At 52.8% G+C, this 70,608-nt stretch overlaps 2 protein-coding genes across 2 annotated transcripts in view; both read right to left on the reverse strand.

Annotated features, from left to right (window-relative positions):
• The window catches only part of MATN1 (matrilin 1), an 8,038-nt gene extending 2,286 nt beyond the window's left edge, over window positions 1-5,752 (reverse strand). Inside the window, exons 1-5 of the mRNA XM_036871985.1 lie at window positions 5,619-5,752; window positions 3,552-3,898; window positions 2,212-2,434; window positions 1,070-1,195; window positions 203-619 (exon numbers count right to left, since the gene is read on the reverse strand). Coding sequence (XP_036727880.1) covers window positions 203-619; window positions 1,070-1,195; window positions 2,212-2,434; window positions 3,552-3,898; window positions 5,619-5,709 — 1,204 coding nt within the window. The 5' untranslated portion in view covers window positions 5,710-5,752. The remainder of the gene's footprint in view (window positions 1-202; window positions 620-1,069; window positions 1,196-2,211; window positions 2,435-3,551; window positions 3,899-5,618) is intronic.
• An 11,003-nt stretch (window positions 5,753-16,755) lies between these two features.
• Window positions 16,756-42,483, reverse strand: LAPTM5 (lysosomal protein transmembrane 5). Its single transcript, XM_036836894.1, has 8 exons — window positions 42,280-42,483; window positions 27,007-27,100; window positions 26,246-26,322; window positions 24,517-24,651; window positions 23,304-23,426; window positions 22,013-22,108; window positions 19,463-19,555; window positions 16,756-18,172 (listed from the first exon to the last, which is right to left on the reverse strand). The coding sequence occupies exons 1-8, from the start codon at window positions 42,364-42,366 to the stop codon at window positions 18,083-18,085; spliced, it is 795 nt and encodes a 264-aa protein (XP_036692789.1). The 5' UTR covers window positions 42,367-42,483; the 3' UTR covers window positions 16,756-18,082.
• Between the last annotated feature and the right edge of the window lie 28,125 nt (window positions 42,484-70,608).

Consider the following 70,608-nt stretch of genomic DNA (forward strand, 5'->3'; position numbering starts at 1 on the left):
ACCATCAAGCCAGCCACTTACTTTTCTGGGACCTCAGTTTTCTCATCAGTATAAGAAAGAGCTAGACAAACCAATTCCTCCTCATTCACACTGAATCTGGGTTTAGGGCACTCATCAGAACAGACATAAGATAAACTATAGTTGAGCTGTTCCATGTGTACCCCTGGCCACTGGTGGTGTTCAGGGTCCAGACAGCACCTACCAAGGTCCTTGGCTTTCTTGGCAGCATCATTAATGTAGTCCTGGCTCCGACCATCAGTGAAGACAATGCCCACCTTCTGGGCACCAGGCCTGGCCCCGCTGGACACACTGAAGGAATTGTCGATGAGGTACTTGAGGGCAGCCCCGGTCATGGTGCCCTTCTCCATGTAGGACATGTTCCGCACGGCTGCCTTGATGTCCTTCTTGGTATGGAAGCGGCCCAGCGGGAACTCCTGGCGCACAGAGCTTGAGTACTGCACCAGCCCCACTTGGGCCAGCTTGTCCGACACATCCAGCGTGTCCACAATCTGGTTGATGAACTTCTTCACCAGCTCAAAGTTCTCTGGCCGCACACTCTTGGATCCATCAATGAGGAAAACCAGGTCAGTAGCCGAACTGCCACCTCCACCGCTGCAGACTGGAAGGCAGGGAAATGATGCTTAAGTTCATAGTCATTCATCCCAGCCACTGGCTGGGTACCCACCACACCCAAGATCTGCGTGGAGGATCATCCCATTTGGTCCTCAAAACTTCCTCTGCGAAGTCTAAGTTCCTGGCCCCCATTTTACAGCATTGAAACCCGAAGCTCTAAAAGCTGTTAAATCACACAGCTCAGAAGTAGTGGCACCAAGATGTGAACTCAAGACTATGTAACTCCTTCCACCATACTAAACCTACCACCCACTGTGACAGAAAGAGGGACAGTAGTGAGAAGAGAACTGCTGACACCAAACTCTAGAAGGCACCTATTGCAGATTGGTCCAGAGGCCAAGTACAGAGAGGCTCAGGTGGGCTTCCTGGGGAGGGGCCAAGGCCCCATCCCCTGCCCGCCACCCTCCCCAGGCTTGCCTGTGTCCAGCCCACTGACCATTGCAGGTCTTGCCATCACTGTTCAGGGTGAAGCCCTCGCGGCAGGCGCAGGTGTAGGAGCCCGGGGAGCTGAGGCACACCTGCTCACAGTCGTGGTCGCCTGTGGCACACAGGTCTGACACCACTGTGGGGACAAGAGGAGACTCAGAATCTCATGGTCACAGGGCCTCGGACATCTCAGCAAGGATGGCCCCTCAACACGCCCAGGGAAACTGAGGGCCCCGATTGGATGGGGTCCCAGACCCTCAGCCCAGGGCCAGAATCACTGCAGCAGTGCTGACATCCCCAGAGAAGGTGATATTGCTGATAATAAACTAAAACTTCCTGCTAAAAATGTATAGGCCAAAGGGGCGGGGCCTTTAATCCCCTTTGTTCACTCTTGTATTCCAAGTGTCTAGAAAAACACATGCAGCAGTGAACACAGCACATAGAAGATGCTCAACAAATACTTGTTAGATACCACATATTGAGCATTGTACTGTGCATTACTGCCTCGAATTCTCACAGTCAGGTTCATGCTCTTCCTAGGCCCGCTTCCCGAATGGGGAAAAGTCCTTGCACCGGCCCCGCCTCCTCCTACTCACCTTCTGACTAGTCCCATGCCAAAGACCCCCCACAGGCCCACCTCTCGTCTGCAAAAGACTCTGAACTTTCTCCTGCCCAATGCCCAGGCCCCTCAGACCCTTCCACATCGCAGAAGACTCTGGCACGCCAATACCCCACACACCCCACACACCCCCACCCCCTCCACCCCCCCCCACACACACACTCCCCCCCGTCCAAATAGCACAGGTTTTTTTAGGCCCTCCCCTTACTGGCTTCTGGCCCCTCCTTGGTCCCTGCCAGTACTCTACCACGAAAAGGACTTCTTTCTGGTATCGCCTTTCCCCAACTCCCTTAACCCCAGGCAGGGGACAGCCCCCAGATCAGGCGGCTCTGAGCCCTGGCCCCGCCCCCGATGTTGGCTCTATCTCAGTCCCTGCCCCCGTATAGGGCACCTCCAGCCCAGGCCCCGCCCCCACGCTGCCGCTCTCAGCCACGTCCCTTTTCTGGCCCCGCCCAGACACCGGTACCCGCCTCCCCCCCCACCTCACTCCCCCAGCACCACTCCCAGCCTGGTCCATCCCCCGCCCTGCGCACAGCAGAAGGCCTCTTGGAACTTCTTGGACAGCTTCTCGATGACGCTGTAGCTCTCCACGTAGTCGACGTGCTCGTCCTGCGGCTCGCTGGCGATCTGCTGCAGCGTGGCCTTGTCCACGCGGCCTACGCCGATGGCGAACAGCTCGATGCCACTGGCCCGGGCCCGCGCAGACACGTCCAGCACGCTGTCCTGGGGCCTCCCGTCCGTCACCACGATGACCACCTGCGATACACACGGGGGGCGTGTGTGAGGACCCGGCCTCCCTCCCCGCGCTGGGTGGGCCGCTTGGCCCTCCAGTAAACCCCCAGGATGGTTGGCATAAAAGGAGGTTGATCCAGAAGGGCGGAGTGGCTAGCCCAGGTCACACAGCTAGTCGGCAGCAGGTGGATCTGGCCCCTCACCAACACCAGGGTTTGGGCCTAGGGAAAAGAACCTGGATAGCGGAGGAGGCAACAGGTTTTCTCTGACTGAGAGACGTGGCCAAGCTGTTCTCTCATCTGACTATGGCCCCTGGGTGTCTCCGCCCTCGGGCATGACCGCCTGAGGGCAGAGCCTCGTCTCCCCTGTCAAACGAGGGCCTCTGACAGCCGGGCCAAACCTGTGCTCAACACCGTACAGTTCTACGCTTTGGCCACCAGAGGGAGGCAGAGGCCACGGAATGGCAGTTTTTCCTCCGGTCTGGACATTTTGTCCCGTATGCCCTGGGAAGGAGGCTGTTCCCACATTGATGCCCAAGGAATGAAGGAAGATGCTGCCTTTTCTCCCTCCATTCCCCAAGATACTACCTGCCCTTTCCTAAGAGGAAAACACTTCCCCTCCCACAAGGCCCCTGTGTGCTGTACCCCAGAAAGGGCAACAGGAGGGGACCCTGGTGCTGAGCCTGGCCCTCATCACCCCCTGCCTGAGCCTGCCCTGAAGTTGGGTCCTCACAGCTCTGCTGGAGGCTGAGACTCGGTATCCAGCCCCTTTAGCTGCTTTTCTCCTTCTGACCTGGGTCTGCTTCTGATTCCTGAGTCCCCACCCCTGGCCCAGATGCCCAACCCCTTGGGTTGGGTCTTGGTGACCTGACAGGCCTGGGTTAGAAATGCAGCTCCATGAGTCACAGATCACCTTCCTGAGCCCCTCTTCTTTCATCTGGATAAAGGGGGTGTGGTGAGGCCCCCATGAGACGATTCATGGTAAGAAGCCCGGAAGGGGCAGCATTATTTTTAATATCATTACTCTGGGGCCCCTGGGGAGCAGCTTTGCACAATCTCTTCCCCTCCAGAGGCCTAGGCTCCTGGCACTGAAAACCTAGCTCTTCACTGTCACATGCTGCCACATTCCCGTGACTCCCCACCTTGCTGATGTCCGGCGAGCTGGGGCGACCACCCTCAGCATCGCTTAAGGCCTTGGTGATGGCGAACTGGATGGCCAGGCCCGTCATGGTGCCCGTGGACAGCGGCTGGATGCGGCGCACGGCCTGCAGCAGCATGGCCTTGGAACCGTGGGCCCGCAGCGGGAACTCCTGCTTCACGGAGCTGGCGTAGTTGACCACGCCCACGCGGGTGGCATTGGGCCCCACGTCCAGTGACTCGATGACCTGGGACAGGAACACCTTCACCTTCTCAAACTCCACTGGCCGCACGCTGCGTGAGCTGTCGACGACGAACACCAGGTCTATGGGCCGGGTCCGGCAGAGGTGCCCTGGGAGGCGGCAAAAGTCAGGAGGATGGACCAGAGACACTCAAGACAAAGGAGCGGAGCACCAGCAGCTACTTAGGTCTGGACCTGAGGCCTCAGGCAGAGTAGACCAGACATGAACCAGGCTGGCTGGGTCCTATCATCAGCGTGGGGACACTGGAGCAAGCAACTTGCCAGAGGTTGCTCAGCCCGTGGGAAAGACAGAGGTTCAAATGGCACCCTCACCTCTCTGAGCCTCAGTTTCCTTTCTGTACAATGAGCAGGTGGTCCCTTCCTTACGGGATCCTTTGAGGACAAGCAAAAGGGCACGTAGGGTGCCAGCACAGGGCTGGGCACGCAGGGTGTTCAGGGGGCAGCAAAGGAGAAGACAGCCTTCATGTCTCAGGTTTCAGCCCAGAGTGGCTACCGCAAACAAGGGGCAGATCTTTCCCCTGGCTGGGCAGGGGGGCCCTGAGGGTGGGCCCTCGGGTGGACACAGCCTTGAAGGCAAACGCAGTACCTGTCAACATGGCCTCTTTCATCTGAGCATTAAATCAAATCAGCAAAGTGGACCCAGTTTGCGTCGATCTGCCAGCTGGTGTCCAAGAGCAGGAGAAAAGGCAGGAGTTCCTAGTGGCCACCTTGGCAGCCTGACCAAGCGGGCCCCCAAGACACACCCCCGAGGAGCGATGTCTTCCCAGACAGCCTGGGAGGCAGCACCATGTGCTGGGTGGTACACAGAGCCCGAGGGAGGTAGACAGGGGTCCGAAGGCCAGCTCAGCCACTCTGTGGCCCTGGGCAGATCATTGCACCTTTGAAGCTTCACTTTTCTCATCTGTCTGGAGGGAAGAATAGGCCTGATGCCTGATGTTATCACTGGCCTGGACCTGCAGCCTGGTGGGACTTAGTACAAAGGCCCGCCCCCTCCGTCCCACACTGAGTCTGAGCCGCTCCCAAACAGGGATGCAGGAAGAAGAATCAGGAAAGGCAAGGTGTGCGGGACTGTCCCAGCCCCCAGCCACAGTGCCCTAGGCCCGGGCATCAGAGGTCCTCAAGGGACCTCAGAAATCACCTTGCAGCTGGCTCCCCAGTCCCCCCTAGCTGAGGCTACAAATGGGTAAACTGAGGCCCAGAGAGGGTGAGGGAACTGGCAGTGGATCAGGAGCCCAGAGGCTCTGAGGCTTTCTCGCTCTGTGGTCTTAGACGGGGCCTCTCCTCTCTGGCCTCTTTTTCCCCATCTGTACAGGAGGAGTTGGGCATTCTAGGATTCTGTGTCCAAGGCTGAAACTCAGAGGGGTACAGCTCATGGGGAGGCCAATCGGGAATCTGCTGGAAGGGCTGGTGGAAGGGGGAATGTCGTCTTGGCCACCCCCACATCCGCACTCATTGGAGAGCCGTGAGCTCAGCCCTGGGCCTGGTGCAGCCCCAGATGTCAGCAGGCTCTCTGGGTAGCGTCTGCCCTCGGTGACCCAGAAGACCGAGGGCCCTGCAGTTTGCGTGGTCCCTGAGGACAGCCTGGGAGCTGCAAAGCCCAGAGAGAGGCTCAGAGAACCCCACTCATGTCCCTGGAAAGAACAGACAGGGTCACCCTGCGCTAGCCCTTGTGACTGTCGCCATCTCTGGCTGCTCCTGGGTCAGCCTGCAGGCCACCCCTGCCTCCCTGCCCCTCTCCCCATCCTGGATCCCACTTAGCCTCTGTCTGTCTCAGTGCCCGGTGTCCCCCGCCTCACATGGGCCCCCTCACCTCTGGACAGGGGCGCGAGGCCAGGTATGCATGGGACCTGGAGAAGCAGCAGGCCGTAGAGCACGAGGCAGGGGCCACAGAGTACCCTCATGGTTCTGGCAGCACAGGCAGGATCGGCACAGTGGTGGGGACCAGTGGGGGCCTTATCAAGCTCACTGCCTGCCCAGACGGCCCCCCACTGACGTGGGGAGGCCCCCTTCGGGGGGCGGGGTCTGGCTGAATGGAGGTGTGTGTGCCAGGGAGGGAGGGAGCCGCCGGGCCTGGGCTCCGGAGGCCCCTCTGACCACAAGGGCTCCTTTGCCTGCAGGAGCTGCAGCTGGAATCCAGGAAATCTCGGGTGGGTGGAGGGTGGCTCCTCCAGGGCCCGGAGCCTGCGCTGGCCCGAAGTTGCCAGTCCATGCCCAGGGAGACCTGAGTCCAACGGCCTCGCGCCCCAGCACTGCCCGCACCCTCATCCCGCAGCCAGGCTTTTCCCGCCCCTACCATTCCAACCCCAGTCTCCCCGTCTCCAGCCACGGCCGTCCGCTGCCTCTCCACACACGCCCTGCTTTCCAGCCGCGCCTGGATTCTGAGCTCTCCTCGAGCCTTTGTATACGCAGGACCATCTACCCATAATGCCCTTTCCTCCCGATCACTCTCTGCCTAACCATCTTGCAAGGTCATATCGGGGCGGACATGTACCCGAGCCCCTAGTATGTGAGGGGCAGTAGGGAAGATGGTTGAAAAGTCAGACTTAGGAGCCAGGTGACTTGGGTTGGCTTTGTACTGCCTGTGTGACTGTAGGCAGGTTACTTCACCTCTCTGTGCCTCAGATTCCTCTTCTGGAAATTGGGTTCATATAAGTCTGCTCTTCCAATCAACGCCGGGAGGGGTTGATTGGAAGAGCAGACTTATATGAACCATCTCACTGAATTCTCTTGACAGCCCTGTGAGGCAACCAATATTATTACTCCCACTTCCCAGGTGAGGAACTGAAAAACAGTTTTGAAGTAACTTGTCTAAAGTGCAGCTCAGTGTCAGTGCCAGGAAAGGGCCCCAAGCCGGTATTCTCAGCCACCCTGCTTGCACGGGTAAAGCTTAGTGGAGGGGCTTCCTCCATGCCCACCTCTCCCCTAACTCCCCTGGGGTTAGGACCCCCTCCCTGTGCTTCTGTGCCTTGACCATTTCATCCATGAGTGGGTAAGTGTCTGATTGATTCATCTCTGCATCTGGGACCAGCCCAGGGTCTGCACAGAGGAGGCAAAAATAAGGCTTGTAAGTAAAGGAGTATAACCAGGAAGGGTCCCCACCATTGCATCTGGGTCCAGTAGTTGATGGGATAGAGCAGAGAGAGCATGGGCTGGGCCATATGAGAGAACCACGTGCAAATTCACTTCTGCTGCTCACCAGCTGGGTGACCTGGAGCTGGTGACTTAGCCTCTCTGAGCCTCAGCTTGTTGCCATACAAGATGATAAGGGAATGGTAGCTCTTGGCTTGCCTGCCTCACTGGAACCATGTGAGGAGTCGATGAGAGGACGGAAGTGGAGATTGGAGACTGAAGGATTATCATCTTTTGGGGGGTATAATCGCTAATACTTAAGACCTGTGACTTCACTCTGTATAAATTATACCTCAATAAAAGGAAGTGTACAGATGCTTTTTAAAAAGTGATTGCTGGGCACAGCTGATCCAACAAATATTGTCACAATCTTCAGCGGTGATGATGATAACAATCCCTTCCACGTGTGACCCGGCACAGTCACTCGCTCTATCACTCTCTCTCCTTTGTTCCCCCGACAAACCGGTGAGGTCAGCAGATCCAACTATATTAGCCCATTTGTCAGATGAGGAAACTGAGGCCCAGAGGGGTTCGTGACTTGCCTGAAGCCACCCAGCCTGTTTAGGGGTAGAGCCAAGCTTAGAAATCAGGTCTCATTCCCCTTTGCCCCTATTTAGAGAACAAGGAAGTTAAAAGCATTTCCCTCTGACTTTTCCCATTTTCGTTTCATTTTTTCACAATTCACAGCCCTCCCCAGTTCCAAAAACCAGTTGAAATGGATTTCTTTTCTTCTCTGCAACTTGAAAGTCTAATTCTCTTCTCCAGAGATGCCGCAGGGTGTAGTCATTGTGGCCCTTATCACTTCCCCAAATTGTGTTATGAATGTGGTGCCTGGCCCCCACCCCCACCCTTGCCCCAGAGGATGTCAGCTCCCTCCCAGCAGGGGGCTTGTCTGTCTCATCACCAGTGAACCCCCCAGACCCAGCTTGGTGCCTATCACAGGGTATCTGGTGAGCAAATGAAGAAATGAATTAAAAGAAGGAAGTAATGACGAACTGGGTCCATTTCCATGTTAACCATCAAAGGTCAGGCTGGGGTAGGTGATGGTGACCAATGGCGAGAGAGGCACGGTGCCCGCCCCCCACTCCCCTGCTGAAGGTGGACGAGGAGAACGTGAGCTGGAGTCTCCTAGCCCACCACCCTTCTCCCCAGTGGACAGAGCTGTGTCCGGAGCTCAGGGTACAAAGCCCTCTTGGCCGGGGCAGCAGCCGGGCCCATGAAACAGCTCTTTCAGCTCTGTCTCTGAATGGCAGGTCTATGGGCTCCTCAGAAGAACAGAAGCGCCTTTTCTGTGTCACTTCGCTCATTAGCAGAGCCACAGAAACATGCTACAGGTAAGTTTTCGGGAACAGAGATGGGTTCCCCCCAAAGGGGCAGCTTTAACATTCCATAGTGGGAGTGGGGGCTTGGTGGGGAGGAGACCTGGAAGTTGAGTATATACATTGAGGAAAGAAAATAAATATTTGTGTTTTTAAAATGTGAAACATTTTACCCCAGGAATCAAAATCGGGAACAGTGTGTCCGGTATTAGCCAAGGAGAAAAACCGCGTTGAGGGGCCTTCATCAAGGCCGCTCCCGAGACAGACAGGCAGCCGTGAAGGGCTCCCCCTGTTCCCTCTCCTTGTTTTCACACACCTCGGGTTTCCAGAAACTTAAAGACTTTAGTGTTTTATCCAAGAGAGAGCGTTTGTGATCCATTGAGAGGTCCCTGGGCAGAGTGTGGGTCAGGCGAAAGCACACAGGACTCCCCCTCCTGTGCCCCAAGCTCAGTTCTTTTCCTGAAGAGCAAACCTGGGTATCTCTCGATGCAACGCAGTCCAGCGCTGCCTGTCTCCTTAGTCCTTCCAAACCATCATCACCGTTTGCTGGATCCACATATACCTTTACTATTTTTTTAATTAATCTTTCTAACATTAAACCAACTCACTTTTGGACAAAAATTTCTCCTCTTTCTTATTTGAAACAACGGCCATGAAATCACTGGTTTGATGTACCGATTACATACTTACTCCAATATGCCTTCAAATAAATTCAAAACTAATTAAACTTAACTTTTTCTTCCACATATCACCGAAATTGTCTTGCTTTCTGTCAGTGGTGCTCATGCCAGACATTGAGGAATCCTATGCAGTGAAAAAGTTTTGGAATCAGACAGAGCTGGGTGTGAGCCCCTGTTCTGTCACCTGCCAGCTGTGTTGACATCAGGTGAATCCCCTCACTTTTCTGCTCTTCAGTTCTATGTCTATAAAGTTGAGATCTCAATGCCATTGTCAGAGGATGGTGGAGAAGGAAAGGTGTTGAGTGCCGCATCCAAGCTTACTGCTTTCGCAATGCCTTCTTGTATTAATCAGCATAGAATAGGCCAAGTTACAGCAACAAGCAAGCCCTCGGGTCACAATGGCTCGACACAAGGGTCTGTTTCTCTCTCGTGACACAGCCCAGCGCTAGACAGGCCCTCCCCAAAGCTGCCTCTATCTTGGTAGCCCATCATTTCCACATCCTTTGTCTCCAGACACACGGACAAGAGAGAGAAAAGGAGCACACATCACCTGACTCCACCTGGGGATGGAATGACTCCAGGGGTGGGATGTGGGTGCCTAGTGAGCAGGACATGCTCTATCACGCTTCCCAAGGAAAAACAGCTTCTGTTGGCCTTATATCACCTCTAGATGAAAATTCAAATTTAGCTGGACATTTAAGGTCCTTCAAAATCTGTTTCTTGACACATTTTTCAGGCCGTTGCCAGTCTCTCTCCCTCCCCCCACCATCCCCCTCTCTTCTCTGCCACAGAATGAGTCACTCCCTCCTCAGTCTTCTCTCACTGCACATTTTTATTGGCTTTTATCCCTTGTCTGCCTCACTGTACTTCCTGGGACCACCTCCCAAATAAACAACCTGTACCCAAGTCCACGTCTCAGGATCTGCTTTGGGGGGAACTTAAGCTAAGCGAAGGCAAAGCTTTGGGGTCCAAGATGAGGATGTCTTTGGGGCCGTCCTGGGGTTCGGGAAGAACAGGACCCCAACAGGTGGGAAAGGGGAGGGCCAGGAAGGGAGATGCCCCTACAGGACCCCAAGGGCAGCTAGGATCTGCGGGGCACTAAGCAGAATCCTCATTCAAATGCATCTGCAAGTCACTCTCTGTTTTATACTTCCTTCAGTTATCTGCAAACGGTCGATAGTTTGGTTAAGGTGGTTCAAAAGAAAATGCAGATTCCCAGGATCCTTCCCAGACCCAGTGATTCTGTATTTCTAAGCTCTCCGGGTGGTTCTGATGTAACTAAACCACCGATCTCACCCAACCTCCCATATGAAACATAAAGTCTCTCTCTGGAAAGCTGTTGTCCAGCCTATGGTGTTCAGCCTCTTGGACAAGGAGCTTGCTGCTCCCCAAAGTATTTTCCATCCGGCTCTGAGAGCGAGCCAGTCTCCCGGTATACCATGATCAACTACCTGACGATCACGGCCACACCCCCACTAAGTTGATTCTTCCCTAATGAAAACGTCCCTACATCCTGCAACCATCCTTTACAACACATGGATTTCAGCCCATTACCAGTGTGGTGCCAGCTCCCAGTGGCATTTCAATTTGTCTCTCCCCCTCCTAAAAAGGTGAGCTCTGAATTTAATATAATGCTCCAGCTCGCAGAACAGAGTATATTTTCTCTCCCAATTTCTAAGGTACCTAACTTCCCTTTGTGTTGCCTGAAATCCCTGCCGTTGTCCCCTCAGCCTCAAAACAGAGCCTCTGGAGACCTGAGAAGACCACTTGAGGTTGTGTAAACAATGGTTGGCTTACCTGTTTCATCTTTCAAAACTCTGGACCTGCCCTGACCAAGACTTCAGACATGCAGGGTTGCCGGTGCTGCCGTCACTTAGACGTTGAAGGATGAAAAATAAAACTTCCTCCAAATCGGGAAGGGGTGCTACATTGTTTTTCCATTGCTATGTAACAAATTTCCACAAACTTAGCAGCTTAAACACAGCACAAATATAGCTCCTCACGGTTCCTGAAGGTCGGAAGTCTGGGTTCTCTGCTCAGTGCCTCGCAAGGCTGAAATCAAGCTGTAATCAAGGCTGGGCCTTGTTCTTTTCTGGAGCTGAGGATCCTCTTTCAAGCTCACACGGTGGTTGGAAGAATTCATTTCCCTGCGGTTGTCAGACTGAACTCCCTCCCCACCTCCGCTTGCAGGCTGTTACCCAGGGGCCACTCAGCAACCAGGGGTCACCCGACAGTCCTTGTCATGTGCTCTCCCCCAAGGCCCCTCACGCGTCACATTTCTCCCACGCCAAACCCCCTCTTTCTGAAGAGTCCTGTCCCTTTTAAGGGATCAACTGATCAGGTCAGTTTCACCCAGAATAATCTCCCTTTCTTTTTTTTTTTAATTTTATTTATTTATTTATTTATTTATTTATTTATGGCTGTGTTGGGTCTTCGTTTCTGTGCGAGGGCTTTCTCTAGTTGCGGCAAGCGGGGGCCACTCTTCATCGCGGTGCGCGGGCCTCTCACTATCGTGGCCTCTCTTGTTGCGGAGCACAGGCTCCAGACGCGCAGGCTCAGTAGTTGTGGCTCACGCGCCTAGTTGCTCCGCGGCATGTGGGATCTTCCCAGACCAGGGCTCGAACCCGTGTCCCCTGCATTGGCAGGCAGATTCTCAACCACTGCGCCACCAGGGAAGCCCTCTCCCTTTCTTAAAGTCAACTTACCAGCTAACATAACCCAATCCCAGGAGTGACTGTCCCATCAGAATCCCAGGCTCTGTCCACACTGGAGGGGAGAGAACTAGACAAGGTCATAGGTCATTGGAGGCTTCTTAGAATTCTGCCCACCTGGTGGTATATATGGGCATAGAACAAGGGGAGGGAGGGAGGAGGACAGGGGATTGACAAGGAAATACAACATTTTTATAATACAAGTGAATCTACAAGACAGAAACAGACTCACAATCATAGAAAACAAACCTATGACTACCAAAGGGGAAAGGGAGGGGCAGGGAGAGGGATTAGGAGTATGGGATTAAAAGATACACATGACTATATATAAAATAGGTAAACAACAAGGATTTACCGTGTAACACAGGGAATAATATTAACACAATATTGTAAATCAACTCTACTTCAAAAAAAAATCTGATTCTAAAATGGACAGAGGAAGTAAATACACATTTTTTCAAAGAAGACATCCAAATGGCCAACAGATACATGAAAAGATGCTCAACATCACTATCAGAGAAATGCAAATCAAACCACAAGACATCTCCTCACACTTGTTAAAATGGCCATCGTTAAAAAGACAAGGTAAAACAAGCATCGGTGAGAATGTGGAGAAAAGGGAATCCTTGTTCCCCGTTTCCCTTTTGGGGGAAATGTAAATCATTTCAGCCACTATGTAAAACAGGATGACGGTTCCTCAAAAAATTAAAAAATCGATTTGGAACTTTATGCTACAGCAAGGCCACTTCTAGACATATATCTAAAAAGATAAAAACCCGATCTCAAAAAGAAAGAAAGAAAGAAATACAGCATTTTTCAGTTCAGGAAAAGTTGCTTCAGGGTCCGTACGGGGAGGGCTAGGCGCTAATTACACCAAAACTACGCCTGGTGGTTACTGAGTCTGCAGGTCCTTCCCCCTGCGGTGCCTTCAGCGATGGAGGGTGCTGGGGTAGCACCCTGTGGAGTCTGACCACCTGAGAGCAAGGTCTGGCCCTGTTCTCACTCGCAGAGTGACCATGGGCAACTGAGGGATGTTACAGCGTCAAGGTTGTTCCACCCACAGCCTCCATAAGGACGCCCAAAGCCAGGAACATCTAGATCTTTGCTTCCCACACTCCCCCTACGACACCTGCCGTCACCTCTCAGGGCAGAGGAGCTGGGAAGGTGCACGGTGATGTCCCTGGCAGGTTCCTGTTCCTTCCACTGTCCCACCTGAAGCCCCTTAGAACACCTTGGCTTTTCCCCAAACCCTCTGACAGGAACTCAGCTCCACCTATGTGTAAGATTTCAGCAACTTGGCCCTGGCAAGGTCAAGGTTGAAAGAACTGTGGTGTTGTAAGCTGTGAGTTGTCAGAGGGGAGACTCCCGGGCTGGAGTCACCCTCTGACCTGTGGTCGTGTCTCCAGGCCTTTGCCAAGGTAGCCTCCCTGCCTGGACTGTCCCCCCGGCACGTGGAGCCGGGGAGATGGCAGCAAAACTGTTTACCAGACGGACTCTGTTTGCTTAAGGCTGCGGCTCCCTTGTACTGGCCGCTCCCTGCCAAGCCCACTGCTTATTGAAACGCCCTTGTGGCTAATGAGGCCCGCTTCCTCCGGGAGTCCCAGGGGGGAGGCTGGAATGTGAGCGCCAGCTCCCAGAGAGCCCATCCAGGTGGGCAGTGGGAGCCCATCCAGGTGGGCGGTGGGAGGGGCCTGTGGCCGCAGAGACCCACAGGAGCGGCTTCTCACACCCAGAGTAGGTGTTCTCACCACCCCCCGGGCCCAGCTTCCTTTAACCTGGGACTTAAAACTTGAGTCTTTGAAACTTAAAGCTATTTCATTGCAAATTGGAGATTTCATTGCCTGATTGGACATGAATCCCTGGTCTCCCCAAAGTCAGCAGAGATCTCACAAAATGGAGAACTTGCCCATAAATCCAGGGCAAGGCTTCTTCATCCGCCATGTGCATATACTCATCCCCACCGCCCGCGCGCGGGCTGTAGCAGCGTAGCTGCGCTGTCCTTCCGATTTATGACCCCTTCAGGCCACAGCCTCCGTGTGTGTGAACCACTCTCTCTCATGGGCCGTCAGACCTCACATATGCTGTCTTGGTCTCAGTCCCTACAAGCAGTCAGGCGGGCTGGAAGCCAGAGGCTGGACAGGGCAAGGAGACGTGTGCTTTCACGGGAGGGCATGCCCTGGGAGGCCATGGGCCAGTATCACGTCCTGCTGATGGGTTAACACCTCCGTGAACCCAACCACTTGGTGACACCCCATCCACATGACATCCCACCCACATGTCCACAGATGGCACTCACATCTCAACCTCCCTCCTTCCTCACTCTCCTGACTCTAGACCTATAGACACAGATGCCTCCTGAGTAACTCCCATCATGTGGTCCCCAGGGTAGCTCAAATGCAAGCTTAGTGCATCTTCTTTTGTCCCCCGTCCTATATCCTCAGCTCAGAGCTGGGGCACCACCATCCCAAAGACTATCCAAACCTGGGCACCAGTCTCGTGAACCTCCTCTTCCTCACTTCTGCCCTGCAGGTCCTGCTTCCCAAACGCCTCGTGAATCTACCCAGCCCCATGGGCACTGCCTGAGTTTGTGCCCCCAACATACCTCACCTGGACCACTTCCCCCGTCACCTCCGGTCCGGGTCCTGCACCCACAACGGATGCCTCCTCTACCACAAGCAGTGTTGGGCTCTAGAGCCAGGCCTGTCCTCAGTGCCAGGACGTTCAATGATGACTGTGCCTCAGTCCCCATCTTCAAGGGGCTCTTCAAGTTTCGGAATCATGTCATCACTCTGCTCACCCTGCAGGGTGCCTGAGGTGGGCCAGGAAGGACCAGAGGGAGAAGCTCGGGCTCCATCAGGCCTGTCGGAGTCAAAGCCCAGCTCTGCCCCTTAACCGATGGTGACTTTGGGCAAGTGGCTTGCCCGTCCTGAGCCCCAGGAAGCGTCCTTGCACGGCACCTGCGCGGGGGGCAGATGGGAGAGTCACAGAGATGACACACTGAAGAGCCCACTCAGTGACCGTTCCTGCTACCATCACAGTCCTGAGAAACTGGGGTGCGCCCTCCCGCTCGGCCACAAGGGCTTGATTTTGTCAACTCTCCTTCCCTCCGAGAGACAGCCCGTCCGGGCGGCGCTCACCTGCCTGGCCTGCACAAAGTCCCTCTTTCCTGGGGCCAGCTCCTTTCCAGGCGTCTAGTTCAAACAGACCCTCTCAGTGGGTCCAACCAGCCCCGTCAAAGGACCCCTGCATGAGCCTCAAATGGGGCATTGATAGGGCCGCGGTGAGGGCTGCCCAGCAATGGTGGGCTGCCTTGGCTTGGCCCGGGCCACGTGACTTCCCCAGACACAGCTATTTCCTGTTCCTCGGGCCAGCCGCCTCCCAGCCGCCTGGCCACAGGGCACAATTCCACTATACACCTCAGCCTGTTCTTTGGCTTCGAGCCAGGGTTGGGGTGGGAATGAGGATGGGGGTATCACCTCAGCTGGTCCTCAGGACACACGGCCATGGCCCCTTGGCATCTTCGTGATGAGGATGCAAGGCTGGAGGAAAGGCTAGTCCCCTCCGCCTGTGACCTCTGCCCCCAATCCCCATTTGATGGGGGCTTCTGGGGGGGCCTCTTCATATGGGTCTTCACAAGAAGCAGGAACTCACACAGACTGTGGCCCCAGCCCTTTTAGCCTCCACTTAAAGCAGAATGAAAAGGCACTTAGTCTAACCCCTGACTGCTGTGTGGCCTCAGGAAAGTCACTTGATGTCTCTGGGCCTCAATTCCCTCATGTGTGAAAGGGAGGTCACTGTCCATCTCTATTAGAGCCTCACGTTATCAGATGTTTGGGGATCTGATAAAGAGCAGATAAAACCCATGAAGAAATCTGCTATCCCCAAGAAAAACTGACAAATCCAGAAGGTTGACAATTCCTCTCAAATCCCCTTCTCTCCTTCTCCACAAGAGGACTTCACCAGCCTTCTTATGGGTCCCTGACTTTGGTCTCTTCCTTTCTAAAACCCAAGCCCGATCCTGTAACTCCCCTGCCCAAAAACCCTCAAAGACTCCCCCTGTCCCAGGATGAGCCCACGCTCCTGGGCACAGCATTCAAGGCTCTGTTAGGTCTCATTTGGTACTGGGGATGGAGCCCAACTCAGACTGCCTCGTACTCTCTGCCAGCTTCACTCTCAGGCAGCTCAGCCCGGGAGGAAGAAGGCAAGAGGTGGAGAAAAAGAGAAAGAGATGACTGAAGAATTTGATTCCTGGGTCCAACCACGCCTGACCAGATTCCCTGGATTTTTCGTTTATGTGAGCCAAGAAACATCACGACCACCCTTTTGTTGTTGTCGTCATTGTTTTCAATAAACCTGGTTCACTAAGGTTCCTGTTACTTGCAAGCATCTCCTTCCTGTAAATGCTCTTCTTGGCTGAAGTTAGCCAGGGTGGGCTTGCAGCCAAAGAACCCTGATGTACACAAAGGCTCTTCGTGATCCAGGCGCCGAGACCCTGGCAGCCTCCTCTCCCACCCCTCCGCACTTGCAGCCACGCTAGGCTGCCTCCCCAGCCTCTCCCCACCTCCACAAGGCCTTCCACATCCTGCCGCTTCAGCCCAAAACATCCTCCCCCAGTTTGCTCACTGCTGCCCCTTCATCCTTCAGACTCAGCTCGGTGAAACCTCCTCCAGGAAGCCTCCTCTGGCTGTCTTAGGTCCCTCAGGCTTTCCCCGTGACGGTGTTGTAATCATCACAGGCTATCATAATCATTTACATACCTGTCTTCCCCTTCCCCAGACGGGGGGTAACTGGAGGCTAGTCTGACCTATTGTGGTCACCCCAGTGCCCAGGGTAGGACCTGGCTCCAGGTGGGTGCTGTCCAGGTGCGTGGAGTCCATGCCTTATCAGGGAGACATCAGGGTGCTTACAGGGTCCCTGATTTGTGATCAGAAACAGTGCCAGGTCATGACACTCCCTAGCTGGCCATGGCCCCTGTGAGTTTCTGGACTGAACGAACTGTCGTGTGTGTGCGCGCGTGTGTGTGTGTGTGTGTGTGTGCATGCGTGTGCTGGGGTGATGGAGGTGGTGTTCCCAGCCCTGGCCATACACCATATTTTAGGAACCACGTCAGCCAGAGAGAAGCGTGTTGCTGCTTTATTGAAACTTCTTCCCCATCACACAAAGCAATGACACAGGGGTGTGGTGCGGAGCCCCTTGCACAGCCCTCTCCCTCTGCACCCCCCTCGCAGACCCCAGAGAACCCGCCTCTGTGGCCTCATCTCCACCTTTGGGTCAGCGACCTCGGGAATCCCAGCCCCCAGGGAAGCAGGCAAAAGAGGGGGTGCAGGGACCAAAACCTTCCCTATGGCCCCGCCAACACGAACCCCCCGGGCGGGGACTGTGCCCACAAAGGGTTTGCCTGTTTTGACTGAACTAACCTGTGGATTTAGTGCAACAAATGGGTTTGCCTGATTTCAGCGCTGAATTTCTGCTTGACCACAAGCGTCGGGCAGAACTGGGTGGCCTACAGCCTATCTGGCAACGGATGGGCTGTAGGACAGACTGACAGCTCATTACTAGAGATGACCGCGGATGAGGAGACCCATTTCCCAGGACCCGCTGCTGTGTGACCACACTGGCTGCGTGTGACTGGATGTTGAGGATGACAACTCTTTAGCAAAACTATTGTGCGTTTGTAGAGACTGATGATTGAAACAACAGTTATTTCCTGGTACTAGCCCTTGAATGACAGTTTGGCAACTGTCTGACTGAATTTTTCGTTTGAATTAACAATTATTCAGGACTCACAAGTACTGAATTGACTGCAGTGGGCATCTGGTTATTGACTAGATTGAATTGAATGGTTTGGTGGGCTAATTTGATTTTTTTATTATTGGATTTTATCACTATTCGAAATTAACTGAGGGTTGGCTGACTTAATAATTGTTTAAGGAACTATTGGAAGAAAATGGATGTGTGTATTTGGTGGGGGAGACTAACTGATGACTACTTGACTACATTGCTCTGTGAATTGACAACTATTTACAAACTGACACAATGGACTCTTTTGTTTGACCACATTGTTATCACTGAAATGACAAGTGTGTTTTTGACTTGTCGGCCACTTGGTAAAACTGGTCAAGTTGAGAGTTATTTCACCAAACTCACTGACTTTAGAAAGACCAATCGTTTAAACCAATGTCAGAGCTGATCGAAAGAAGCTGAGTGCTGTTGGACTGAATTTTTTGAGACCCAATCATTCAGCCTAAAGGGGTTGACCCAATGGTGAGCATCTCCCAGGCCCCGCAGGAAAAGCAGGCCAGCGAGCGGGACACAAGCGGATTGTCCTGAAGTCAGCCAGGTGGTTCACCCAGGCCACAGGGGCCACCTAAGCAAAGAAGCGGATTGCGAGGTAGCTCCGCCCCTCCCAGCACCAGGGCTGGGGCCTGGTGAACGTCACGCCTCTGAGTACGGGGGTGGTGCTGGGCCCCCCTCTGGAATCTTGTATGGCAGAGACACGGCTTCCTCATAGGATGGCAGGACCACCTGGGAGAAACAGAGAGATGAGGGCTGAGAATTGACCAGATGGGACCACTACCCCAACCTGGGGTTAAGGGGCTCCAACCCCCACCCCTGGCAAAATGATGCTGATGACGATGATGACGACTAGCATGCCCTGGGTACTTACTACGTGCTAGGCATGGCATGCACAAGACAGGTGCGGTTTCTGTTCCTGCAATGGACAGACTTGCCTCTGCCTGTTCCGCATCAAGCCCCCTTGTTCTGATAACGACACACTGTTTTCCCTGGGAAAACATTCTCAGTCCATGTGCTTTCAGAAGAACTGATCAGCCCTCTGATCTGGGGGAGTGGACATGAGACCTCATGTCTAATGGGGTGGTCACTCAAAGTAGAATCTCATCCCCCTGGCAATTGTCACTGGTTTGGCGATAGGCTTGTAACCCAAGCTGGACCAATGAGACATGCTTCTGGGATGTCTTTCTTTCTGCTGGGGTTGCTGAGAGGGTGGGATGTCAGCCTAGGGATTTTGGCAACTATTTTGCTACCATGAGGAAAGGGCTGCCTTTCATCCTGAAAATAAGATCATGTCTGGACATCAGGTCTCAGCCATGCCTGAGCCAGACCTACATTGGACTTTCAAGTTCTATAAGCTAATAAATTCATTTTATTTTTTACGTAGGTGAGGTAGAGTTGGGTTTCTGACACTTGCAACCCAAAAAATTCTTGACTAATACAATCCCCATTTTACAGTTGAGGAAAGTGAGCCTCCAGTAATTTAAACCAGCTGCACTTTTCCCATCACTTTTCCAATCAGCTGCTTCTAAGTACACTTAATCCCTCTGCCTGGAAGGCCCCTTCCCCTTTCCCAGCTAACTTGTACCCACTGACAGTCTAAGCCTTGGTCAAGTGTCACCTCCTCCAGGAAGCCTTCCCTGACACCCCAGGTGAAGCCAGGTGCCTCCTCTGTGATCCCATTGCCCCTGTGCTTCACACCGAGTTGTAATTGGATCTCTGTGTCTAGATTCACTCTGGACTACACTTTCCTCCAGGACAGAGTGGCATCTTAGTTTTCTCTGCATCCGAAGGGTTGGATATGACTCCAGGAAAGAGTAAGAAGCAGAAAATGTTTAATGCATGAATGAATGAATAGAATCCTAGACAATCAGAGTGGAAAGAGATCTTCCCATTTCTTCTGGTCCAACCCTCATCTTACGAGTGGAGAAACTGAGGCCGAGCAAGGCAGAGACACCTGCCCTAAATGATACAGTGAGTGGCAGAGCTAGGACTTGACACCCCCCCCCCCAGCAGACTCACCTTCTGCAGCATCTTGGAGCTGCTCCTCTCCTCGGCCGAGTTCATGTACTTCATGAATCTGTAGCATCTCCACACACACTTGAACATGTAGACCTGGAAAAAAGGCCCAGGTCAGGCTGTGCTTTGTGACCCTCCTTCTCACTGCCCCAGCAGACCTAGGACAGATGCTGGGCGCTTCCTGGAGATCCCCAGCTTACCCTGAAAGGTCAGACCCCTCTTCTGGTTGGAGGGGGCCTCACCTGCCAGTCTCAGGTGTTCCAGGTGTTTCCCTCTTCACTGCCCCACAGACTCATCACAGAAAGGAGCTTTTTAGAGGCTTCTGCACCACCGTCTAGCCTCCCTGGCAATAATCCTGCAGATCCTCTTCTCCGCCCCCGAGGACTGGAAGCTTACCATCTCCTGAGGTGGCCCCGCCCATCCTGAGACAGAGCTGACAGTGGGAAAGGTTGTCTTCAAAATTGCTTACGATATGTTGTTTTTTTAAAGCAGATTATCCAACAGTTTATGCAGTAGTATCTCATGTTTATAAATGCAGAAAAATTATATGTATGGATGTATATATCTGTCAGATAATGTGAGCAACGGCTTTCTCTTAGCAATTGATGTAAGAATTGGGGAGAAGGGTTCCAGGGTGGGGAGTGAAGTCCCCAGGGGTGTGTTCAAGGAACAATAGCCAGTAAGTCTCTCTCTGCCCCCAAAGGAAGGAGAGCAGGTCTTGGCATCTAGAAGGTCGCTTGTTTTATGGAGCCCCATGATGGGGACTTAAAAGGAGCAGAAATTTAAAAAATGAATTATGAAAGAATGAAGTACGAAGGGCCAGGGCAAAGCAAGTAGGTGAAGGGTAGCCAGTGAGGCAGGGTTGGGAGTCGGGGTACAGAGAGAACTCCCACTGGATGAAGATAAAGAACAGGAGAGGGGTGGGGAGGGACGGAGGTGTGTGGTGGGGTTTGGGCAGTTTCTCTCTAGCAGAGTATATGCCGTAAACCTCCACGTTGGTCCCCCCAAGCCTTCAGGAATGTTCTCACTGTGCATCACTAATGCGCTTGTGCTAGGTCAGTCCTTTGAGGAGAGGTTAAAAGGAGTGAAGTTGCTTCCAGCTTGGCACTGGGTGAGAGCAGAGACCGCTCAGGGCCTGGCATGTAAGGAGGCAGTGACGTCTGGCTACACCACCCACACAAAAAGAGGGGGCGGAAATGCACCCAGATATCAGAGGTGCTGCTCTCCGAGTGGCGGTGGTTGGTGGACTGATCGTCTTCTTTCTGCTCATCCGTAGTTTCTAAATTTCTACAGTGATCATATGTTACTTTCACAATCAGAAAAGAACACTTTTAAAAGCCCTTCCTTTTCTTGAGTCGACATCAGCCTCCCTGTGGCTTCCGGCCACAGGGCCCCCTTGTGGCCTCTAGAATCCCCATGAGAGTCCTTTGGGTACTTGGAGGCTGCGATCAGGTCCCCCTTGAGTCATTTCTTTCCCAAGCTGAACTGCCCTGGTTTCCTTGACTCCCGAAGACGGCAGCGTTTTCTTGCCTCTTCACCCTCCCGTTGTGCTGCTATTTTTTTTTTTTTAAATAAATTTATTTATTTATTTATTTTTGGCTGCATTGGGTCTTCATTGTTGCACGCGGGCTTTTCTCCAGTTACGTCGAGAGGGGGCTACTCTTCGTTGCGGTGCGCGGGCTTCTCATAGTGGTGGCTTCTCTTGTTGCGGAGCACAGGCTCTAGGCATGTGGGCTTCTGTAGCTGTGGCACGTGGGCTCAGTAGTTGTGGCTCGCGGGCCCTAGAGCACAGGCTCAGTAGTTGTGGCACACGGGCTTAGTTGCTCTGTGGCATGTGGGATCTTCCCGGACCAGGTATCGAACCCGTGTCCCCTGCATTGGCAGGCGGATTCTTAACCACTGTGCCACCAGGGAAGTCCTGTTGTGCTGCTATTAATGCACTCCTATCTGTCACCATGTCTCCAAGAACTGGGACCTGAAACAGGACTCTATCTTCTGGGCCTGACTACCCCTGAGAAGAATAAAACCAATCCCCTCCATCCTTCTCATCACTAAACCTCTAGCAATATGACCTCAGGGCCCATCTACATTTTGGTGCCTGAATCACGTAAAGCTGTTAACATGGGCAAAGCAAGACTTAGGGTGTCCCTTTCACAGGTGAGACCCAAGACCCAGAGAGAAGTGACTTGAAAACCAACCACACAGCTAGTGAGGGGAGAGCTGGGATTCAAACCCAGGTCTTCCTGAATCTAATCCCAGACAAAATAGCTCCTCCTTCCCCTGGATCAGGTCTCTCTGAGTCACACATTAAGTCCCCGACCCCTGAACACAGGTGGGTCTTCACAGATCCACTTGCTCTAAAGGGGGCGTCCCCGAGGATCCCATGTGTGGGCAGAGGGGCTGGTGTGGGGAGGGCTGGAGTTAGGAGCCAAAAGCAGGGGTGGGCAGTGGTGGAAGACAGGCTTCCCTGCCTCCTAACAGTCTGGCATGGGTGGGCCCGGGGCAGCTCAGCCTCTCCACCCCTCCCTGAGCCATGGGGCAGGGGCCACTCACCTTCAGGATGAGGACAGTGATGAAGGCGATGGAGAAGATGATCATCATCTTGATGAACTGGTTGTGAGCCATACCTTCCTGGCTGGGGAGGTAATTCTGCAACAGGTTTGGGGGCCACATCAGTGTCTCTGGCCATAAGGAGCTCTAACAGTACCCACACATCGAGGAATAAAAGCCAGCTCTCCACGCACACAGGAACGTGCTGTGGCACAGCCATTATCTTGGCCCAACCCTTCAAGGGCCCTAGGAGGCCAGTACCACCTACCATCAGCCTCATCTGACAGGTGGGCAAACCCAGGGAGACAGATGCAGCTGATGCCTGTCCAGATGGCCCTTATCTGTCTGGTGCCCCCATCCCCCAGCTGGTGGTGGGCCACACCCGTGTCCTTCTCTGGAGGATAGTCTTGGTTGACGGAACCACCTAATCCTGAAATACCTGGGAGGTACGCCTCCTCCCCGAGGGGCACCTCATAAGCAGGACTGGTTGATGGAAGGTTCCTGCTCTGGTGGGACAACTGCTGTGGCATTTGCAAACATGTGCACACATCCTCTGACACTCCTCCCTCTAGTGTGGGCTAGACCTAGAGACTCACTTCTCACAAATAATAGGATGTGGCAGAGGCGAGTGTGACCTCCAAGACCACAGGGCCGTTTCCTCCTTGCTCTCTCTCGGATAGTCACCGGGGGAAAACCCACAGCCATGACATGAGGATGCTCAACCAGCCTTATCAAAGGCACACACGGTGGGGAACCGAGCCAAAGATCCCACAGCCACGCCAGTAAGCCAGCTTGGGATTGGATCCTTCAGACCTAGTCAAGCCCTTGGCATCCACAGCCCCAACCCCATCTCAGGTGCAACCTCAAGAGAGACCCTGAGTCTGAACAACCCAGCTAAGCCACTCCCAAATTCCTGATCCTCAGAAACTATGTGAGGTAACAACTGTTTATTGTTTTAAGTCACTATGTTTGGGGATCATTTGTTAGACAGCAATGAAAACACTAATACCGTTTCTGCACTGCAGTTCATACTCCAGGGCACCCTCTGGGATCCAGCAGTGCTACTTCTAAAGCCACATGTCTGCCTGGCTTCTTCCTCTTGTCTAACTTGCTTCCCTCATTCCTTTCAAGTTTCTTCCCGAGAGCTCTCCTTCAGGAAATCACTCGCACAAGAATCCCTCTCTAAGCTCCACTTTTAGAGAACCCAACCTAAGCACTGAGGCACAGAGAGGGAAAGCAACTTGCTCAAGGCCACAGAGCCAGTGATAGGAGCAGACCCTCAGCCCAGACTCACCATGTGGTTCATGGACTTGAAGTTGAGATAGGTGGGCACTTCCATGTAGGAGCTGCAGAGAGTCAGGATGCTCAGGCAGAAATCCAAGAGCTGCAGGGTCATCAGTGGGACCTTGGAGGGGCCCTTTGGAGGAAGAAGACAGACCGGCAAGTCAGCCCCAACCCAGAGGCCCGGGTACCACGGGGCACACAGTGGCCCCTCAGCTTGAGAGACTGTCAGCCAGAGACATCGACGACTCTCTGGTCCATGGTACCCAGAAAGAAATTGAGGTCCATTTCTCAGACGTTCACACCATGGGCTGGTGCAAACCCAGGACCTGAACCAGGGTCTCCTGACTCCCAGCCCAGGGCCTTCTATAATGTAGCTCCTCAGCCTCCTCAAGGACCACAGTCAGGGGAAGTGTGAAAAGCAACTTTGGGGAACTGCGGCTGTGATTGGCACCAGGCGTCGCGGGAAGTCCCACCAAGGATGCTCACCATCCTTACCTTCCTTCCTTCAACGTGGTTACAAAGGAGGGACAAAACAGGGGCTGGGGAGGGAAACAGGGCATGTCCCCTTTCCTATGGTGTAAATTCACACGTGGCTGGCATTTGTTCCGTTCTTACCACATGCTGAGCACCTTGTGCACGCTTTCCTCATGTAATGCACATAAGACACATTGATGAGACATGATCTCAAGACACATTTTTACAGGAAGAAACGTGGGGTGAGGGACTTCCCTGGTGGCGCAGTGGTTAAGAATCTGCCTGGCAATGCAGGGGACACGGGTTCGAGCCCTGGTCCAGGAAGATCCCACATGCCGTGGGGCAACTAAGCCCGTGTGCCACAACTACTGAGCCTGCACTCTAGAGCCCACGAGCCACAACTACTGAGCCTGCGTGCCACAACTACTGAAGCCCGCGTGCCTAGAGCCCGTGCTCTGCAACAAGAGAAGCCACCGCAATGAGAAGCCCGTGCACCACAACGAAGAGTAGCCACCACTCGCCGCAACTAGAGAAAGCCCGCACGTAACAACGAAGACCCAACGCAGCCAAAAATAAATAAATAAATAAATTTAAAAAAAAAAAAAATAAGAAGCGTGGGGTGACTTGGAGGAACTCAGGGACTTGCTCAAGCTCACCAACTAGAAAGGGCCCTGCGGGCTCCCACGCTCACTGGCCTGGGCTCCTCCGCCTCCCCCGCTGGCCGGCTGTGGGACATGGGACATACTCACCGCCCGGCTGCTGCTCCGGGAGACAAACTTGAGGTAGGCGGGCAGCTCGATGTAAGAGCCCAGCAGGGTGAGCAGGCACAGGAGGAAATCCATGATTTGCAGGGACAGGAAGGGCAGCAGGTACTTCTCCCGGTTCTGAAAGGCAGGCCCGGCATGGTCAGGGGTCCCTTGCAGCCTGATGGCTCCACGGGCCCCCTGGCCCACAGTTCCCTTCCGTCCCGGGGAGCTCGGTGCTCTCCTGAATCACCTGCGGGGCTTGGCTGAGGTCACCCCATGGGGATCCACATGCCTTCCTCTGAGTGAGGCTCTGGGCGTGGGGAGAAGGTAAGGCCCAGGCCCTGAGGGTGAGCAGTCTCGGCGTCCCAGGAGACACCGGGAATAGTTCCCATCTACAGAGATAAGCACTTGGGGGCTCCAGGACCAGGGTCTGCCTCAACTCGCTCTTAAGAACCCAGTGACGAAAGACTTTGTGTCCATTTGACAAATGAGAAGGGATCAGAGAAGACTTCCTGGAAGTGGGGGCACCAGGGCTAGAGCTGGAAAGAAGCAGGAGGGAAGGGGAGGGTACTGGTGGCAGAAGGGCTGGCACGAGCCAAGGCCCAGAGGAGGAAAAAACTTGTGCTGCTTTAACAGTGGGTCTTGCCTCTGTGTAGGCCACCCCCGGGGATGTTCAGTCATAGTAAGAGACCCTGGGAGGCTGAGGCTGAAGTCCCTCTCCTTCAGCTGAAAGCAAGTGACCACTATGACCAGTATAAATGCGTAGGAACCCACAGTTGGGGACAAAAATCACAGAAAGGGTGGTTTCGTGGTTTCTCACGTGGTTGTCTAAAATCACTCAGGAGGCAGCCGACACAGCCCAGACTGAAGCTCAGAGGCTTCAGGGGCGACCTGATCCATTTTCCTAGCTGGACCATTTGTGTTTCTGCATGGACCACCGGGAACCAAGGTGAAATCACTCCCTGCGGTGTAGGGCTCCCAAGAGAGTAGCATTAGCTAGGGAGTGAACAGTGGCATTTCAGGCAAGGTGGAGACATTCCAAACCAGCACCAAATCACCACCCCATCCTGCTGGCCCTGGGAGTGCCAGCCCACCACTGTCTGCCCAGGAAGGATTCTCTTTCCGAGGTCTGCTCTCATGGCTATGTGGCGGGGCCCTGGCTTGCTGCCCTGCTGGGGGCCAAGGGACAGACAGGTTCCTCTCTGCAGGAGGCTGAGCCACAGCCCGCCTCTCTCTCTCAACCGCTAGCTGGATGGCACTGAGCTGGACGCATCTACACCCTCCCCTCTGCTCCTCTCGCTGATTTCAAAACCCACTGCTTTCTCCCATCTACCTAGACCTCAAAATGACCCTTCCTTTTTTCTCTACCAAATGCCCGGCCACCATTTGCAGTTCAGGAGGATGTGGGTTGCCAGCTAGTTCAGCCAAAGTGTCAATGATCAGCAGTGGCCACAGCTGGCTGTGCACACCCTCGTGCATGGAGGGTGTATTTTCACAGCGAACCGAGGCCTCCGACCTGAGGGATCTGGTGCGGAAAAGGGGGTTTCCAAAAGGTAAGTGTGAAGATCTCTAGGGTGCAGTTTGGATCTCCTCCAAATACCCACCTCCCACCTCTCAGCATCCAGTGCTGCCCACATAGTGGGTATGAATAGGAGGGAGCAGGAGGGCAGCTGGGCCTCCTTGCCAGCCCGCAGATCCTGGCTGCCCTTCCCCTCCCCGACCGGGCACTCACCTTGACCACGCCGATCAACAGGCTCAAGCTGATGATAAAAAGCATGGTGATGAGCAGGAAGCTGGAGATCAATTCCGCTGAAAGGCAAAGAGAGCAGTGAGGGGCCCAGAAGTGCTCCCAGGAACCCACACCTGGGGTTCCAAGGACCACACTTGGGGAACCACTGGTGTGGGCACTATGCCAGTGAACCAGAAAGCCCAGGCCCCGCCCTCCTGCAGTTCTCAGTCTTGACGGGCAAACAGAACAATTCAGGTAACACAGGACAGTATAACAGAGGGTGCAGTGTGGGAAGGAGGCCTGGGGTCTGCTTTAACCGGGATGAGGTGGGGGAAGGCCTCTGAGGAGGTGACCTGTGAGCCGAGTGACCAGGAGTCCAGATAGGGACCCGAGACAGGGCCCAGCTTGGTGGGGTCAGTGCAGCTGGAGCGTGGGGTGTGAGGGGGAGCGTGGAGGGAGCTACAAGGTGTGGGAATGCGGCCAGAGAGGTCAGCAGGGGCTGGAGCCCACCGTGAAGAGTTGCGATTTCATTCTGGGGGACGGGCTGCTATTGAGCAGGAGAGTCCCGCTGTCACCCTTCTAAGCTGATTAGGTTTGCAAAGCGCCATCCTATCTGCTCTCACACCTGGAGACTTCGGTGTGAACAAGTGGAATTTCTCCATTTGCAGACGTCAAAAAGGACAAGTGGCAGAGTCTCAACTCCACCCCTAGCCGGTGCCCTTCCCCCTGCCACCCCACCCCACTTCGGCTTCCCCTGGACCTACCGATCCTGAGGTAACCTGTCTTCGAGAACTTGCAGGAGGCCTTGCCGTGGGCCACCTCCACTGAGTGCTCAATGAACAGCAATACACTCATGATCTGGGGGCAGAACAGAGCATTAGTGAGCCGGGGCCCGCACAGCTCCACCACCTACCCCTCCCACCCCGACGGCGTGCAGTCAGGGCCTGTGAGGAGGGGTCCTGGAGGAGATGGAATGCGGGTCAGTGGGGCATCCCAGGTAAAGTGTGGCCTGTACAGATAGACAGCTCAAGCTCGTAGTTCCTCCTTCTTTCTCTTCCTAGCTGTGTGAGCTTGGGCAAGTTACTTGACCTCTCTGTGCCTCAGTTTTCCCATCTGTACAATGAGAATAATACTGATAGCTACCTAAGGAGGCAGATGTGAGGAGTAAATGAGAACATCCCAGGAGAGCACTTAGAACCACACCCAGTTATCCGTAAAGCGATAACTGTGACTACTGAAGGTCAGGCTTGAGGAAGTGGGGGAGAGTGAGGGCTCTCACCAGTGACTGGGCCCCTGCTCTGCACCCTCTTTTATAATGACAAGTTCTGAGCATCATGGGATCTTAGTCACAGCATCTGAGCGTCACAGAGCTTCAAGTTCTTGGGATCATCAACACAGGCCTGGGAGCATCTGACCTGTGAATCCCAGCCCCCATGGCCCCTCAATCCCCATATGCAAAATGGGGATAATAATAATACCTGTCTCATAAGGTTGTAGGGGGGCCAGATGGGATAATTCACTTAGAGTACCTGACAAATAGTAAGCGCTCAATCTATGCTATTATTATTGTTACTATTCCCGCTAGACTATAGGTTCTAGGTAGGGAAGGACTCTGTCTCTCTTGTTCACTGCTCTAGCTGTTGTAGATGAATAAACAGAAGGATGGACGGAGGGATGGATGCATGAACGAATAAACCCTATTCCCTCAGGGGACCCTTGCTAAGAATGACAGAGAAGGGGCAAATCTGATGGGCATGAGTGTTGCCATGGCCCTGGTAATAACTGAAGTCCAGCCACAAAACTGCAGTTTGAAAGGACCTTGGAGGTCACCTTACCCTTGCCCTCCATCTTCTAATGCAAGAATACTGTGCCATGCAGCCTCTACTTAAATGCTTCCAACCACGGGGAACTCACAATCTTCTGTGTGTCCATGTCCTTACAGCAAGGCTTGCTCCCACCATACACACACACTTCTCCAGATGCCATCTGCCCACACTGCCAACAGGATGTCTCCTCCCTTGTAGTAGATGTCCTACCTCTATTAATATGGCCTAAGTTTACACTGGCTTTCTAGGCGGCCCTCCACTAGTAACTGACGCTCAGCTGACAAGCAACTAGACACCCGCCATCTGTTTCCCCCTAGCTGATTGTGTGGGTTTTTTTAGCTCAGACATAGGTTTCAATTTGTCTTCCTACCATATTACATCCTGTTTAGGGGGCAGAAAGGGACAGCAGAGAAGACTGATGAGGAGCTGGGCTCCAGAGTCAGTCAGAGATGGATTTGAATCCAGGTCATTATGTGACCTTGGGCAAGTCACTTTACCTCTGAATTCCCTCATCTGGAAACTGGCAATCACTGGATTTACTAAGGAATAAATTGCATTGTATTTGCAAAGCACTGAGCTTGGAGGCTGGCAGTGGGTGCTCAGCAAGTATAATCTGCTTTTGCCTGGTGTGAGCTTACGTGGGGCAGTCGACCAGTACCGTGAGGAGAGTGCCAGGGGGCTGACAGTGAGCTTGCTCTAGCTGCCCCCTCTACGTGGTGTGGGGTGAACCAGAAAGGCTTTGTTTCACCAGGAGAGTGGAAAACAGCTCAGAGCGGAAAGCAGACATGGCGGGGGCTGTGGCTGGTACCCACAGGAAACAGCTCAGAGAGAGAAATGCGGCTTCCTCATCCCCTAAAGCCTGGAGTTCCAGCCCCTCTTCTCCCAGTTTCCCCTGTAATGAGGGAGAGAGAAAAGGAGGCAGATGACGGTTCAGTCCAGGACAGAACAGGGCACCCTGAAAGACTGGGAGCTCTGGGGCTCCCTGTGGTGTGCCAGCAGAGCACAAATGAGTCGCCACAGCTGGGCTTAGAAGGGCACTAGCATTTATCATCCGTGGCACAAGAAGGCTTTTGAAGTCCCAAGAGTCCAGGATTGTCTGAGATCTAGAAAGAAGCTCAGAATCAGACAACCCCAATGTCCAATTGCTGGAAAGAGCCTCTGCCCACTTATTTCATAAGTTCCTTCTGCTTGTTTTCTAAGCTCAGAGAGGTTGGGTGGCTTGCCCAAGGACACACAGCAAGTTGGGGACAAAGTGGAGACTGGAGTCCCAGTGTCCCAGTGCTATCCTGATGCCTTCCCACACACCCCACTCCCCAAGTCACCTCAGAGCCCTGCTAGCCCCGACCCCAGAAGGCTCAGATATTTCAATCATGTGCCTGTCAACAAAACCTTTTGCACACACTACTCTCTATTTCTTGATTTCCAAATTATATGCATGTGCTACTGTCTTGGTTTATAATGAACATCATAAAACACACATACCAAAAAAATCCAGAAATGAATAAAGAACATGATTGACAAATTTAGAAAATCTAATATTGTCATTCTGAGACCCCAGTGGTCACCTTGGGTATCACCCCACTTTGGAGACCAGTGCTAACCCACAAACCACTCTCCAGATCCTCAATCCTGGCCCCAAACATCCCCCACAGCCCTGCCACCAGGTCTGCAATCCTGCCATTAGCGTCCCAGCTACCCCTCTCCAACCACCCCTCCTGAATATCCTGGGACCCCAGGAAGGGGAGGGAAGAGGAGGGACATTTGTACAGCCTGACTCCATGCCAGGTTTGCCACCCACCCCATCCCAGTGATCCTCCCAAACCCAGCCGAGGGACTGTTCTTAATGCTCCCACCCGCATATCACAGATGGGGAAAGCGAGGCTCAGAAAGGTCCAGTAATTTGTCCAAAGCCTCCCAGCTGATCATCTGTAGGGCCACGATTCAAACCCAGGCCAGTGGGCCCTGGATCTGATTCTCTTCCCCCCTCCACTGTCCTCTCAGCATCTCCCAGCCTCCTGGCTCTGCCTGAGGTCTGCCCTCCTCGCCCACTCCCATGTGGGTGCCCAGCAGAGTCAGCAGGGCACCCACCTCCTCGTCCCTCTGCCGTCTCCTCCACCTCCCACAGCTTGTGCAAGAAGCAGCAGCAGACACCAGAAGCATTTCTGCTTTTGTAAAAACCACCTGTGTTTAAAACCAGCCTCATCCTTTACCCCATTTCACCTTCTCAACCGTCCTGTAGAGAGAGGGAGATAATTCTGTCCCCATTTGCCAGACAAGAACCCTGAGGCTCTCCGAAGGCAGGAACTAGCCCCAGGTCACAGAGTAGGGCAACCTCAGAGTCTGACTCAGACCCTCTGCTGGCCCCTAACCTTCAATGGAAGACACTAGTCCCCGATCCAGGAGAAAGATAGGCGTCTCAGCTCCCTAGGAGATGGGGTGGAGAGGAATTGACATTTCTTGTGCACCTACTGTGTGCTTGGACCTGTACACACAGGCTTGCACCACCATCTCCCAAAACCCTACAAGAGAGACAACATTTTCCCCATGGTATAGATGAGGAATGGAGGCTCAGCAAGGAAAATTCACACGCCCTGTGTCACACGGCCTGGCTGGGATGTGAACCCTGTTGCCTGGGTTCCCAGGGTCCAGGCTCCACTCAAGGCTGAGTGGTTGCTCTGGGGCCCAGCCCTGGTCTCACCAACCATCTGCCCACTCTCCCCCGGCAGCTGACCCCCATCCTTGGACACCCGCAGCTCAGAGGACAGCAGCTGGAACTTGAGGCCACTCCCACTGCCTCACGGCTGTGTAACCCTGGCCAGGTCCTGGCTCCTCCCTGGCCTCAGTTTACCTCCCCCAGTCAATGTGGAGAGTCACCCCTATTCGCACTGGAATGATTGAACTCCTGCCAACCGCAGCACGCCACACCTAGGCTGCCCAGGGTCTCCCACCCCGGAGCTGCACCCCGCTCATCAGAAGGCCCTCACTGCTCCACACAAGTCCCCAACCAAGAGCTGTTTGTAATTCCAGAAAGTGCCTGGCTTACCTATAGCATAAGCTGGGAGAGGCCAGGAAACTCCAAGAGTCCAGATTTCCCAGGCCACCTGGCCCTTCCCTTCCCCTCACGCCCCTGGTTTCCACCTGGACACAGAGCTGCCCTCTCCCTGAGCCCTGAGGACCTGCCTGGGCCATGACTCATGCCCTCCTGCGACAGGAACGGGGCTTCTCTCCTCCCACAATGCCCAGGCAGACGGCATTCACTCGCCCAACTTTTCCTCCATAATAACATCTTCTCACTCACTGACCTTAATTCCACATGGTGAGATCACGTGGTTAAGAGTCAGGGTGCTGGAATCAAGTGGCCAGGGCCCCAACCCCAGCTCTGTGGCCTTGAGTAAGCCACTAACCTCTATGATCCTCAGTCTCCTCATCTGGGAAATGGGGATAATAACTGGACCTGCCTCGTAGGGTTGCTATCAGGTCAAATGACGTGCCAGCACCGAGCCTGGCATACAGCAAGCGCTCCATCAGTGCACACTGTTGGGCAGGTATACACTTGCTCCCTCGTTTATTCATCCAGTAAACACTCTCTGAGCACATACTGCCTCCAGGCCCTGTCTGGGAAAACCACTGACCCTGGCCTGCAGGTGTCACAGTCCCCAGGGGAACCCTACAGCTGACCAGTGTGTTCAGAATCACGACATGGGACATGCAGGGGGCTCAGAGTCCCTGATGAGGGAGTGATCACAGCTGTCTGGAAGGCTCAGGGAGGGTTTCACAAACAGGAAAAGCTTGACCATGGCTTTGAAGGATAAGTCGGAGTTTTCCAACAGAGAGGAGAGAAAAGCATTCCAGGGAGAGTGATCGTCGTGTGTAAAGGCCCAGAGCCAGCAGTACAGACCCAGCAAAACTCGGGGGCAGGGAAGAGGCAGGGAAGGCCTCTTCCCTGAAAGAGGGGATGTCACCGGTGGGAAAGTGAAGCCCAGAGAGAGGCAGTAGCCAGCCCAAGGCCACACAGCGAGCGTGTTGCAGAGTCAGAATCAGCCTCGGTCCTCCTGACGCCACGCCAGGGCTCAGGCTGCATGACCGAATCAGTCCTGGCCACGCCCAGCACACCCACTGCCACCTCCGCCCTCCATTCCCCTTTCTCACCTCTTCCCTCGGCTTCTCCCTGGTTTCAGTTCTCATTTTCATCCCCCTCCCCATCTCTTCTTTCTCAATAACAAACACAACTTCCCTAAGCTGAGCAAAGGAGGAAGTGGCTGGGAGGCCAGGAGAATTTCTACTCGTTTTCCTGGTGGCTCTGAGAAGCAACCAACAGCCTGACCTGAAATAAAGGGGGCAGAAGTGGTAGGAGGAGAGGAAGAATCAGGGAGGGTGGAGGGATGGCAGCACTACTGAACATGGCCGTGGCCGTAACGGTGGTGACGCCGCAGCTGAATGGAGTAGAGATGCGGGTCAGGCGGGACTGACAATGGTGACGGTGCTGGGAGGCGGCACTGGCTGCCCTGTGGCTGCATTTGGCATGCTGGCGACAGTTAAGATCCTCTGGGCAGTGATAATAGAGGTGGCGGTCGGTCGATGCTGCAGAGGTGGTGGTGATAGAGGTAATCGCAGGGCTGCTGGGAAGTGGTAATTAACTGCAATGACCGTAAGACCATGCTGTTGCTGCTGCTGTTGATGGCAGAGGTGATAGCATGTTATGATGGTAGTGACACCAGATCCCCTGGCTCTAGGGATCCAACACCAGTTCCCGGTCCAAGAACATGGGCCCACCCTCTCGGACCTCCTGGGGGGCTTAGGACCCACCCTCTCATAAGCAGGCAGGCAGAAACCCATCCTCTGAACTTCCGGGGAGTAAAATTTACAGGGAGACCCAACGCTCAGTGAGCATCTACTATGTGCCAGCCGGTGCGCGGACACTTTCCTGTCTGTTAACTCCACTTCTCCTCACAAGTCTGTGAGGTCAGGACTGTTTACCCACTTATATCCAAGGAGAACAGGGACTGTGGGTGCCTCGGCCGAAGCGGCACAAGGAGTCGGGCCTGGGCTTGTCCTCAACCCTCCCCAACAGAGATAATGCCGTTTGCACAATGGGAAACCGGTCCCAAGTGCACAGCCCTTCCTGCCCCTCTCCCCTTCCAGGGCTGCTCCACCCTGACTCTACATCCTCTGGCTCTGGTGGCCTAAGAACTCAAGGGCTCCTGCACACTCAGACTATTATTATTATTATTATCATTACCCTCCTCCTCCTCTTCCTCATCATCCTCATTGCCCCCACCCTGAAGCTCAGCCCCCTCTACCTCACCCACCCACCCTGTTTTCCCTGGGGGGGTCCCCTGGGGCTGTCTGGCGAGAGGATGGGAGAAAAGAACCAGATGTGTCAGCGTCAGGAGGAAGCTCCCCTCCCCCAACCCCACCCCACACTTCCTGTCACAGCTTATCGGGGGCAATGGTGTGGGGATCATTCCCCCGCCCCTGCAGCACTATCTCCCCAGCCACCTCCCCAGCCGGCCCAGATAAACATCACGATGCGCCCCCCTCAAAGCCAAGGCTCAGCTGCTGCCCCAGCCGAGCTGCCTTCACCTCCCTGGGAGCCTGGCCCCTCTGGAGGCTGCGGCTCTGCTGTCCTCCCTCCCATCCCCGCCCCCTCCTACTATTAATTGCCCCCCCCAACCCCACCTGGCCCCTTTACTCCTCTGTGCCTCAGTTTCCTCATCTGTAGACCAGAGAGAAGGCTCCACCCACTAGCAAAGCTGCAGTGAGGAGCACATGAAGTGACATATGTCTGCTACCAAAGATGATGATTCAGAAAGATCGAGTGACCGGCAGAAGCACTTGGTGTGGACTCCAAGCCGCGGGTCCCCGTAGCCATTGTAACAGCCCACCCTGGAAACAACCCCAATGTCCTCCCCCAGTACAACAGGCCAAATACACCGTGATATATTCATGCAGTGAAATACTATACAGCAAGGGGGAAATGAGCTGGATACACACGGCCACACGGAGGAAGGTCACAAACGCAATGTTGAGAGAAAGAAAGAGCCCATGTTGTGTAATCTCATCCCTGGGTACTTCTAGAACTACGTGTGTTGGAAGAAGTCAGTGGGGGTCGCGTAGTGATGAGGTGGGGACACCAGGGGCCCTTGGGGGCTGGTCCCATCCTATTTCTCCATCTGGGTAGAGGTTACCTGGCTGTTCACTTTGAAAAAGGTCATCAAGACGTGCACTTATATAAATTATGCATCAATAAAAGGTTTGCAAAAGTAAAATAAAATCGAGATTGGTTGCCACCGGGTCAGACCCTGGGGATTACAAAGATGGATCAGGCTGGTCCAAGCCCTGGATGAGCCTCCGGGCCTCCAGGCCAGACCACATGACCCCCAGGACCCCAGCAGGTGGGGGTGGGAGCTGCCCTGGGATGGGGGGAAACGCTGGGAACTCGGGGTCCAGGAGTTGGGGCTCCAGGAAGGCTTCTGAGAGGCAGTGAGTCTTGAAGAAGATTTCTCCCAAAGGGCAGTGGGAAGGGTGTTCCAGGCAGAGGGAACAGCAGGAGCGAAAGCAAAAGAGAGTGAGACGCCTTTAGGAAACTGCAAGAAGTTTCTCTTGGGGAACTGTGACTTGGGCTTACCATGTGCCAGGCACAGAGGAGGCCCCCAGGAAATGGTAGCTACTGGGTGGCTGGGCCAGTGGAGGGATGCAGGAGATGCTAGGGGGACATGTGGTTTTACAGGGATGTGACTTTGGTGTCAGCAGGGGTGGGAGAAAGAGCACCCCAGGCGGAAGGGACAGCTCGTACAAAGGCCGGGAGCTGGCAGAGAACACGGTTCAGATGGCGCGTGCCAAGGTTCATCACCCTGCAGGGTGGGAAGTGCCAGGACGGGAGCAGCTCGCTCTGGCACCACGTCCAGGAAAGCCAGTGTGTCATCCTCTGAGCCCTGTCCCTTGCCTGTGCCCCACGTGTGACAGCCCAGCAAGGCCTGTCCTCTGCTCTCTGCCCTTTGATCTTTCAGACCTGCCCCCATGAAAGAAGACAGGATGGCAAGCCTTCCCCTGAACAAGCAGGCACTAAGGGCAAAATTTCGGGCCCAGTGAATCCCAGTGGCTTCTGCCATTCTTGGTGGGGGAGCAGTGGTCATCCTTTATGGGCACCCATTTGGGAGCTCAGAGTCAGCCTCCAGGCTTGGTCCACACCCCCATCCTCCTCCACTTCTTGAGTATCTAGAGAAGTACCCTGCACCCCCCAAACAATCCCCATAAAACATCAATTCCTTATTTACCTTCAGGGCAAAGGCCGCCACGTGACAGTAAATGTTACTATTACTGGAGCATTTAGGAGAGGCCAGGTCCTCTGAACACTGACACACACTCTTCATTCCTTCGTCCTCGCCTCAGCCTTATGAGGCAACTTCAATTATCATTCCCATTTTCCCCCCGTTTTGCAGGTGCCATTGAGACTGCATCTTTGCATGTGGGCTCCGTGTTTCTAAGAACGAGGCTCCCCGGATATTACAGTTGAACCCCACCCGATTGCTGCCAAGAAGCCTGGCCCTCCCCCACCGCGGTCTGGAGCAGCAGCGGCGGAGCCTGGGCCCCGAGCAGGACACCTGGGCTCTTGTTCTTTATCTACCCCGGGCTGCAAAGTTGCTTGGCCTCAGTTTCCTCTTCTGTCAAATGGGGGCTCCAGGGGTAGCTACAACGTGTGGGGCACTCGCTGGGTGCCAGGTGTGCCTCCCACCTGGTTTCCTTTGAGTCTCTGACCTTGCAGGTCACAGTTATTGGCCCCCAGTTGACAGGGGAGGACACTGGGGCTCGGGGAGGGGGAGGGACACGCTGGGGCTGCAGCAGGGCTGAGGGGTGGAAGGTGGGAGCCAGTGCCTCACTCTGTACAGCTCCCTGCTCAGCTTCCTGCCTCATTAGGGGTTCTGTGCACCCTCCCCTTCCCCCGGTGGGGTGTGGGTCCCCTGGGAGACCAATGCAGGCCTCATAGTGAGCTCAGAGCAAAGTCCTGGTTCTGGGCCACTGCCCTGGGCTCAAAATAAAAGCCTCACTTCCTGGGAGGCTCTGGACTAGGGTGGTGACCAAGAACCTCGGCCCACCCAGGCCCTGCCTTCCAGCCACGGGGCCAGGTCTGAGTGGGGTCCCAGCCCCTGCACCAGCCCCTGGACCCTCCCCCAGGTTGGTGCCTCTCCCAGCTATGGCCCTCTGACAGCAGTGGGTCCCTCTGACCAAGGTGATGCCCGATGGCTGGAACCACCATTCTCTACCCCCCATTCCCAGAAGCCCCTTATTTCCCTTCCCTTCCCTTCCCTTGGGCCTGAGAACCAGGAAGTGGGGAGGGGATAAGGCCCAGCCTGGGGTCTGGCCTGTCCTGGCCCACCTCACACAGATGACTGGCCGCCATCACTCGGCCCACCAGGCCTGGTGCAGCAGGAAGAGCCCAACTTTGCCCCCAGAAGACCCTGCGTGTGACCCCCCATTGGCCCAGGGGGTCCAGTGGTCCTCTCGATGGCTCCAACATTTTATAAGCTAGAAGGCAGAGTGCACACCCCAGAGATGGGGAGCACAACTGAGTTCCCACCAGGGCCCCTTGGCCAGGGCACTGGGGCGGGGCCACGATTCCCACCCTACCCCACATGGGGGCATCAGGCGTGAAGGCAGAGGTTCTAACAGACGACCTAACATTTGGGACCTATTTTTAGGCCCCAAACAGATGAGCTCTTGAGAGGGGAGTGGCCTCTGGTCACGTCCCACAGCCCACACTGGGCATTCGCCTGCCAGCACCTCTCTCCAGTGGGGTCACATCAGCTCAATACCTCAAAACAGTCACCCTGAGACAGGGACCACTGGCCCCATTTAACAGAAGAGAAAATTGAGGCTCAGACAGCAAAGGCACCTGCCTGCTCAAAGTCACATCATGAGTGAGTGATAGAGACGGGTCTGTGATCTTTTCCATCCCAAAGTGGAGCAGAGAGAGAAGGGCCACTGGAATTCTGAGGAGGACAAGCAGGAGGGCTTCCTGGAGGAGGAGGCTTCCCGTGAGCTGGACCATAAAGAAGAAATGAAGACTGGGTGACAGGAGGGCCTCTCAGAGAGACAGACAGACCACCCCTGGGCCGTGGGCCAGGTAAAGAATTCATTTGTTGACTCGCTGGCTCATCCCACACACCTGGGTGCTGGTAGCCGAGGCCTGGAGCAAGCCCTTCCCCCACCTCCCTGTGTGACCTGGAGCAAGTCAGGGACCCTCCTGGGCCTCTGTTCACTCATCTGTGAAATGAGAGAACTGGGTCAAACAGAGATCCATCCTTCTACCATGAAACCTGAAAGCAGCCAGGCATTTGGTCCAGTCTTATCCCTGCTGACCTCTGTAGCCTCCCCCGCCACACCTCACAACCATCCCTCCCTCGACCCCAGCTCTATGAGCTTCTCCGTGCTTCCAGAGCATCACCTGGCCTTTCCTGCCTCCATGCCTTTGCTCTCTGCTCCCTCCACAAGCTTGCCCTGTTTTCCCCAACATTCCCAAGCAAAGTCCTGCTCATCCTTATCACTCCGGCCTCCTCCCCAAAGCCCTTGCTGAATCCCCAGCGTCCACCCCAGGGCTGGGCTAAGGCCTCTCATCTGTGCCCCTATAAGAGCCAGCACTGTCATCCAGCAACGCCATTATCACAGTTTTTCCTTGGCAGGTTGGAATCCCTAGAGGGCAGAGGCCAGGAATGAGTCAGGCCCATGTGCTGGCCTGGGGCTGGGCACAGAAAAGAAAGACATGTTTGAGAACAAATCTGCATTCGCTAGAGGCTCCTTTAAATAATGGAGGTCAAGTGCTTTATTATTAGCAGTGCCTCAGACACGGAGCCTGTTGCCAGCCCAACTGTAAGTCAAGTGGTCAGACCCCAGAGCGCTGGTAGAGAAAGTCACTTCACAGTGGAGAAACCTGACAAACACGACCTCAGCCAGGTGATCAAGGTCAACGTCAACAGTGATAAGACATTCGGAAGTACACACCCTTGATATGAAGTGCTTAGAAGGGCGCTTTACCTCTGTGGTCTTCCTCCCAAAACACATTGCCCAAGTCTAACCATAAGAAAAGCACCAGACAAGTCCCATTTGATGAATATTTGACAGAATACGTGACTAGTACTCTTCAAAACTGTCAAGGTCATCAAAAACAAGGAAAATCTGAAAAACTATCACAGCCAAGAGAAATCTAAGGAGGCGTGATGACTATATATAACGTGGGATCGTGGAAGAGAAAAAGGACATTAGGGAAAAGCTGAAGAAATCTGAATAAAGTATGGACGGTAGTTAATAATAGTATATCAATATTGCCTCATCAATTGTGACAAATGTGCCATATTAATATAAGATGCTAACAATCAGGGAACCCAGATGTGGGGTATACAGGAACTCTGTACTATACAATTTTTCTGTAAATACAAAACTGTTCTAGGGCTTCCCTGGTGGCGCAGTGGTTGAGAGTCTGCCTGACAGTGCAGGGGACGCGGGTTCGAGCCCTGGTCTGGGAGGATCCCACATGCCGCGGAGTGACTAGACCCGTGAGCCACAACTGCTGAGCCTGCGCGTCTGGAGCCTGTGCTCCGCAACAAGAGAGGCCACGATAGTGAGAGGCCCGCGCACCGCGATGAAGAGTGGTCCCCGCTCGCCGCAACTAGAGAAAGCCCTCGCACAGAAACGAAGATCCAACACAGCCATAAATAAATAAATAAATAAATAAATAAATAAATAAATAAATAAATAAATAAATAAATATTTTTTTAAAAAAAATTCCTTTAAAAAAAAAACTGTTCTAAAATAAAACATTTATTTTAAAAAGTAATACATGCTCATTGTACCAAATACAGAGAATACAGAAAAGTAGCAAAAAATTAGAGCTTTCACAACCTATAACCCAGAGACAAGCCATGGCCAGCATCAGTCTCATTTCCTCCTGGCCTTGTTTTGGTGTATCCTGTTGCTACAGGGTTGAAATCACCACAGGTTTAAGCTTTTTATCAGACAACGAATTTCTAATGGAATTCCAGGCTCTTGGAGAGGAGAGGTTAGGGAGGGAGATATTTCTAGGCAAAAGGGTCTTCTGGGTCCCTATCTCCTGCCATTAACTTGGGACAGACATGCTTCGGGTTGCCAGACAAACCAGAGCCAAAGAGGCCAATTTACAAAAGTTCTCTGACTCCTCTGTGTGTGCAAGTTGGAGTCAGAAAACGTTCATGAACCGGGGAATCCTCTACACAAACCCAGTGAAATGCTGAGGAAGGTCCTCCAGCCATTGGACACGGAGGTCCTCCAGTAATAACGCCCCGATGACTCAATAAAATGGGGCATTGTCTCAGGATGCCAAGAGCCCGATTTAACCCTCCCCAGAGGGGTCCAGTCCACGAATAGCTCTCCGTGTGCAGGGCCGTCGCCCATGACTGGCTCCAGATGACGACCGATCTGGGTGATCAACACATCTGGATGGCAGCTTCTCTTTTTCCATCCAGATGTTCGAGGCCCTGACAGCACACCTGCCACCCAACTGCCAGGCCACAGAGAAAGCCCCCAGGCCCTGCCCTTTCTGGGAAGGAGCAGAGGCCTCTTACAGAGGGAGCAGGAGGACGACCCTCCACTGGAATCAATCAAGGACCCCAGTCCAGAGAAGACCGCCCGGGCCAGTTGTACAGCTTCCAGACTTTTCTTCTGTTCTCCTGCCTTCGGCTCTAGAACATCCCATGACTCCCCATGACCCACATTAAAGACAGTGGTTCTCAACTGGGAGTGATTTCACCCCCAGGAGACATTTGCAATACCTGTAGATATTTTTGGTTATCACAGCTGGCGGTGTGCTACTGGCATCTTGTAGATAAAGGCCAGGGATGCTGCTAAACATCTTACAATGTACTGTTCAGTCCCCACAACAAAGAATTCTCCAGCCCCAAATATCAATAGTGCCCTATAGTGAAGGCCAAGCCTCCAGCTTGTCACTCCAAATCCCTCCCACCTCCTGCTCCCCAACCTAAAGCCTCCAGGTTAGTCTATGTAGTGTCCCCTGCACAAGCCACTGTCCTCAGCCTCCACACCTTTGCACACCTATCCCTCCCCCATCCATACTCCCCACAACCAAACTCTACACCTCTGCCAGTGACACCTCCTCCAAGAAGACTTCCTTGATCACTTGTCCACACATTCTCCAGCTCTTTGGGCAGGAACTGATGTCACTTAACTGTGTACAGGTGAGGACCTCGGACGGCATGATCAAAAAGAAACCGCAAGAGTCACAAAGCCCAGGGTTTGCAGGGCAGACTCGGGGCCCAGCAGCCTGCAAATGGATTTGACTTGGTCTGCACAGGGATTTCTCTTTTACCTCAAACCAGTCATCAACATGGAAACAGCAGAAATTGTGACATAAAAGCCTCTGTTTCCTGTTTCTCCAAATGTCAAAAGAGCGGCTGCTGGGGCCCACATTCCTCCATGGCAACAATCAGGGGAAACAGAGAGCGGCCGCCAGAATAGACCCAGAACAGGCTCCACAGGTCACAGCAAGGTCCATCTGCCCCACTACGCTCACTTACAGGAGCTGCCTGGCCCCTGGAGGCACTGGAGTTTGAGACCTCTGAGCTGGTCCATACCCTCTTGTCCATCATCTTATAAAGGAAAACCTGAGGCCCAAGGGAGCAGCTTGTCCAAGGTCACATAGCCAGTTAGTGGCAGAGCAGGGGTAGGGACCCAGGGGCCTGCTTCTCACGGGAACATCCCTGCTTACTACACTGTGTTTCCAAGAATGTTGCACAATCTCAGAGCTTGAAGAGGCCCTAAGGACTTGGTCTGGGGACAGTCAAGTGCCATTCACTCCTCTCAGGAGCACTCTTGCGTTGGCAGAAGCTAGTCAGAGCAACCTCTGAGCCCCGCCCAAAATCAGTGTTCTGGGGTCTGACTGCTTGACTTACAGGTGTGCTGGCAGCAGGCTCCGCGTCTGAGGCACTGCTAATAATAAAGCACTCAAATACCTGTCAAGCACCGCTCTGTGCCTTGTAGATATTTACTCCCTTGATCCTGAGAACAACCCTATCAGAGAAGTATTATTATTCTCATGCCCATTTTTTAGACGAGGAAACGGACATTCAGAGAGGTTAAGTAAGTGGCCTGAGGCTGCACAGCTAGGAAGTGATGAGGCCAGGACTTGCACACAGGACTCTGGATCCAGAGGCTGTGCACCGAACACTGAAGAGCACCAGCCCTCCGAAGGCTGGGCTCTTGCCAACAGCCCTGCCTGCTCTGCGTGCGGCAGGAAGCAGATGCAGCCAGGTCTGAGAAGTTCACAGCAGCCCATCACAGTGTGCCAGATTTAGGCTAATTTTGAGGAAGCCCTTCCAGGCTCATAAAAGAACTGTTAACCACAGGCCCTGAGTCACCCCGGGAGGAAGGCCCCCCGGTCTGGGGGAGCTGGGTGTGGCTTGGAGCTGTGGGCTGGGGGGATAGTTCTGGACAGGGCAGAACAGAGCCCCAACCTTCAGCCACCAAGACAGAGGGGGAGCCTCTGGCCCCAGGGGCTGTGACTCGCCCAGAATCACTCTGAGTTAATAAGAGACAAGACTCCGTACCCGGCTGTGCACACCAGCCTCCAAAGGGGGACCTCTGGGCCCGTTCCTCCTCGGCTGGGCCCACAGGCGCTCAGGCCAGGCCAGGCGCCCTGCTCGTACGTAAGCTAAGAGGACACAGCCGCCTCCCTCCCTTCTGGAAGCACAAAGGGGAGATTCGCGCTTCTCATCCCCTCCAGTGGCCTAGGCCCCAGGGGAAGAGTCGCAGCCATGCCTGTGACCTGACCCCATTTCCTGACAATGATCCCAGCTCACATTTCTCTCAAGATTCCTGGCTTCCAAAGCACTTTCACACCTGCTGCTCCCTCCGTTTGTACCTGGATGAACTTGTGGCTGCTAAAGGTCCCATTTCACAGAGGCAGAAACTGAGCCTCAGAGAGAATGTGAGGTACGTTCGCTTAGAACAAGGACCCCTCCTCCCACTCCTGCCACTGCTGCAGGGTCCCCTCCCCCGCTTTGGACAGAGAGGGAGCCCAAGGCCCGGAGCACGGAAGGGGCTTGTCCAGGGTTCCAAGGGGAGGTGGTGAGCAACGGTCCTCCCATTCGAGGGGTCTCCATAGATCGGGGCCACCCTCACACGCACACACGCACACACAGTGTCCCGGGCCGCCTGCACACTCACCACATGGTAGATGGCCAGGGCAGTGGTGGCGATGCGAACGTTGAAGCAGCAGCAGGTCTGGCGGATGGCGGCCGCGCGGGGGACCATGGTGTTGCCTCCCCTCCTCCGAGGCACTGACAGGGAAGGAGCCAGGAGCCTGGAGCAGGGAAGGAGCCAGGAGCCTGGAACAGGGCAGAAAAGGGAAAGCTGCGGGCGCCCTCCTCACTTCCTTCCTGCCCCTCAGACAGGCAGGGGTAAGGGCGTCACGGCTGGGGCGGGGCAGCTGGGAAGGGCCCCAGCTTTCCTCAGAGCACGGCAGCAGGCCCCGGCCACCCGCAGGAGGGGCTTCCCTTACACCGACGGTACCTACCATTTGCCAGGCCTGGGGTTTAAGCAGTTTCACCCGTGCCTTGCTTAGAGGATGCTCACCACCACCCTTGGAAGCAAGGACTGTTAGCAATCCCATTTCCAGATACAGACACGGAGGTCCAGAGAAGTCAAGGCGTTCAGGCAAATCACACAGTAGTCAGTGCTGGTGGCAGGATTCAAACCCAGGTCTGTCCGGCTGCAAAAACAGCTATTGTCTAGTATTTCCTACATGTTCTAAGCATGCTCCTGGATCCTCACCTTTAATCCTCTAACCACTCCTTTAATCCTCTCCTCAACCCTTTGAGGGAGATACTATTAATATCCCTACTTTACAAATGAAGAAACTGGGTCACAGAGAGGGGAAGTGATTTGTCCGAGGTTACACAGTTAGCCCGTGGAGGAGTGGGGATCTGAATGAGGGCTTGACTGGTTCTAGAAGCTGTCCCCTCGGAGCTGGTGTTTTCTTCACTCTACCCTGAGCCTCAGAGAGAAGCATGTCTTCCTGAACTCTGTCCAAACCAGGACAAGAATAATTACTAAACAAGTCCATCAATGTGCGTCAGGCCCTGGGCTAGGCTCTGCCCACAGCTGGGTCATTAATGCATCACAGCAATCTGGGAGACCTGCCGTCAAGCCCCGCTTTGTGAGCCTCAAGGCCCCCTGATGCTCCCAGGCAATCAGGGATTTTCCCCCCCCTCACTCCTGGGAAAAGTTGGAATTAATCTACAGTGACTATTAAGCAAGCTACACTGGGATCTATACTCCCTTCTCAGATGATAAATTATCCATCCATAGTGCAATAATGGAAGGGAATATGAGGCATTTGCAGAATTCCTGTAAGAAGTCTGCTCTGTCCAGACACTGAGCTCACTATGTGAAGCTTCCAGTGGAGAACACAGCAGGACCTGCCGTGAAGTCCCACCCTCTTATGAGATCTCAGATTTAGGAGTGGTCACTACAGCTGCCCATCATTTTTACACCAGGAGAGGTTATAAAAGGTCTCTAAGCTCCTCCCCCTTGGCAGGAGTTGCTCTATTGGACCTACAAAACTTGGCTGCTGGACTTGATCAAGCCTTTCTCTTTGCCAATGAGACCAAGGGGGGCTGTACAAGCTTGGGGCTCCTGGGTGACCCAGCCAATCTCTTCGCTACTTCATTTTCAGGCCTGTCTTTTCTTTGTTATAGGCGTTGCTGAGACCAGGCATCATAGAAAGGTGGTACAGTGTAGTGATTAACAGCTTGGCTCCAAGGCTCGTGCCTGGGTACAAACCCTGGCACCTTCTAGCTGGGTAGCCAATGAAGCAAGAAAAGCCCTGTTTTGCCCAAGAGCAGCAAGGCCAGACTGGCTAGAAATGAGGACAGCAGAGGCCAGTAGAGCCCTGAGGCCAGGCTGAGGAGTCTGGATTTAATGGTGCTGGGAAGACATTTGAAAATTTAATACTGTAATAAATGATAGCCATTAATAGTATTATGATTTGGTGAAACCAGAGCAGGTGTGGAGCCAATTCCCAAAGAGAGGGCCAAATGTACTAATGGAGAAGAGAGATCATTTTACATGGTAAAAGGATGAATACTTTTCATTTTTATGATGATAAATTCATTTTAATGTGCATTATAAAAATATATATAACTAGCCCATGAATTCTGTGATTTTCCATTTGGGGAGTAATATAAAGTCTCATTTTAAAACAGATGCATTTAACTAAAAAAGCAGTAAGTCGATTTAAAGAAAACTATCAAGGCAGCCACAGCCCAGGAGGCAGGCAGATGTGGCAGACAGCCATGGAGGCGGTGTGGGCGTCACCGGTTTGGGAATGCTGGCTCATGGGAAATCCCACAGTGGTGTGTGGCCTCAGGCAAGGCACTTGATCTCTCTGAGCTGTTCTTTCCACATCCGCAAAATGGAGGCAGAAGCTCCACCTCAGTGAAGATGAAATGAGGTCACGTGCACACGCATCTCGTTTGTTTCCTCCCTTTCCGGCCCACCCTACTCCCCCATCTCAACCACATCCAGGCTTCTGGGAGGAGGCAGAGCCAGGATTTGAACTCTGATCTGTCTGATGCTGAGTCCTGGGGCACGCCTCCAGGAGGGGAGGGGTCAGCGACTGCAAGGGGCAGCCGCTTTGTGGGCAGGTGACATCCCCCAAGCACTGTCTCCCTCCCAGAAGCACCAGGGTTCTGAGGGATCTTCTGTTCCTCACTGGGTGGCCAGCCTCCAGCGCACGCTGGTCCCTGTGGGCTGGGAGCCTGATCCTCTTTATTTTCACCCCCTCTAACATCCTAGGGAAAGGATAGCTGTTATCCCAAATGCCAGGTCCCTTGGCCGAGATCACCGTGGTAGGCAGAATAAAGGCCCTCCAGGGAACTCCCAGGCGGTCCCGTAGTTAGGACTCTGAGCTTCCACTGCAAGGGGCACGGGTTCGATCCCTGGTCAGGGAACTAAGATCCCGCATGCCACATGGCGCTGCAAAAAAAAAAAAAGGCCCTCCAAATGTACCCACATCCTAATCCCCAGAATCGGCAAATATATGTTACCTTACAGGGCAAAGGGAATTTGCAGATATGATTAAGTTAGGGATCTTGAGATTATCTTGGATTATCCACATGGGCCCAATGTAATCAAAAGAGACCCCATTAGTGAAAGAGGGAGATAGAAATGTCAGAGTCAGACAGAGACTGCAAGATGCTACACTGCTGGCTCTGAAGATGGAGGAAGGGGCCACAAGCCAAGGAATGCAGGCAGCTTCTAGGAGCTGGAAAAGGCAAGGGAACAGATTGCCCCTATCCAGAAGGAATGCAACCCTACTGACACCTTGATCTTAGCCCAGTGACATCCGTTTCGGACTTCTGACCTCCAGGACTGTAAGGTAATAAATGTGTGTTGTTTTAAGCCACTGCGTTTATGCTAATTTGTTATAGCAGCAACAGGTAGCTCATACAGCTACTCAGCAGAGTCCACAGTGGAACCTGGGAGACTCTGACCTTGGAGTCTCAGCACACTCCATGGAAGCCCCAGTCCCCATCTTCACAAGTGCAGCCCTTGACCTCCTGCTGTGTGATCTTGGACAAGTCACGGACTTCTCTGAGCCTCAGTTTCCTCCTGCACAGTGTGGGGATAATGATAACAGCCATCTCGTCGTCTGTGAGGACTAAATAAGAAAATGCACATGCAGGTGGCCATGCTGTATATGCCCTTGACTCCTATTCTGCCCTTTTCCATTACAAACGACAAGATGTGAGCTCCTCCAGACTAGTCTTTAAACTATCTTTGTTCACTGGTGGAAGCTCTGAAAACCTCCGACCTTCCAAACTCCTCAAAATAAGGAGGATGAAATGTTCCACATTTCCACAGAGATGAAACTGCTTAGGAAACTGTCCTCCTAAATTCTACTTCTTTCAAAAGAGTCTTCTAAGACTCCCTGACTTCACGGATGATTCCCATATCCTAGAAAGTCTTAATCCAGAAAAAGTCTATAATTCTGGCTGGTTGTCTTGCTTAATAATTTGCTGTCATGGTATATTAATATTTAACAGACACCTCTGTTTCCTCAAAGGCAGAATTACTTGTGAGTTTTCTTTGTGAAGCCAGAGAACATCTTTGGAACTTCCCTCTTCACCCACATGCCTGGAGGTAAAACTAAAACCCATGACTCTATCAGGTTTCATATTTAAACAGAGTTGGGGAGGGACTTCCCTGGTGGCGCGGTGGTTAAGAATCCACCTGCCAATGCAGGGGACACGGGTTCGAGCCCTGGTCCGGGATGATCCCACATGCCGCAGAGCAGCTAAGTCCGCGAGCCACAACTACTGAGCCTGCACTCTAGAGCCCACGAGCCACAACTGCTGAGGCCGTGTGCCACAACTACTGAAGCCCACATGCCTATAGCCCATGCTACACAAGTCAAGCCACCGCAGTGAGAAGCCCGTGTACCGCAACGAAGACCCAACGCAGCCAAAAACAAATATAAATAAATAATAAAATAAATTAAATTAAAAAAAAGAGTTGGGGAGTCTTGTGTCCTTTCCATGAACCAGGCAAAGCACTTTGGAGGATCTGGCTCACAGCAAAGACCCAACACAGGGAGCTATTTTGATTCTGATTGCTGTTATGATTATTTCTGTTATTAGCTAAGCGCTTTCCCAGCTCGTAGCTCAGCTGAGCTTCCCCCAGACCCAGCCTGGAGAGGAAGGCAGCATAAAGGTGTTGATGTGGACCTGGCAGGCCCAAGGGGACAGTGGCCTGCCACAGGACACACAGCTGGGCCACAGCAGAACCAGAAATCGGGTCCTGCTCGGGGACAGCTGCTTGGGAAGCATGTGAGTGGTGCAGCCAAGGGTAACTCAAGGGCTCTCTTCCCCGGGGGTGTCCTGGGTACCCGCTGTGGCTCGCCCAGGCTGAGGGTCAAGCTTCCTGCCAGACCACTGGCCTGTAATACCCTCCTGGTAGCCCACACCACCTCACTTCTGCCTTTGAGATTTAGAGCTGGGACCTGCAGGGCCAAGGCCAGAGGCCTGGAAAATATGAGAAACCACATCGGCCTCCTTCCCCTTCTCCTGCCCCCCAACTCAGCAGGCTTACCAGGGGCTGGGGCCTGCATGTGCAACCTGAGGGCCCCTCCCTGCTCGTGTGGAAGGGAGCTAGGCCTTGACCTCAGAGGGTCAGCCTCGGCAGGACAGCCAAGGCTCCTGAGCAGGAGTCTCTAGGGTGATGGCACCGCAGTTGGAAAGGGTGCTGGCTATAAATAGCATGAAGAGCCGTGCCAGTGCCCTCTGGCGGAATAGCAGCTCTGGGCATTCACCAAAGATTCACCAGCATCTTGGACCATGGGTGCCACCTGTGTTGTCTATAGGGAAAAGAACGCTGATCCCGGAGCTGGGAACCCAACTCCCCTCCTGGCTCTGGTCTCCACCCAGCCTCTTCTCGCTCTGAGGCTTTAGAGTGGGAACTGTCGTACTGTGTCCAGGGCTGCTATGAGGACTGGGGGGTAATCCCTGTGAAGCATCTGTTTCCGGCAGCACTTCCCTTCTCCCAGCTGTCAACCCCACCCTCGGAAAGAGCCTCAAAGATCCAGGTCCCTGGAAAGCTGCACACCTGCCATTAACCCCACATTAAGAATGACCTCATTAGGGCATTCCCCCAGATAGGGGATTTTACTTAATCAAATTAAAACAACAACAACCAAACAACAAAAGTGATAGGCCTGCTAAGAGCCAAGTCTCTGGAAGAGATTTCTTTAAAAGAAAGACTGAGAACTAATATTTATGGTTCTGACCAAAGCACTATTAAGGGACTTCTAGGAAAACCATGGTTATCCTGATTAAAAAGGGACAGACTCTATAAGTACATGCTGTCTACCCTTTGTCCTAACTCTCCTATTCCTGCCAGGAATGCAGGCACAATGGCTGGAGGAGCAGCAGTCATTTGGAAGCATGAGGACAAAAGACTAAGAATACTTGAGGAGAAAGATGGAAAGAGCCTGGGGCCCTGATGACATCATGAAGCCTCTGTATCAGGCCTGAACCCCCTATCTCTGGTCATCCTGTACTGTGAGAAAAAGAAACCCTACCCAGGAATTCTGACTTCATTTATCCATTCAACAAGAGGCTTGTGTTAAGTGCCTGGGACACAACAGTGGACAAGACAGACAAGGTCCCTGCTCTCATGGGGTGAACAGTATAGTAGGGGAGATAGCTGTGTAACAGTGTAGTAGGGGAGAAACACATAAGTTCACTTCAATAAGTGATATTCTCAATCACTTTGTTCTGCTGCCCTCTGCTAGCCTGGCTTCTGGTCTCTACTAGAGAACAGACTTGCTGTGGGACTTTGGGATATCACTTGCCCACTCTAACCTCTGTGTCCTGTCTGTAACATCAGGGAGTGGGCCAAGCCATCCTCCTGAGGCCTGGCCCTCCTAGGCCAGGCCTCAGTGCCAGGCAGGTTACTTACCCTGAGAAGCTGCACGCAGAGCCTGGACACCCTCCAGGCTGTCTGGGCTGTTGCTGCCCTTGAACTTCTCGGCATTGGGTAAACAGCTGTGGGGCCCCCGGTCAGTCAGCCCAGGCCTCCTGACTGCAACACTTTCAGAGCCTCCAGTAAATCTCAAGCACTGCTGAAAGATCTGTGCCCGGCCGGCTGCAAGCTGAAGAGCCCACTGTGGTCGAGGCCTCTCCCTGCCAGCAATGGACACGACCCTGGTCATGTTGGAAAGCCAGGCCAGAGGGGGCCAGGCTGTACTCTGCAGCCACCACTGCTGCTGTCCCAGACCACCGTCCTGCTCTGGGAACCCCTGCCAGGTGTGCCCCTGAGCCTCAGCCCCGCCCACCCGTCCCCCTGCATCCACCTTGTACTCAGTACACCCCAAACCAAGCCCTCTGGGTGTGGACCCTCCAGCCTCTGCATCGCCCAGCACCCCTCTCACCTTACCCTCGCCTTCACTTCCTCCCAGTCACCAGCCCTGTGGATTCAGCCTCCCTCTCACCTCCCAAATCCTCTGCTTTCTCCATCCCCACCTCCAGGGCTCCAGTACCACCACCTCCCGCTGGACTTAGCTGTGGAGAGAGGCTGGGGCAGAAGGAGAAGGGGACCCCAGGCTGAGCAGGCTCCGGGGGCTGCTGCCCAGGCCCAGCCCACACACTCTCCCAGGAGGGAAGGTGTTTCTTTGGCCCGAGGGCTTTTGGAGGGCTGGATCTGCTGTCAGACCTGGGCTTCAGGGCCCTCTGCCCTCCTACAAGTGTCTGAAGATGAGGTGGTCTGGGCCACCAATTCAGGATCAATGAATAGATGGATAGATGAGAGAGAGAGAGAGAGAGATGGCGTCACAGGGACAGGTAACAATACCACCTCCTAGCAAAAGGCATAATTGACATGAAAATATATACACTTTAACCATTAAAAACACTGGACAAACTACAAGCCCACCCAGGACACATGCCTGACTCGAAGGCCGCATCTCCTCCCACAGAATCGGCCCAGGTGCCTGAAGTCCAGCGCTGTGCTTGTGAGGACGCCCTGTTCAGACCCTGCAGCCCCGTCCACGCTGGCCTTATGGTCAGGGAACCTGGGTCTGTTCTGGCGCCTCTCTGGGGGGACAGTGCAGAGATGCTAATCTGACAGGTGATAGCCTCATCCCTGTATTCATTTGACAAGCTTTTACTGCCTGCCTACTGTGTGCCAGGCACAGTGCTAGGCCTCGGGGATGGAGCAGTGAGCAAGACAAAGGCCCCGCCTGCAAGGGGCTGCCGTTTGAGAGAGCTCCAGCTAGATACCACTCATAAAAGTCAAAGTGGGGGCCTCCTGCCAGTGGGGGCTGCCTCAAGCCTGAGGCCACAGGTGCAGCCCAGTGATTCCAGCCAAACCCAACTGGGGAGGCAGAGGGCAGTAATAGTCACAACATTATTAATAGCATCACAGGGACAGGTGACAATACACCTCTTAGTAAAAGGCATAATCGAGATGACTTTGGTGGTCTAAAAATAGCTGGACCCTCAGTTCAAGAGGTATCAGGTTTAGGGGAAATCCGCAGACCTTGGAGGGGGACAAACTTGGGTTCATACCCCACCTTCACCCCTGGTAAGCTGTGTGACCTAGGGCTAGTCTCACTGCCCCTCTCAGTTTTCTCATCTGTAAAATGGGTATAACAATAGGCCGGCTTTTCTGGCAGAATCACTATGAAAATTAAGATAATGATAAGGACGTTGGACTAGACAGGTAGCGTCTGAGGCATCTATCCCTGCCCCAGCCTATCATCTTTCCCCTTGCCAACCACACTTCTTAAAGGCCGATTCTGAACAAGCCCTGTCTGGCTCAAGAATTTTCAGTGGCTCCCTATGGCCTACAGGGTCTATTCTTCGGCAGTCACTAATCAGGTGCTCTGTCTGCAGCTCCCCAGGGAAGCCAAGACTTTCTCTGAGGCAGAGCTCTTCCGGATCCCACAGAGAAGGGCAGCCATGAGGCTGGAGCCCCTGCAGATGCACGTTCCACCCCCACCAAGGATACCTTGGCAAGAGGCCTTGGGTGTACAAGGCCTGAAGGTGTCACTGGTATCACCCACCTCAGCCCCACCCCATTCCCCCAAACCCCCTTACACTGGAGGGAAATGTGGGGGTGTTTGTGGTTGGAGAAGCGTGCTATTTCCCATCAAGGCTAATCTGATGTTGACATTTTCCACCCCACCCCCCCAGCTGCTTTGCTAAGCAACACGGCCCTGTGCTCCTGCCTGAGGAGGGCAGGGGGCTGAGCGCTGCCTCCTGGGGGTTCCCAGGACGACAGAGGGTAGTGATAAGGTCCGGGGAAACTGAAGGTGCAGCATCACAGGGCACCTCTGGAGGGCTGGCCTTTCACATCCATAGTCTCATTTTCACCCTGGGAAGGTGCTGTTCTTGTCCCCATTTTACAGACTAAGAAACTGAGTTTCTTAGTTTCCCAGAAATGGGTTTTCTGGGAGTACATTCTCTCTATGGGTAAAGTCATACCCTTACCACTCACTTTTTAAAATTTATTTTTGAATAGATAACATGCACATGGTATAAAATTTTATTTTATTTTTATTTATTTATTTATTTAGCTGCACCGAGTTTTAGTTGCTGTGTGTGGGATCTTCGTTGAGGCATGCAGGATCTTTAGTTGTGCCATGAGGAATCTTTAGTTGCGGCATGCAGAATCTTTTCTGGTTGCGGCATGCAAACTCTTAGTTGCGGCATGTGGGATCTAGTTCCTTGACCAGGGATCGAACCCAGGCCCCCTGCACTGGAAGGGCGGAGTCTTAGCCACTGGACCACCAGGGAAGTCAGAAAAGATATACAGTGAAAAATAAGTATCCATCCCACCCCTGTCCAAAATCTGCCCCATTAACCTCACCTGGGGCAACACTATGGCCTGGTTTCTAGTGTTTCCTTCCAGAGATTTCTACACATGTACAAGCACATTCATATACATCTAATTATCAAAAATAGTAGCTTACCTTACGTTCTGCACCAGGTGTTCCCCGAAGGATAAGTTTGGAGCCTGTGGCATTTAAGTGCATAAAGAGGGTTCCCATTCTTTATTACAGCTGCATAGGATTCCTTTGAGTGACTATCTCATAACTAAATAACCTTTAACCAATGGATATTAGATTGTTTCCAAACTTTTGCAATTACAAACACTGCAGCAGTAGGTATCACTCTATATGCATCATTTTCACATGTTTGAGTACACATGTAAGATAAATTCTGAAAGGTGGAATTATTAGGTTAACAGGTACAAACACGCCAGTTTTGATCAATACTGACAAATCATTCTTCATAAAGTTTGTACCAATATATACTCCCACTAGCAATGTAAAAGAGTGCCTGTTTCCCACATTCTCACCAACACAGTGAGTTATCAAACTTTTTGATCTTTACCAACACGGTAGATGAAAAATGGCTTGCATTGCAGTTCAATTCATTTTATAAGGTTAACAATATTTTCATATGTTTAGGAGCCATTTGTATTTCCCCTTCTAATAAACTGTCCAGATCCTTTGCCCATTTTTTCTATTGGTTGGTTTATTTCTTATTGATTTGGAGGTGCTCTTTATATATTAAGGAAGTTAATCTTTTGTTAGTAATATAAGTTGTAAGTATTTTCACACAGTTTATCTTTTGATTCGCTTGTGGATTTTTTTACCATTTTTAAAGGCTACTTGAATTCGTTGCTATTTGAAGTTATAGTTCTTTGTTTAAGTGTCTGATTATAAAAATATTCCATTTTTTTTCTAGTATTTTTATGCTGTTGTTTCTACATCATTCCCTCTTCTGAGTTACTTGTGTATCCTGATTTGTACCATTTTTCAGGCCCTAATTATACTGTCTCTTCATCCTGTTTTTGTGTTAGTCTGGAGTGGAGGCTCAACCAGGCAGGGGTGAGGCTGGACACAGAATGGGTGTCATAAATGTTTGTCCACAGCCCCCCCCCCTCCTTGGGTGACTGGAAGGGAAGGGATGCAGATCACAGGAGGCCAGCATTGTGCTGGGAAGAGCACTGTACTGGAAGCCAGTTTTACTTGCTTTGTGTCCAGACGGAGTCTTCTGTGCCTCGGTTTACCCATTCACCAAATAAGAGAGCCTTCCCTTGTGGATATTCGGTGGTTATATCACTTGGAAGGACATTAAACGGGAAGAGCAGGGAGATTACAGAAGGAGGAACAGTGGGGACTTCTAGATCCAGCTCTGTCCCTCTGTCACTGTGCAACCTTAGCCCAAGTCCCGTCTCTTCCCTGAGATTCAGAACAAGGAGGTTGTCCTTAGTGCTCACGAAGAAGGTCCCTTCCTGCTCCCCATCTCTCTCCAACTGCTGGTCTATTTATTCTTTGAGTCTGGAGTTTGGAGTTCAGCCTGGGCTGTGGAAATCAGGGAAGGCTTCCAGGAGAAGGCAGGCCTCCAGCCAGGCCTGATGTGCTGAGACCTGAGTCTCAGATCCAGTCTTGGAGCCGCGGATGACAGAGGCCTCTGCTTTGTACCAAACTCTCTTACCTTATCTGCTTCAGTCCTCAAAACAACCCAGTGAGCCAGTGAGATCTCACTCTTTCCATTTCACAAATGAGAAAACCGAGTCTTTGCGAAGTTGAGTAACTTGCCCAGGATCCTACAGCCAGTCCATGGTACAGCTGGAACTCAGATGCCGGCCTAGGATGAGCAGAAGTTGGCTCTCAGCTTCTCTGAGAGCCGGGGTTGGCGGTGGTTGGGGGGGAGGTTGGCTCAGGGTGTGGACGGCGGTTGGCGGTCAGTGACTCTCCTTCGTGGTAGGAGGCTGGATGCGGAAGCAGCTGGAGTTGGGCGATAGGAGGCCAAGGGTCCACAGATAAGGCAGGAGGTGGGCGGGCAATGTGCACATGCCGGCAGCTGGAGTTCAGATGAAATCTCAACTAGCCCAACGCAAAGGCTAGAATAGGGATCACGTCGCTCCCAGGCCCCAGTAAGCCCACTCCCTGCTTCTCGCGGCTGCGTCTCACCGCTGAGCTTTGCAGCACCTCCTGGGATGTTCCCCTGCACTTTGGATGCTGCAGCCCCAGCCAGGCCTCCCTCTCCACTGGGTCCTGGGAGACAACAGGACAAGGAGAGGAACCACGTAGTCTGTCTGTCTGCCTCCCGGCAGCTACACATGAAAACAGTCAACAGGACCTGCAAACTCTCAGTGCCTCCTGGTACCGGCTGGTGTGTTCATCTTGTTGTACTGTGAGCGCCGTCGTGCAGGGCCCGTGTTCTCCAGCTCGTCCTGCCACCTCACAACTGCTCGCATCACACAGCTACCTTCTCTACCTGGCCCCCAGTGACTTTTGAGTTTGAGGACCTGAATTCGTGGAGCAGAAACACAGAAGGCAGAGATGACAGTTTGCAGGGAAAGGGGATCTTTGAGATAAAGGGAGAAGGAGGCCCAGAGGGAGGGAGTAACATCCCGGAGTCCCACCGCGGACCCGGGGAAGCACCGGGAATAGAATCCAGGATCCCTGACCCCCAGTCCAGTGCTGGCCGACCTGCCTTCCGCTGCCTCTCAGAAGCCACAGAGGAGAAATCGGAAGCACCCAAAGGAAAAGAACGGAAAACACAAATGAATGTTCCACTGATGGCCAGGCCCACCACTCACACTGTGACGCAAGGCAAGTCCCTGCCACCTCCAGGCCTCAGTGTCCCCATCCACACAGAAGGAGGTTGGACCTATGACATCTAGGGCTCCCGTGAGCTCCTGAGCCCCCTCCCCCTCTCCCTCCCAGAGGCCACGTGGAACAAACCGCGCATTCCTTGGGCCTGTTCCGCACGAGCTAATATTGACCTAGGGCTGTTTCCTTTGGCCTGTGCAGGGGCTGTGTTTGCTCTGGCGGGACCCCCAGCCTCGCCTGTGCCCCTCTGAGCTCCAGCTGTGCCGGCCAAGACAGAAGGGGCCCAGATGTGCACCTCATAGGCCAGGGGGCAAAGCAGAAACCACAAGAAGCCCAGAGAACCATCCCATGACCTCCACCCCGCCGCCCAGCTTTTAAAGTTTCTAGTGTATTTTTTAAAAATAAGAACTTGCCCAAACACAGTAAAATGTCTGGGTTTTTCTTTTTTTTAATGTATCTTATAAGTATACTCTCAACACACATCTAACACTCACCCATACACACACATATGATACAATAACTGTTTGTTCTACCTCACTTGGGAATCACATGGAAAGCTTAAAATGAGGCCCTTCCTTGGAGAAATGGCTGATTCCAGGGTCAGGCCAGGGACAGAACGAGATAAGCCCTGAACAGCTTTCTGTGCCAGGAAGTAAGGAAGAGCTCAAAGAGCAACGAGGCCGTCATTGGAGCCCCAAGAGCCAGCAAGAAGGGCCCCCTCCAGCTCCCCTTGAGCATCGGAAGAAAAAGGATAGTCACACATTATCACCCACTGTTTTATTAAACAGGAATTATCATTTATCACCCTGAATAAATGAACAGATGAATTAGAAGTGCGATGAGTAACGGCAATTAGCACTGTCTCAAAGTACCACCCTGAAAATGCTTTTCGGATACAAAGGGGAAAGTGTAACTTGACTCTGGAGAGGCCTGCAGGCCGAGGGTCCAGAGCGGCTTCATCAGTAACGGGGCAAATCCCAAGTGCGTGCCACCTGCAGGAAGTAGCGGGAATCCCAGCATCACTTCCGTGATAGCTCAGCTGAAGATGCCCAACTTGAATCTAATCACGAGGAAACAAACCCCAAATGAGGCGCACTCTGCAAAGCAGCTGGCCTGCCGTCTTCAGCAGCGTCAAGGCCGAGAAAGTGAAGAACAGATGAGGAAATGAAGAACTAGCTGTTCCAGGCCCAAGGCGACTGGAGAGACGAGACAACTCAACGTGAGGACAGCTCAACGTGAGGACATTCCTGGGACCACAGGCAACCTCGTACGGGGCTCAAGAATGTCCGTAGAGATGTGCCAGCATCAGTGTCCTGATCTCCAGGTCAAATTGTGTTTGTGGGGATAAGGTCCCTGTTGGTAGGAAACAGACACTAAAATATTCAGGGGGATGGGTCACCAGGGCAGCAACTTACCCTCAAAGGCCTCCCAGGATTCTGGGCAGCACCTGGTCCCATGGGGCCAACACCAGACAGAGACCAGAGCCCTGAGTTCCACTTCGCTCTGCCTCACTCACCCACGGCTTTCTGTGGGGCTGCGAGTCGGGGACTTGGGTTAAGCGGGTTCGGTCTCTGACCCGCTGGATGACCTAGGGCAGGTCACTGAACCTTTCTGCATTTGTTTCCTTATCAGCACGTGGTAGGATAACATGTTGAAATATCCACCAGTGCCTCCTTCCCTGGAATTTTCTGTGTCCCGTCCCCCTCCTGCCCCCCTGCTCCCCAGTGCCCACCTTGGGGCAGCCTGGCACACTGCTGTCCTCAGGGATAACACAGAAGAGTGCAGATAACAAAGACTCCAATTCACTGGCTTTTGAGTTTCAGAAGTCCAGACTCTGCCATAGTGTAGAAAATGTGGAAGCCCAGGGGATGAACCGGAGACATCCACTCTTGAGACCAGGTAGATTTTGGGGCTGCGGGGGGACAGACGCAAGAAGCAGTGGGGGGAGCTGAGAGGCTGGGGGTCCCTGAGCCCCCACTGGAGTGGGAGTTCTCCGGATGCTCTGAAGACCCAAGACAGAGGGAGAGAGCTGGGATGTGGTGAGATCGGAGTTCCCACCTGGCACAGGAGCTAGGGATATGGCCTTTCCTAGGGGCGGACAGGGCAGCCAGAGCCCCACCCTATGGCCGGTGAGCAGAGAGCTCTCCCCTCAGAGGGGCAGGTGCAATGAACATCCCCCCTGTACCCACGGAGGCACAGGCATGGCATCCACATGGCCCCAGGGAGCTGGTGGCTCCAAAGGGACATGATGATGAGAAATGAGGGAGGACTCAGCAGTGCCCTCAAGGACTAGTCAAGAACAGAGACAAACCAGCAGATAACAATGCTAGGGTCTAATGTGCTCCTCCCACCAGCGTCCCAGCGCTACCTAGACCCTCAGACCTTCAACAACCCTGGGGCACGGGCCAGGGGGACCAGGCATGACTGATGTTTCCATAACTTAATGCGGTGAAGGCATCTCATAGAAATTAAGGTCAGTTCAGAATTTATCAATAGAAAGAAAGCTGCTCTCCTCACACCTGATGTTTGCAAATTGCGCTTGCTAACTACAGTGTATTAAACGAGAATAGACCAGGGGCACGCTTGGGGCAGGCTCCCACCGGCTTGTGTGGCTAACTGACCATGCGTGTTCCTAACTCTGCGGTCAGCGACCTTATCAGCCACTGTGGAAGCATTTACACCATGGAAATTGGCAGGTACTACCAGTCGGTACGAACTGTAGTTTGTTTTGTTTTTCAGAGAGCCTGTTTGCTAGCGTGTCTCTGAATAGAATCTCCTGCACAGGGTTGCCATGGGCATTAAGTGAGCTTGTTCAGAGTGCTTGGCATCGTGACTGCCACGCAGCAGATGCTCAGTAAGTGGTCGCTGCTGAAGCTGCTGTTGCCCTAACAGAAAGACGAGGAGGTCAGGCCCTGCCTCGGAGCTTGTCCCCTCCCTGTCTCACTGCTGGTGGCGGAGTCAGGGGGTTTTTTTAGCCCTGTTAGGCACCAAAGCTGTCTGATATGACGGCCCACCCCTGAGAAAGCCTTGCCTTGAGGATGCTGTGCTAGAAGGCTTGCAAAGACCCAGGCCTGCTCAGTGGAGGACAGCAAGGCCTTCTCTGGCCCTCCCAGGCGAGATGGGAACACCTGCCTCTGGGCAGGACCCCATAGAGAGCTAGCAGCAGGGTACAAGCCCCTAGGTGGGGGGACAAGGTGGATGGGAAAGAGGAAGACAGAACCCTGGACACCTGCACAGTCAACCGTAGCCAGCTCTGTAAGGGCTGAAAGCACCAGTGGAAAAATTACACAGTTGTTTTGCCCCATCCTGTGGGCTGCATATGTTTTTGTGATCAGCTGACAGGAAAATGGTTTTCTTCCTGGTGTCAGGCTGTATCGCATGCCCCGTCACACTCGGGAAGCCTCACAGAGGGGTGACACTGGGATGGTTTATGTTTGTTTTGTTTTTCTTTTTCTTCATTTCCGGATGCCCTTGCTCGGTCCAGAGACCACATTGCCATTAAGAGGTCAGGATATTTTAGGATCCTGTGCCCACTCCACCCAGCCTGGGCCGAGAGAATCCAGGATATACGACGATTCTGGCCACTGACCAGCCACGATGGCTGGCAGGGCCGTAAACAGGAGTGGGCGGGGCCTTCCAGGACTCACTGGTTGCGGCCAGTTTATTTGGACGGGAGCAGAGAGCACCAGCCAGGGTGTCCCAAAATAATTCACGTGGCCGGGGCTGGGAGTTTCCCTCCATGGAAAACTTAAGATAATTTTTCATGGCTGCAAGGCCCAGGCCCCCAGACAGAACACCCAGAATCACGTGTGGCCCTGATGGTTCTGGAAGCCCAAGGAAGCCATCCCCCTGTCTCTGGGCTCCCTCACATTGCCAGGGGTTGCGGTATAGCCAGAGAAGGATGGACCCAACTGTCAAGCCCTCAGACGCTCAGGGTGCCACCTCTTCCAGCATTGGACAGATGGGGAAACTGAGGCCAGAGAAAGAAATCTAAAACCGTAAGAGCGGAAGTGTGCTTTGTCCGTTCCTTGTAGGTGCTGGGCACAGTGCTGAGTGCAAATGAACACCGAAGGGAGCAACTGAGTGAGCAGTGGAGGGGCAGGGGCATAGGTGAGGGGAATGAGGGCAGCAGCAGCAGGTCAAGGATGCGGAATCTCAGCCAGGGATCCTGATAAAGGAGATGGGCCTCGAGGAGGCCTTGCAGATGCAGTCTGTGCCCAGGAGAGAGGAGGGGAGTGAGAAAGGCACTTCTGGTGGTAGAAGCAGCACAGGCAAAGGTAAAGAGGCGGGATGACCATGCCCTGCACACTCAGAGCTCATCCACGGCCAGAGGCCGCGATCCGACCACCTGGAGGGAAAGAGGCAGACCTGGGCTTGAGGCCACACCCCTGATCCTGAATCATGACCCAGGGCTGCCCACCGAGGGCCTGGAGGAGCCAAGAGCGAGCTCCAGGGACCCCCCTGCCCTTGGGCATATAGCACGAGGTAGGAGCCTTGGATGGAAAGGGTCTGGGCCTTGGGAATGTCCTTGTCCTCAGAATCCTCAGCGAGGAAGGAGCCTGGGGCCTCTGGAAAAGCCCAGGTTCCAGAGTCGGACACTGGAGCCGCTCCCAGCTCCACTCCAGGGTTTGCTGATGGTCATGGACGAAGCAGCTGAGTGCCTACCCACCTGTGCCGCCTCTCATTTGATCCCTACACCCCTGAAGGAAGCACTGGTATCATCCCCATTTTGCAGATGAGGGGACTGAGGCGCAAAAGTTACTCAGCTTGCTCAAGGTCGTACATTGTTAAGTGGCCAATCCAGGAGCTCAGCCCCCAGTTGACTGACACCAGAGTTGTCACCAACTGCTCTCATTTCCAGGCAAGTCTCTAAACCTCTCCTGGCCTCTGTATCCTCAAGGCCACTGTGACTCCTATGGGGGCATTCGGAGAGGAGTCAATGAGATAATGCCTGTCAGGGACCTGGCCCTTCCCCAGGCACACAGCCTACGTGTCTGGAAGCCCCATGCCCCTGACCTTCCCCAGGGACCCTGCCTCCCCTCCCAGGACAAGACGGGGCCCCTCTGGCTCAGCAGGGCAGGGGTTAAGCAGAACTGGGGCCGCTCTGGGGGCCCAGGTAAGGGACCAGGCAGCCAGGGAAACACAGGTCCACTTCATCCCCTGCTCAGCCAGTTGGATCCTCCCTGTCCCCCTGGACCCGCTAGGGACTTGGGGTTTTCATGCATCTGATTGGCATAAATTAGCAGCCGCCAGCAGGAGGGAGGAACACATTCCAGGAGGCCCAGTCTTGTTTTTGGAAGCCCTGCTGAGGGCTCCCCTTGTTCATTGGTCACTGGATGGCCGACTGGTGTTTGTGTACCCAGCGGAGGCCCACCCCAGCCCCCGGTGAGCCCATGACCCACGGGCTCCAAGGATAACACAGAGGGAAGGAGCGTGACACCCAGGAGGAGGCACGATGCCCCAGCAGCAAGACGCCCTCAGACTCCAGACCTGACCCCAACCCCAGACCCTCACCCGGGCTCTGTCTGCACTGAGAGAAGGACCTCTGTGGGGGGCAGTGGGGGCTGCAGGAGGAGGGCCCGAATGGCTTCCTCCAGTGTTCCCATCAGGGGAGGGAGCAGTGGTCCTCCTGAGCTGCTCAGGCTGGATTACATCCATAGAGCCCTTTCAACTGGGCACACCAACCCAGTTCCCCGGGGAAGAAGCTGGTGCCCCTGACTTCCCAAGGAAAGGGAAGGGAACATCCATCCCCAGAAGCCCACTGTGTGCCAAGCCCAGGTTTGAGTGCCTTCCGTGTCATCAAAAGATCCCATGGGTGGTAGAAGGGAAATGGGCAGCTTTTGTCTGCCAACCAGGCCTCCCCTCTGCTTCTGGTAACTCTGCAACCATTAGAGTTGTTCTTTAGATGAACTACGAGCAGGAGCTCTGGAACCAGATGAAGTTCAAATCCCAGCCACACTACTCACCAGCTGTGTGCATCTCTGCTTCAGTTCCTTTGCCTGCAAAATGGGATCATTGTTTCAAGAGTGAGATGAATTAGTGCATTTAAGGTGCTTCTTAGAACAGTGCTGGCACGTGGTAAGCGTGATGAGTTAGCTGTTGCTAATCACCTTAGTCCCACTCCAAGTGGTTCTAGTGAGACTGCTAATCACAGCACCTCTCTCTCCAACCAGAAGGGTGGACATGTGACCTAGATCTGGCCAATAGGAGCATCTCATCTCCAACTGGCCACAGCGATTGGCCCAGGAATAGACAAGCTCAGCCAATCAGACTCTTGCCCTGGTATTTTATATTTGGATGTTGGTAGAGATGCTCTCTGTTTCCCTGGTGTGGCTGAGCTGGAAAGACATAGCCCAGTGCTGCCCATGGCCCTGTCCTCCTGTCCTCACTCACCACATCAAGGAAGCCCGTGTGCAGCAGGAGAAAGTGAGGCCAGCAGACAAGAGACAAGCAGAGCCAAGAGAGATGTAGAGGCAGACTGAGAAACCAAGAGACACACGGAGACTGACAGAGTGACTGGCTGACAGAGAAGGCCACCCCAGTATTTCCATCCCTGCACTTCCCATACTGTGAGCCAGTTAAAATCCTGAATAATCCAAGGTTTATTATTTCTATTGTACAAACAAGCAAACTGAGGCTCAGGATGAAGAGTGTCTTAGTCTGTTGAGACTGCTATAACAAAAGACCATAGACTACAAACAATGGAAAATTATCTCTCACAGTTCTGGAGACTGGGAAGTCCAAGATTAAGACACAAGCAGATTCAGTGTCTGGTGAGGGCCCATTTCTTGTTTCACAGACAGCCGTCTTCCACATGTCCTCACACGTGTAAGGGGTGAGGGAACTCTTGGGGGTCCCTTTAACAAAGTCACTAATCTCACTTAGGAGGTCTCCACCCTCATGGCCTAGTCACCTCCCAAAGTCCCCACCTTCTAACACCATCACCTTAGGGGTTAGGTTTCAACATATGAGTTTGAGGGAGACACAAACATTTAGCCCAGAGCAGGAGTGATCTGCCCATGGGGAGCACAGCTAGTAGGTGGTGGAGCCAAAGGCAGGTGGCCTAGTCCCAGAGTCCAAGGAAGGAGGGAGGGATGGAGACAACTTGGCCTCCTTGTCTCCCCATCCCTCCTTGGAGGAGACATTAGCCCTCTGTTTGGACGGCTGCCTGGAAGAAGAGAGAACCTGAGTTGGAACTCCAGCTCTGCCATTTTCTGGCCATGGGAACCTTAGGCAACTCACGTCTCTTCTCTGAGCCCAGTTTCCTCATCTGTAAAATGGGTATAATATTCCTTATTTCACTATGTTGGCATAAACTCATGTCACATTGAGAGTGCCCAGCACATACTTAGCACCCAGTAAATGTTCATTTTTCCATTCTCCCCAAAGAACATCAGTCATCTCAACACTCCAGGAAGCCAAAACGCCTCAGACCTGAAGGGCCCTTCATGTTCTCAATGGATCACAAGGTAGGATGGTAACCTCCATTTTAGAGATGGGGAAACTGAGGCTCAGGATGGTTCAGAAACATACCCAAGGTCACACAGCTTGTTAATGGGACCTCTCAAACTTCAACCAAGTTGCCCTGAGTCCTTGCCCCAGTGTTCTTTGCAGTCAGAGGCTGAGAGTCCAAGTGGGAGAGATGAGGGTAGGGTAAGTGGTGAGGACTGAGGCGGGTAGGGGTGAGCCCTGAGGGTCCTGCCCAGCTTCCAAGGGCTCAGCCCTCCCCACTCTCTCCAAGCCTAGACTCTGGGCCCTGGGTAAAGGACTCCCCCTGCTGGCCAGCCAGGGAGTCCCAGCCCAGGCTCCTGGTAAATCCCATGGAACGCACCTCACAGACAGCTTAGGAGTTTGGAGCTTGTACTCTGTGTGACTTTAGGCAAGGGACTTCACCTCTCTGAGCTTTGGTTTTCTCATATGCCAAATGGAAATAATAACAGTGTAATAAATGAAATAATACTGCAAAGTGCCTGGCACAGTGCCCAGACCAGTGGTTTTCACACTTGAGTGTGCATCAGAATTACCTAGTGTTGAATAAAACCCAGATTCCTGGGCCCCAGGTGCAGAGTTTCCAATTCAGTCTATCCTTCATGGGGTCTGAGAATTTGCATTTCTAACTAGTTCTCAAATGATGCTCAAGCTTTCTGATCTGGGGAAAATAGTTTTAAAAGTAAAAGAGCAATAAGTACATGAAAAGGTGCTTAACATCACTAATCATTAGGAAAATGCAAATCAAAACCACAATGAGATACCACTTCACACCCATTAGGATAACTAGTATTAAAAAAATTTTTTTTAAAGAACGAGTGTTGGCAAGGATATGGAGAAATTAGAACCTTTGTGCATTGCTGATAGAAACATAAAATGGTGCAGCCACTGTAGAAAATGATATGGAAATTCCTCAAAAAATCAAACTTGGAATTACCATATGACGCAGCAATTCCACTTCTGAGTATATACCCAAAAGAACTGAAAGTAGGGACTCAAATAAATACTTGTATACCCATGTTCATAGCTGCATTATTCACAATAGCCAAAAGGTAGAAGCAACCCAATTGTCCATCAACAGATGAATAGATGAACAAAGCATAGTATATACAAACAATGGAATATTATTCAGTTTTTAAAAGGAAAGAAATTGTGACATATGCTACAACATGGATTAACCTTGAAGACATTATGCTAAGTGAAATAAGACAAATATTGTATGATTCTGCTTATATAAGTTACCTCAAATAGTCAAATTCATAGAGACAGAAAGTAAAATAGTGGTTGCCAAGCTGGGGGGGGAGGGGAGGGAATGGGGAGTTATTGTTTTATAGGTACAGAGTTTGAGTTTGGGAAGATGGAAAAGTTCCAGAGCTGGATGGTGGTGATGGTTGCCATAACAGTGTGAATTGTATTTATGCCACTGAACCATACACTTAAACATGGTTAAATGGTAAATTGTATGATATGCATATTTTACCCCAAAAAATAATAATAAACATAAATAAATAGCACTTGATATGACATTTGAAGGATGAGCATTCCTGCGAGGAAGGGGACAGTGTCCAAGCAGAGGGAACCATGTGAGTCCAGCCTGGGATGCCAGAGTCCCCAGGGTGTCCTGGGGCAGGGGGCAGGGTTTCAACATATGAATTTGGAGGAGACACAAACATTTAGCAGGGTGAGGCTGAGACCATGAACCTAATCACTGAGGTCCGTGAGACTCAGTCTCCTCATCTGCAACATGGGGATGATACACTCAGTTCACACAGGACCCACACCAACTCCCCAGAAATAAGAGGGAAAAATCCCAGCCAGGAGGCTGGTTTCTCTGAGATGGGGATGCTGGTGGCGGGATTACATTTTGGGGTCAAAAAGCTTCCCAGGAACTATAGCAACCCCATCTCCACCATCTCCCTTAAAAGGAGAGAAAACTGCTTCTCCTGCAGCTGGACCCTGCCAGCCCTCACCCAGCCCAGAGGCTTGGGGGACTGGGGCCTGGACGAGTCGTGTCCAGAGTAGGCCACCAGGGGGCGCACTGCACCCACAAACCCAGCTTGTGTCCCGCTCTGGACTGAGGGAGGGAGGACTGTCCTGGGGCCCCTTCCTGGGCAGGAGGCTCCAAGGTCTGTCGCAAGCTGCCCCTGGGCAGGGGACACCCTGAGTCATGGATTCACAGTCACGGACATGTCCAAGTTGGAAGAGGCTTAGAAAGACGATCTTTTTACAGAGGTGAGGAACCCAGAGAGTAGAAGGCACCCGCCATGGTCACAGGACAGGGCAGGGCAGAACAACATTGGAACCCCACGACTGTCAGCCCCCAGCACATACACCTACTCCTTCTCTCCAAGCCCCCTGAGAGTCTGGCCCAGACAGAGGCCAGGAACCAAGACAAAATGGAACTGTGGGGAGGGGGCTACCACATCCCCACCATCCCCCGTTTTCCCAGGATGCAGAGGCACAGAGAGGTAAAGCTTGTCTGCATCCCTCCTAAGCAGGTCAGGAACCTATGGGGGGGGGTCCCAGTGAGCCCCCTCTGCTCCTCCAAGGGGCTTATTTTGGGACAGGGCTGTGACTGGCCAGGCAGACCAGGCCACTGCAGTAGCTGGCTCAAAGCCCAGCAGAGAGCCGTTGATTGGGGCTGTGGTGGGAAGGACACTGGGGTCAGCCCATTACAGGCCCGCAGAGGACAGACCATCTGATGGGTCCGCTGGGCCCTCTTTGGAGGCGGCAGGACTGGGGAGGTGTCGGGGAGTCCCCCCAGTCTCTGCAGGGCCTCCAACCCCTCCACCAGCTCCTGACCTCATTTCCCTCCTCAAATTCCTGCTGGAAACAGCACCTCTTCCCTATGGAACGAGAACTTCCAAAAAGGTCTCACCCCTCTAGGAACCTGTCCCAAAGAAACGGTCAGAAACAGTCACTGAAGCACTTTGGTGCATAAGTTCATGTAACCCTCAGAACCCTACAGCATAGATAAAATGAGTTCATTCCCATTTTCCAGCTGGGGGAGCTGCAGCCTGTACGAGGATGGTGAGTGGCTCAGCCAGGCTCTACGAATGCCATACCCTGCCACTACAGCCAGACTCCTGGTGGCCGCTGTCTCCTGTAATCCTGCGGCCACCCCGCCAAGCAGGTCACATTTTACAGATGAGGAAATGAGGCCCAGAAAACAAACTGTCCTGATAGTCAAGCTCTCCAGGCTTCCCATCACTGCCCAGACCTTGGACAGCAGAAGCACCTAAAAAGTGCCTCAACTCCCCAGGCTGGAATCCAGCGTCTATGGGGGGACATTGAACAGGTGAAGAGACCTGCTTGGAGAGACCACAATAGAAGGCCAGGCAAGAACACGAGTTGGCCCCACATCACCTTTCCCAGTCACCTCCTTCATTGCTTTCTGCAACTCTAGAGGCTGGAAGGCTAATGTCTCATTTTTTCAAACTACCTTCCAGCCAAGGGTAGCCAGGGACACAGTCTGGCCAAGGAGATCTAGGTGGGAGTCTGCTAGGAAGAGCTTCACTTCTGAAATAAAAAGACAAAGCCTTCCAAATTAGAGACCTTTGGCCTTTCCACTGCCTTTCTGCCTGGAATGCAAATGTGAGTGCTGGAAGTGTGGCAGCCACTTTGGAACTATGAGGGCAAAAACCCACAAATTAGGGACAACGGAGTAGAGCCTGTTCTCTGACACTGTCACTGAGCTGCTGCTGCACCAGCCCTAGATTTCTCATCATGTGAGAATGCTAAACCCCTAGTTCTTTCAACACTGGTAACTAAGTTTTCTGTTGGCTGCAGCCTACCTGGGTTTTCATTTCCATCCAATACAGAGCAGCAATGAGTAAGGGTTAGGACCAAAGTCTTAAGATATTAGCCTATAGACACATTCACAGAAAGATAGACAAGATGAAAAGGCAGAGGGCTATGTACCAGATGAAGGAACAAGATAAAACCCCAGAAAAACAACTAAATGAAGTGGAGATAGGCAACCTTCCAGAAAAAGAATTCAGAATAATGACAGTGAAGATGATCCACGACCTCGGAAAAAGAATGGAGGCAAAGATCGAGAAGATGCAAGAAATGTTTAACAAAGACCTAGAAGAATTTAAAAACAAACAGAGATGAACAATACAATAACTGAAATGAAAACTACACTAGAAAGAATCAATAGCAGAATAACTGAGGCAGAAGAACGGATAAGTGACCTGGAAGACAGAATGGTGGAATTCACTGCTGCAGAACAGACTAAAGAAAAAAGAATGAAAAGAAATGAAGACAGCCTAAGAGACCTCTGGGACAACATTAAACGCAATAACATTTGCATTATAAGGGTCCCAGAAGGAGAAGAGACAAAGAAAGGACCTGAGAAAATATTTGAAGAGATTATAGTCAAAAACTTCCCTAACATGGGAAAGAAAATAGCTACCCAAATCCAGGAAGCACAGCAAGTCCCATACAGGATAAACCCAAGGAGAAACATGCCAAGACACATAGTAATCAAATTGACAAAAATTAAAGACAAAGAAAAATTATTAAAAGCAGCAAGGGAAAAACAACAAATAACATACAAGGGAACTCCCATAAGGTTAACAGCTGATTTCTCAGCAGAAACTCTACAAGCCAGAAGGGAGTGGCATGATATACTTAAAGTGATGAAAGGGAAGAACCTACAACCAAGATTATTCTACCGGGCAAGGATCTCATTCAGATTCGATGGAGAAATCAAAAGCTTTACAGGCAAGCAAAAGCTAAGAGAATTCAGCACCACCAAACCAGCTCTACAACAAATGCTAAAGGAACTTCTGTAAGTGGGAAACACAAGAGAAGAAAAGGACCTACAAAAACAAACCCAAAACAATTAAGAAAATGGTCATAGGAACATACATATCGATAATTACCCTAAACGTGAGTGGATTAAATGCTCCAACCAAAAGACACAGGCTTGCTGAATGGATACAAAAACAAGACCCATATATACGCTGTCTAGAAGAGAGCCACTTCAGACCTAGAGACACATTCAGACTGAAAGTGAGGGGATGGAAAAAGATATTCCATGCAAATGGAAATCAAAAGAAAGCTGGAGTAGCAATACTCATATCAGACAAAATAGACTTTAAAATAAAGAATGTTACAAGAGACAAGGAAGGACACTACATAATGATCAGGGGATCAATCCAAGAAGAAGATATAACAATTATAAATACATATGCATCCAACATAGGAGCACCTCAATACATAAGGCAATTGCTAACAGCTATAAAAGAGGAAATCGACAGTAACACAATAATAGTGGGGGACTTTAACACCTCACTTACACCAATGGACAGATCATCCAAAATGAAAATAAATAAGGAAACAGAAGCTTTAAATGACACAATAGACCAGATAGATTTAATTGATATTTATAGGATATTCCATCCAAAAACAGCAGATTACACTTTCTTCTCAAGTGCACACGGAACATTCTCCAGGATCAATCACACCTTGGGTCACAAATCAAGCCTCAGTAAATTTAAGAAAATTGAAATCATATCAAGCATCTTTTCTGACCACAACGCTGTGAGATTAGAAATGAATTACGGGGGAAAAAACGTAGAAAACACAAACACATGGAAGCTAAACAATACGTTACTAAATAACCAAGAGATCACTGAAGAAATCAAAGAGGAAATCAAAAAATACCTAGAGACAAATGACAATGAAAACACGACGATCCAAAACCTATGGGATGCAGCAAAAGCAGTTCTAAGAGGGAAGTTTATAGCTATACAAGCCTACCTCAAGAAACAAGAAAAATCTCAAATAAACAATCTAAACTTACACCTAAAGGAACAAGAGAAAGAAGAACAAACAAAACCCAAAGTTAGAGAAAGAAAGAAATCATTAAGATCAGAGCAGAAATAAATGAAATAGAAACAAATTAAACAATAGCAAAGATCAATAAAACTAAAAGCTGGTTCTTTGAGAAGATAAACAAATATATATATATATATATATATATATTGGCCTATAGATTAGCATCTGTATATCCTTGAGCAAGTGGTTTTGTGGTCTAAGAGCCTCCATTTCCTCATCTATTAAATGGGCATAAGTGTACCTACTGCATAGGGTTGTTGGAAGGGTTAAATAGGACAGTGAGTGCCCTCAGCCCAGGACAGAGCACACACACACAAAGGCCAGCTGTTATTAGGAAAGGAGCAAAGGGCAGTGAAGAGAAACAGATCCTCTCCCCTCAAGAAAGGACATTTGGAAATGAGGTTCGATCAGGGAAAATTGAACATCAGCTCCTGACAGATCAGTAGCTCCCTGAACCCCCAGACTATTGACTCCCCTCCTCTTTAATTAAAGGCAAAGCTTCGCAGACTCAATTAGCTGGCCCACTAGGCAAGGGGGTTGCTTCTCAGTCAGGGCTGGCTGAACACACTGGGGATATGGGAAGGAAACGGCCCCCCCCACACACATACCCCCCCAACTCCAGCCTTCCAAGTCTCTCCTATATCACTCTTCAGAGTCGGGCATTCCACTATTAGGGGTTCACTCCTTTGGATCTAAAGGCTTGAAGGAGCTTGGGTCAGAATCTCTAGGGTGGGACTCAGGGCATGGATCTTTGTACAGTTCCCTGGTGATTCGGGCCAGCACCTTGCTGAAAAGCCATGGCTTTAGAGGCCACTATTGAGGTGTGAATGCCATGGAACATGTCACCCCCTAAGCTGTGGTCAGCGCTGGCACCTGGGAGTGGGGAAGGGGAAGGAAAGGAACTCACCACCGGGAGGCCACGCCCCACACCAGACACTGCTGAGCACACGTGGCCCTCACCTCATTTAGTCAGCATAGCAATCCTGTGAAAGGGGGTTATTGCCCCCAAGGGATGAAGGGAAAAGCCTCAGAAAAAGTAAGGGACTTGCCCAAGGTCACACAAGTAATATTGAGGAGCTGGGATGCAAATCCAGGCCTCGGCACTCCGTGGCATAGCCCTGGGCTCTGGTCCCAGCCTTCCCATAACTGGCTCTGTGTCCTGGACACCCCCTCCCCCCTCAGGCCTTCTATAAAATTCAGGTGTTGAGAGTCGTGATCTTGCATGACCCCAGCAAGTCAGACGCTGCCTGGGACCAAACCCCAGCCCCACCCCTTACAGGTGATCTTGGGCCAGTTTCTTAACCCTGTCGTGCCTCCATTTGTTCATCTGTAAAATGGGGGTAATACCGGTCTCCCCTTCATAGAGTCATGGTGAAAATTAACTGAGCTGATACCTGGAAAGTGGTTGGAGGGGTTGTGTCCCACACAGAGTGAGAGCCGTCCTGCTTTGACTCCCACCTCAGCCACTCTCTTGGGTGGTGAGACCCCAGACAGGTCCCTTGGAGGGGGTGAGGTAGGCAGCAGGGTTGGGGGTGGCTCAGAGGGGAGGGAGAAATCACCTTCGAACCAATAATAACAGTTTTGATGACGTGACAGTAAAAGGTCTGCCTGAGCCTCAGGCTCCCAGCTCTTTGGCCCCCAGCTGGTCCCTCGAATCCCTGGGCAGATAAATCCCAGCTCCTCACTTCCTGGCCTCTCAAAGAGGCCCTTTGTCTGGCGGGTATCAGAGGCCAGTTCTGGCCCCACTAAGGTCCGATCAAACTGTACTGCCGACCCGGGACAAAGGGCCCTCACATGGCCAGAGAGGCCCGGCTCTGCTCAGGACACGCCTGCTGTCCCCCAACTTCCGCAACCCGGGTGGCCCAGGGGGGCCCACGCAAGCAGCCTGCCTCAGATCAGAGGCAGTGGGGACAGAGGCCAAGACCCGCGGGCAGGCAGGGGAGGGCCCTAGATAAGGGGACAGCAGCAAGCGACTCAGCGGGGCTGCTCGTAATCAAAGCCTCCTAAAGTTCCCCATTTGGGAGCCAGAGGGCAGTTTTTTTAAATAAACAAATAAAACGTTCAAAGTCCTCTTGGAGCTTCTCATCACCCTCCAGGCTAAATGCCAGCTGCTCCCCAGCCCCATGAAGTCGTGCCTGCTGCTGCTTCCCCCTCTGCATCCTCCTCTTATCCAGATCCACTGGGGCCCTCCTCCCTGGGGACTTGGCCCCAGCAGTTCCCTCTGCCTGTGGAACTTTCCTCCACCATGTCCCCATCCTTTGTCCCCGCTTTTCACTCAGGCTTTGCTCAAAGATACATTTCCTGACCCCTGACCCCCGGCCCCCAACCCTTCTCTGGCACTGTCTCCAGTCCTCCGTCCTTTCCCTCTGGAGCCTGTTGGTCCCCACCTCTCTTGTCAAGGTCACCAATGACTGCCAGTTACTGGGCCCAACGGCCAAGCCCCAGCCCCGTTTTAAGTGACCGGCCAGCGGCCTGGACACAGTCTGCACAACACGCTGTCTGCTCTTACTTCTGGGCACCTCAGTCAGTCTTCCTCCTGCTTCGGGGGGCTCGTCCAAAGATGGGAGGTGGTCTCCTTCACCCTCACTCCCTCACGCAGCCCCTGCTTTTAACCACCTTTCTGCTGATGACACCCAAACTCATACCTCCGGCCCCAACCTGTCGCCAGACCTCCGGGTTCCCACATCCACCCTCGCTTCCAGGAGCCCTCGAGGCTGAGCAATGGGCATTTCATAGTCAGCAGGCCGGACGTCCGCCCCAGGCCGCCCTGCCCCCAGCCGCCGGCCACAGCCTGCCAGCTCCTGCACAAGCACCCCCTTGCTCACCCTCACCCCCTCACATGGGATGATCCTGCCCCTCCCACCCTCAAAACAGATGCAGAATCGACCACTTCTGCCGCTCCCAAGGCCATCACCCTGGATTTTTGCCAGAGCCTCCAAACCAGTCTGTCTGCTCTGCCCCATCCCCTTCAAAACCCTGCTGTGGCTCCCTTCTCACTCAGGATAAAAGGCCAGTGAGGGCCTACATGG

The sequence above is a fragment of the Balaenoptera musculus genome, chromosome 1, assembly GCF_009873245.2.
Source record: "Balaenoptera musculus isolate JJ_BM4_2016_0621 chromosome 1, mBalMus1.pri.v3, whole genome shotgun sequence".
NCBI classification, from domain to species: domain Eukaryota; kingdom Metazoa; phylum Chordata; class Mammalia; order Artiodactyla; family Balaenopteridae; genus Balaenoptera; species Balaenoptera musculus.

Excerpts from the sequence above, each read along its gene's own strand:
- LAPTM5 (XM_036836894.1), bottom strand. The coding sequence starts at position 42,366 with ATGGTCCCCCGCGCGGCCGCCATCCGCCAGACCTGCTGCTGCTTCAAC. Across the intron at positions 27,101-42,279 it reads CCCTGGCCATCTACCATGTG|ATCATGAGTGTATTGCTGTT; the intron begins GTGAGTGTGCAG and ends TTCTGCCCCCAG. Across the intron at positions 23,427-24,516 it reads CCCGGAGCAGCAGCCGGGCG|GGCCCCTCCAAGGTCCCACT; the intron begins GTGAGTATGTCC and ends CTTCCTCCAAAG.